Source organism: Panthera onca, chromosome A2 (assembly GCF_046562875.1).
Source record: "Panthera onca isolate mPanOnc1 chromosome A2, mPanOnc1 haplotype 2, whole genome shotgun sequence".
Classification (NCBI taxonomy): Eukaryota; Metazoa; Chordata; class Mammalia; order Carnivora; family Felidae; genus Panthera; species Panthera onca.
Window position 1 is genome coordinate 70116010 of NC_138340.1, and position 72089 is coordinate 70188098.

Consider the following 72089-nt stretch of genomic DNA (forward strand, 5'->3'; position numbering starts at 1 on the left):
TCTACTAACCTTATTTCTGAGGTTGGAGAAGGCATACCTTAGCCCTGGGAAGATGACAGGGCCACTATTTACATAAATCACCTCAAATATATCAGCCTCATTCTTGTGGCCTGATCACTCTCCAGGCCACTCTCTTAGAATCTGGGTCAGGCACGGAGACCCTAGGAAAACCCCAGAGATACTACTCCTGGAGCTCCTGGCATATCTGGTTTGTACCCTGCCGGGGCAAGTGCTCTGAAGGAAAGACATGGTAAGAGGCCCTTGTGTGTTTTTTCAGGGCTTGGGGCTCCCTACCCTGATGGCACTGCCAGACTTCCCCAATCCTAGGATAAAAGAGGAACTTAGAAAATTCTGAGGAAGGGCCTAGAGAGGTATTATGTTATCTCTGTCTTTTCTCTTTCTTTTTCCCTCTCTTCCTCTGGTCACCTTGCCAGGTCTCATGGGGGCCATATCAGAGCCCATTTGAATGATGCCATGCAATACCCACTCCCAGAGCCCTCTTTCTGTACAATAACCAATAGTAAATCTGTGTCCCAACATGGAGCCCAGGTGTCTTGAGTCTCTCTACCTCACATAGTGCAAGTCAGAACAGTCCTTTCTTTCACCTATATTTTTAGAGAGTAGAATCAGAGCTGCTCTCCAGCACTTGGCTATCAGTCTCTCCATTGTTTTTTTGTGTAGAACAGCTTTATTGAGATGCAATTCATTTATCATATAATTACAATTTGCTGGGATTTAGTATATCACAAAGTTTTGCAACTATCACCGCAACCAATTTTAGAACATTTTCAACACCACACAAAGAAACCTCATACCTCCTAATCATCACTTCCCAATCTCCATTCTCCTAAACCCCACACAACCACTAGTCTATTTTCTGTCTTTATAGATTAGTCTATTCTGGGCAGTTCAAATAAATGGAATTGTACAATGCGTAGAGTAGGAGGGGAATCTTTCCATGTCATTATTTGCTTAGGAAGTCAGAGAGTTAACTAGTCAGTCAACTCTTTCTTCATAAATTAAGGGTAGTGGGGGGTGGGGGGCTGATGGGGGACACTGTTCTAAATGAAGTTCAGCTTGCAATCAGGAGAGGCCTGTTTCTTGCTTGGAGAAGAGCTCAGGAAATAATCAACTAGATGGAGGCAGAGCAGCCATCTGAGTATAGAAGATATCTTATAGTTTACTCATTTCCAAAAAATACTGTATTTTTTCCCAGAAAGACCTTATCTCTGCAATTGCTCTGAGTACCGTGGGGCAGATCCCCCTAGCTTATGAATAAGGTCACATGAATAGGTCACTGGCTCATTACCTGCAAATTGATCCCCACCGGAACATATGGGAGTCTTCATGGTACATCTCCTATGTTCATGAATAATTCTGCTCCCTGGGTGTTGCCTCTATTTTGCACTATCTCTGCTGTCTGACAGGCTGTGCCTGGTCTGTAGTAAGAAGGGGGAAATGCACAGGCTCCACAAAACCCATCTTTCCTTCCGTGTACCTTTCTCTTTTCCTACCACCCATCGCAGGTTGAGCTGAGGACAAGCTCCAATCCCACATTGTTCTCAGAATCACACCATGCCTGCACACAACTGAGGCTTTGTTCCTGGGCCAGATGGTTATATCAGGCTCCCAGGGCATAAAGAGAAGAACAACTCTTGTAAATGGCCTGGTTTGGGGGCTGCCCACAATTCCCCAGACCTTCTCAGAGATATCTGAACCCCAGCAGTGAGATCCCTGCTGTACCTTTAATTTCCTGAGTAAATACCTATGTCTCTTATATTCTGGGGTGCTCAAGATGAGCTTGTCCCTGAGCATGCTGCTCTCAGTGTGGCCTTTCTCCTAAGGCCAGGTTCCAGAAGCACAGCTGAGAAATGGTTTCAACAAGAGACTAGGGTGGAGACGGCAATGTTACCACAACCTTGGGTCTAAATCTCCCATATGAAGTCCAGTTACTAGCTTTTCATAAGCACAGTGTTGGTGTTGCTGTTGTTGTTTTAATTTTTTTAACGTGTAGTTATTTTTGAGAGAGACAGAGACAGAGTGTGAGCAGGGGTGGGGCAGAGAAAGAGGGAGACACGGAATCTGAAGCAGGCTCCAAGCTCTGAGCTGCCAGCACAGAGCCCGACGCGGGGCTCGAACTCACATGAAGTGAGTGAGATCATGACCTGAGCTGAAGTCAGATGCTTAACCGACTGAGCCACCCAGGTGCCCCCATAAGCACAGTGTTTTAAGTTCAGCTCCTCCTTCCACCTTAGGTCTTGACCTCATGTTCCTCAGGAGCCTGTGTGAGGTGTGGTGCCCAGACTGAGTCCTGCAGTGATTCCTCAGCGATGCTTCTTGCTCCTTCTTAACCTTCCCTGTGATCTAACCAATTTCTGGGTTCCTTTTTGCCTTGCTGTCTATCCCTTAGTCTGGAACAAGTTAAGCCCTCACTAATTCCTAAGCCTAGAAACCAAACTAGATATTTTGAACAGTCATGATCGATTTTGATCCTACCGAGGAAAGGAGTATGGAAGAGTATGGAACTGTCTGTTTTGACTCAGAGATTTCCAAGGATGACCACGCCCTCCTCTGGTAAGAACCTTTTTAACAGTCCCCACCAAGTCTGAGGAGAACAGTGGCCCTGTGCTTGGCCACCAGGGGCCGTGCCACAGATACCCCACGCTGACAGCTGTCACAGGGACAAAAACAGCAAAAGATGCTCTCCAATGTGCCATCTTTTCTTCCCGGGAATGCCTACAGAACCCAAACTTGGTAAAAATCGAAAATGCTTTTGGATTCTACAACGATAAGCATAAAAAGTGTAAACATAGCATCCCACTTACATTCTGAATTCCAGCAGAAGCCTTAAATCTCTTGAAATATCCATGACTAGGCACATTCGGGCATCTTCTAACTCACCTTTGGCATGTTTGAAGAGATGCCTAGCCTTTCTTTGATCATCACCTTTCAGTCATAAATTGAGTCCCACAAAGCAAGAAAGTATATGAATGATGTCAAAATATGGGAGCTGTCACAGGGAAGCCTAGTAAAAAAAGACAACAGGAAATAGGAAACATTAGCGGGTGATGTAAATGCTCTCGGCCAGGCACACTTTGCAGCATTCATCTACATGTTGGACTGCTATGAACTTTCCATATCTCTGAAATGAAATATCCCTAATGGAACAGCTTGCTGAAGGCAGCAGCTCTTATACTGTAGTTCTCAGGGGGTGCCTGGGTGGCTCAGTTGGTTAAGTCTCTAACTTTGGCTCGGGCCATGATCTCACTGTTCGTGGGTTCGAGCCCCATGTCAGGCTCTGTGCTGGCAGCTCAGAGCCTGGGACCTGCTTTGGATTCTGTGTCTCCCTCTCTCGCTCATGCTCTCTCTCTCTTTCTCTCAAAAATAAATAATAAACATTTAAAAATTTGAAAAAAAATTGTTGGTCTCAGAATCCCTTTACACTCTTAAAATTTATTGAGAATCCCAAAGAATTTTTGTATGGACGATATCTATTAATAGGTACCAATTTAGAAATTAATCCTGAACATTTTTAATTCTTTGTTAGTTTGGCAACATAATAAATGACATACTATAGGTTAATGTAGGCAACACATTTTTATGAAAGGTAACTACTTTCAAAACCAAAATAATATACACGAGGGAAGTGGCCTCATTTTACATTTTTACAAATTTCTTTACACCTGACTGAGAGAGATTAACTGAACTCTCATACTTGCTTCTCTATTAAATCTGCTATGATGTCTTATATCACGTTGCCTCTAGAAAACCCCATTGTACGCTCAGGAGAAAATGGTAGTGAAAAAGGCGAATAATAGAAGAGAGTTCTTCTTGCTGGACTCCACTATCTACCTAAGTGCTCAGGGTGCTCAGTGTCCGGTCACACACCTTGCAAGCGATGAGTCTGACTCGCAGAGTACCAGCTGGATGGGTTTCAGCAGTCCCCGTTGCTGCTCAAACAGCTGCCATGGTTTACCTAGTTTACAAAAGATTTTATGTTCAAGATCATCACAGCAAAGCCACCGCACACCTTCACATCCAGAAAGAGAAGCCCAATGGGTACTGCCATTGTCGGTGGTCCATGAATTTCCCATCCTGTGAGGTATTGCACCCAAAACACAACGAAGAAACTGGGGACAATATGAGACCTCTAATCATGAAGAGATAAGACATTTAAATGGATAGTTTTGAGACCGCAAAACAATTTCTCATGATGTTACCTAATTGGTTTTTGGGGTTTTTTGTTTGTTTTTTTGTTTTGTTTTTTTTTTAGTTTTTATTATTTAAGCATAGCTGACACACGTTATATTGGTTGCAGGTGCACAACATAGTGATTTGACAATAGTATACGTTATGCAGTGCTCACCATGATAAGTATAGTTACCATCTCTGGCCATACAAAGTTATTATGTTATCGACTGTGTTCTTTATGCTACAGGGGCCACCACCAGTTCTGTGCAATGCACCTGCCCTGGTCTAATACCCTCCCAGGGTTATATTGCAAACTGCAGCTTTCCTATTCATGACATTTACCTTATTTGCTACATCATGGTACAAAGTTGTTTAAATTTTTTTTAAAAAGGAGAAAAACCTCATGGCTTGTGAATTATTTTAGTTCTGTGAGGATCTGTTTCTTTATGTTTCAAATAATGACATTAGAAGATAGTTGTAGGTTGAAGTTAACATGTTAAATTGCTCTCAAAATTTTAAAAAAGAGAAAAAAGAACATTTTTGGCCTCACAGCTGCCCCACAAGATTCCTGATCATACTTTGAGAACCAGTTGCCGGCTTAAGGGATCAAATTTATCCTAAATTAGAGGTATAAAGCACATGTAGTGTCTGTATATGGCTTGCAGCTGGAAGGAACCATCTTCTGTATCGAGAATGGGGGTAACAAACAAATCCCTCCTCTGTACCCCCTGGGCTAGCCTGTTTCTTCCCCAACAAGCCAACAACCCAGACCCTGATGGATGGACAGAGTGGAGGGCAATCTCGAGAGGGATTTGCAGGGTAGAAGAAGGGAATTTGGTGGCCTGCTTACTGGGACTTCCTCTTGTACCACCCAGAGGAAAGGCCTTCATCATGGAGGCCTGGGTGGCTCTGGCAGGGACTGGAGGACTCAGGGGCTTAGGAACATGGACAAGTGTAAAAGCCTGTCATATGACATGCACATGAAGAATAAATAAAATAAAAATACAAGTATTCAATAAATCAAAACACAAACAAACAAAACCTCAGGCCTTCACATGTATTCAGTAGATGCTCCTTCACCTGCTCCCCCAGCCCCCCGGCCAACATGCACACTATCTAGAAGTTTCCATCATGTAGCCCCACTCACCGTCTCAGGGCAACCTATCTCCTACAGTTGGAAGACTCACACCTTCTGCGTTTAAAAGCCTCGAAGAACTGTTACTTCTCCGCAAAACAGCGTAAATGAAATTTCCACTTACAGCAAAGTTGCAGGTCAGACAGCGTTTAGAAAAAGATGCCAATTCCTTAAACTGGGTGTAAATTTTTTAGTCTTTGAAAATATTGGTGGTCCTTCAGATACATTTGTGTCCTTGGCAACAATTGTTCACAGGTTCCCACCAGCTTTTAAGAAGGAGAAAAACTACTTTCACTTCATAGCAGGTGGGAGAGAGACAGCAAGGTCACCAGATTTAATGAACAGCGCAAAGCCTGCAGTGGCTGTTTCGGCAACACCTGCCTGTGATGTCCTAGTCTAAACAACCCAGGCTTTGGTGAACATCTGTCTAGTGAAGATGTTATTTTGTCTAGTGAAGCCTCCTCTGAGGTGGGAGAAGGATGAGCATCAGTGGTTAGGGGATTAAATTTCCTTCAAGGGAAGGCATGAAAGTATGGGAGCAGTAAGAAAATTTCTTCTGCTGAGGGTGGGACCCCAGGACAGAGACAAAGCAGAAAGTGGAAGAGTCCTTCAAAGGATGCAGCTGTACAGTCATACTTTCATACCAGTTGTTTCCTTGAACTCTGAGGATAGTTATGCTGACTAATCCCTTTAAAATTATTTCCTCCTACATGTCATCGCCCATGGACATCCTATCAGTAGGGGGTGTTTCACATGTACAATCCTGTGCAGTTGGGGGAGACAATAGTACAGTCAGTAGTGAAAAGCCAGGCCACAGAGGCAGGAGGACTGGTCCTTTACTGTAGGGTACTGTGTTTTCCTCTATGTCACTTTTCGTTATACTAAAGCATAAGCATACTGCTTGGTTCCAGAAAAGAAAAAAAAAATTCTTACCTTTCTCACCCACTAACTTGGAGCTGGAAGGGCAGAAAGTATCTTTTTAATATCTGTCATCACCTAGCATCATCTGGCATTCAATCAATGTTTAAATGCGGGGGGGGGGGGGGGGACTGAAATAAGATATTTTCTTCAAGGAGAAATTATTAGATCTATATGGTCCCAAATAATGAAAGTAACAAGAACAATGAGAACCAACAGACTGTTTTTAATCATATTTGGATTATATAAATGGCAACATATATTCGCTTGTGTCCTTTTATTATATTCTGTTCCTGGGCAATTAATATTGGAGGAATCTTTCGGGCCAATTAAATATTTAGATGATTAAGTATGCTTCCACATTACTTCTTGTTACCAAAGATATGTTTATTCAAAACAGTGGGACTGAAATAAAACGTGAAAAGGAAAAAAAAAAAAAAAAAAAAAAAGGCCTGTGGCTCCTCCTCCAGACACCCCCCTCCCAACTGTGATGAATAGGAGGGACTGTTTCCCCCCCTGCCCCTGGGAGACACTATCCTTGCAGTGTTTTAGGCTGTTTTGAAATTCTTTTCTTTGGAACAATTTTTTCCCCCTTAATATCAAAGAGCTGCTGCTGCTCGCGAGGCTGGCTGGCGCACCAGGGGCCGAAAACACCAGAGGCACCGCTCGGCTGGTGAAAATGCAGATTGATGATGGCGCGTCCAGGGACGCGCCTTCCCTGTTCTGCAACCCGCACACACCTTGAATGACAGCGAATTATTCTCTACAGGTTTTTCCTGCGGGAAAGTACCCCGCGCGGCCGTTCGGCTTTCTCTAGAAAATCGTGAGACGGGCTCGGCCGCAGAAGAGGAGCCGGAGCGGCGATCCCGGGAGCGCTTCCAGAGAGCCCGGGGGCTCCGGCCTCTGCCGCGAGCGTCTCCTCGGACCGGCTGTGCGGGCCGCGGGCTGGGAGCGGACGGCGGCGGCGAAGGGACCGCGCGGTCAGACGTGAGCGGACTCGGCCGCCTGGCGCAGCGGAGGGCCCGGCTTTAGTGCTCCCAGCCGGGCAACTTTCACCGGAGCCCGCGCCGCCGGGGCTCGGCGGCCCGGTCGGCGTCCAGGCGGGGCGGGGGCACCACGTGGAGCACACCGGCTGCCGCCAGATGTGCCAGCCACCCGCTCCGAGGCAGGCCCCTCGGAGAGGCTCCAGCCCGCCCCGAAGCCCCGCCGGTGCTCGCAGCTGGCGGCCTTCGTAAAGAAAGCCCTCGCCTTCCGCCGCGCAAGGTCCCGGGGAGAGGCGGCGGCGCGAGCACTCCCGGCTCCCAGAGCGCGGCTCGAAGCGAAGCGCCTCGCCAGGAGGTTTGTCCCCGCCCGCACGCCGTGCCGCGCGGCCCCAGTGGTGGGGCACCGGGCGCGCGGCGGAGATGGGCGAGACCATGTCAAAGAGACTGAAGTTCCATCTGGGCGGGGAAGCGGAGATGGAGGAGCGGGCGTTCACCAACCCCTTCCCGGACTACGAGGCCGCGGCCTCGGCGGTGTTCGCCGCCGGAGCGGCCGAGGACACAGGCTGCGCTCGCCCCCAGCCCACCACCGACGAGCTCGGCCTCCCTTTTCACAACGATGGAAAGGTGAGTCGGCAGCTGGCCTCGCCCGGGCCTTGGGCCGCGCCAGGTAGGGGGGGAATCCCGCCGATGGTAGAGTCCATCCGCCCCTCCCCGCCCCCGTGTGACGTCACCGGTCCGCGCCCGCGCGAGAGTCTCAACCTGGGAGGGCGCAGAGATCGGAGGCGACTGTCTCGTGGGCGCTTTCTGTGTTACGAAGCTGCGCTGCTTCCGGGAGGGAGGGCTGTGCGTTTTGTTTTGTTAGCCACGTTCCCTTTGATAGGCACCACTTTTGATATTAAGACTCATGCTTCAAAACTGAAAAGTCTTGCCAGCCTTAGCCAGCTTGCCCACACAGAAAACCAAGAATACTTTTTCACAACTTTCTGTCCACTCAGCTTTTATCTCTTATTCTGGAACAACCAGTCCTTTTACTTGAGGACACAGTTGCACTTTTTTTTTCTTTAACAAAAGACATGTTCTTCATATTTTTCCTTATCCAAAGAAATACATTGTGTTTTTTCTTAGCCCACTTTTAATACGCTGTTGTTTCCTTTTAACCTTGTTATTTCTATTAGTTTTAAGGACATGTATTGACTAGAATTCTTAATCCTTGGAAACCTTAATTTCTAGTAAAAACTAAGAAGTAAACAATTACGGATTGCCTGTTCCACAGGCATTCTGTGAATTGGCTATTCTATGAATTTCACGATTTCTAGAAGTATATTCATCCTTACAGTAAATTTTTCAGTGTGGCACACCTGTTTACCAATGAACTTAAATAGCTTTAGGTCCTTTAATAAGAAGCCAAAAGTAGCTGAACGTATGTTCAGTAATCAGTGCCTCAGAATTTTATCTTATTTAGAAATGATCTAGACATGATGTGGGAAACTAAAGGCAAAGGAACTGTAGATAAAATTAAATTTCCAGATAACCTGCAGCCCATTGACAGATACTTGAGAAAGGCAGAGTCTGACATTCTTCCAGGAACTCCACCTGTTTTAATGCTAGGTAGAGAGAAAAACAACTTTAGCTTGACAATAGCTAGGCCTCCAGGATCCTGTGATTCTTCTTTAGCAGGTGAAAGTCCTTTTGGAAACTTGCTTTACCTCCCCCAACTCCCAAGCATATAATCAGTCACCCCTCACAAGCACAGTGCAGCTCTTTCTGCCCAAGGGTCCTGTCCCTGTGCTTCAGTAAAACCACCTTTTTGTACTGAAGGCATCTAAGAATTCTTTCTTAGCTGTCAGCTCCGAATCCCAACACTCCAAACCACATCAGAGACTTTAATTTACCTGTTGTTAATAATTATGTGTAACTTATTCATGAGAATTTCATGAGACATTAAATAGGTAGCCTTCATATGAAGTTGTTTTTCTGGCTGACAAATTTTATAAGAGATAACATGACCTTATGACTAGTGCACCCAGATAGAATAAAAGCTTTATGTCTGCATTATATTTAATGCTGAGAATGTCGAGAACTGACCTCTATGCTGTGGAGCCGTAATATATAACACGAAGACAGAATTGGAGAATAAAGAAGGAAAATAGTTTGTTACATTGCTGGGCAAATGAGGCTGCAACAGGCTAAGGCCTTTAAAAACTGCAAGCCCCCCACAGAAAAGGGCTGGGGTGGGGGAGGTTTATAGGAAAATACAGGATCTAGCAGGTTTTGACTGGAATTGGGTGCTGCCAGCCTCCTACCTCTTGCCTTTAGGGTGGTACCAGGTTCCGGAAACAAAAGTCCTTAAGAATGGAGGAAGGGAGCTTTGCAGAAGAGACGAAAAAGGTTACTTTAAAATCGAGCTTTACTGAAGCATGAGTGCAGCCATTTTGATTTTTGTTCAACTTTATGCTTTTAACTGGTTTCAGTAACCCTTAAGACATGCCTATTTTAATTAAACCAACAAAGTTTAACTGGCTTCTGTTCACCGAAGACTATCATAGATCATGTGAACTTGAAAACCATTTGGATTCATTTCTGTGTTTCTGAGAGTATACTTACTTTATGTAAGCACTTATTTTTCATTACGCTAATTAAATATAGCTCTTTTCAAATTAGTTTTGGCTGTACCATTTGTAGCTTAAAAAAAAAAAACACCCCATCGTTAACATACATGTATAGACATACATAAAAATACAGAAAGGCAAAACAGATCTTATGGTTCGGGGTTCCTAAAGATCTTGTAGAACATTTACATCTCACAGGCACAGAGAAAGGATATAAATGTCTGCAAAGGGCATATGTTTCCTAAGTCCAGATCTTTTACTGTATCTGCAAGACTTTTGAGATGAATAAGGTGAGTTCTGGGATTGGTAAAAAGGATAGATGGACTTTGAATGGGTTCGAGAGCTACATTGCTTTTCTGTAAAGCCTTATTTTGTAAGAGAAGTACAGTCGTTTTTAATTCCCCAAAGAATTGGATTGCAACCTGAATGATATCAAGAGGCTGACCTAGCCATCCAGCTATATTATCTTCAGTTTGCTTCTTCTGGTTCACTAGGTAGAGGGTAGAATCTGCATTTTTAACAAGCTTCTAGGGAATGCAGATGTTCGGGTTCACAGATCCCACTTTGAGGAGAAAAGCTCTAGAGTATACTCCCTCCCTAACCCCCACTTTAGTCCATTTAGAATCAAGAAAAAAGCATTGTATTTCTCTGGACAATTGAGAAGTGCTGATTTCCTTATTTTTCCCTAATACGCTATGAGGTTAAACAAATTTCGGAAGTAAAAAAGCATACACTTTAAAACAAAAACAGAAAATTGTATAAAGAATTATAAAATAAAGCATTTCCAACAGCTCAAGATTATGCCAAATTATAGATACCATATAAGAGTGTTCTTTATCTTCCTTTTTTCTCTGCTGAGAAAGCTTTCAAATTCTTAGGATCTGTCAAATCCTTCAGAATTAGCTCCAGTCTACCTCTTCAGCCTCATTACCACCCAGGGTTTTTCAGGCTCCCTCCTCTCTAGTCATATTTTACCCCTCGCCAGTCTCTTAACGTAGTTTCTTGTAAGTCCCTGTGCATGCAGCTCTCTCCTTAATCTGTCAAATCTGTGCTGTTAAATTAATTAAACAAGGAGGCCATTACACACTGGGGTGGCTCTCATGCCCTGGTGGTCTACATAAGCAAACCAAGATCTAAGTCAATAAATACCCCACAGTTACAAAATCAAAACGCTAAGGATAACCAATCACAGACAGCAAACGGCTTAAGGTACAGCCAGTCGAATAATTTCCGTCCTTTGCTTCTGTCTCTCCCCTGGCTCCTGTCAGCAGAGAGCTCCTAACCACTTCCGGTTTGGTGCTGTCCAATTCAAACTGATTTGTCCTTAAATAAATTTTTAATATGCCTCAGTTTATCTTTTTATGAGTTCTGGTGTCAGAAGAGGGACCTAAAGGTCCCTCCCCCCCACCCATGGGTCCCAGGTGCAGTGAACCACCAACCAGGCAAAAGTACCTGTTGAGCCCCTGTGGCCGCTTTCTCATTGCCTCTGGAGGTCGCCGCTGAGTCCCTCCTTGGATCCTAGCTCTGCAGCTTTTGCATTATGAAGCTTCTGACTTTACTTAAACATTTCTTTTTCCAGACTCAATCCAATTCAACAACCAGACTGGGTCTGGGGTTGGGTGGGGTCTGACTTAAAACTGAACTGGGTCCCATGTGAGAGTTCAGGTGAGTAAAATTTTGTTTTAAGGCTCAGGCTTAAAACCTTAACCTTATCAAAAACAATCTTGAATTACAGTGGCCACAATCGAGAACTTTTAACCATCCTAGATAAGCTTATCCATTTATAAGTTGCCATAGAGAAAAAGGGTGTCAGCCAAGCACATGCCTTAGAGAGTACAGGGAAAATTATTTCTCCTCCAAAGTTTGAGGACTAGGATGAGACCCACTAGGATATCCTCTCCAGAGCCTACAGATCCTGAGAAAACCGTCAGAAGCTGGCAAAGCGTGAGATTCTTACTAGTCAGCTCTCCCAGATCTCTACCTGTGGTTCCGGGTCCGGAGAGGAAGGTCAATTTTATGTTGTCCCTTCCTTTCCCAATTCAAGTTGGCAGGAAAAAACATTTGTCAAAATTGTATCCCTGAATGTGAGTCATGAATTGGCTTTCAGGTACCCACTGGCTATTGATCCTTTCTCTCCAAGGGACAGCTATTGCCTTCTTATTTTTCTCTTTTTGTGTCCTGAGAACTTGGCTTGGGTATCTGCCTGCCTGGAGCACACATGTCCTTGTGTGTGTAGGCGGTTCAGCTGTCAGGTGGGGTGCTCCAAAAATACGGCTGCACAGAAATGTGTGCTGAACTCCATTTGTGGCTGGGGTCCCACCACGTGTTGCTGGCTTTCAGAGAAGTTGTCTGAGTTCTTCCTTGGGCTATCTTTGGGAGTGGCTCCAGATCTTGGGAGGTTAGTGTCCTTTGCACCCAATTTGGGATGCTTCTTACATCCAAGGGGTTTCTCAGTACAATCAGATATTTACTTTCAGAATCCGACTGAAACCTGACAAGATATCTGAAAGGATTTTTTTTTTTTTAAGTGGCTCTATGGTCAGCAGTTGGCCAAATGGAAGCTGATATTCAGAACCTGAAACTTTTTTTTTTTTTTGAGACCTCCCCTGAGCTAAAATGAAACTATGTACCCAGAGGGAAAGAAAAATATTTTGGAGCCACTGTGGAAGAATTTACTAAACATTCCAAAGTTCTAAATCTGGAACATAAGACTCTTATATTCTAAATCTAGAACATAAGACTCTTCTGATTTCCATCTTAGTTGATAATCTTCTCCCTGATATAAAGAAGCAAACTGAAGATAATATAGTTGGATGGCTAGGTCAGTCTCTTGATATCTATCATTCAGGTTGCCATCCAATGATCCAGAAACTGCATGTAACAGGTCCCCAGGCTAGAGCATTAGTATGCCTTTTGCTTGGGAGGAGCACTGCCCTACAGTTTTGTTGAATTTTTTAGAATATGAACTTGGGGCACCTGGGTGTCTCAGTCAGTTAGGCATCCGACTTCTGCTCAGGTCATGATCTCATGGTTCCTGTTCTCAGCACAGAGCCCACTTTGGATCCTCTGTCCCACCCTCTCTCTCTACCCGTCCCCTGCTTGTGCTCTCTCTCAAAAATAAACAAACATTAAAAAAAAATTTAATTAAAAAAGTCGGATGCTTAGCCAACTGCCAGGCACCCCACTCCTGCTGTATTTAAAGCCTTATTCATATTCAGCAGTTTGGTTCATGCATAACTTGAAAGCTTACCTTATGTTTTTAGGATTCCTTTATATGTGCATGGTGTTTGTTTGTTTGTTTGTTTGTTTGTTTGTTTTAGAGAGAGAGAGCATGCAGAGCTGGGGAGAGGCAGAGAGAGAAGAGACTCTCAAGCACATTCCAAGAGTTCAATCCGGAGCTCAATCCCAGGACCCTGGGATCATGATCTGATGTGAAATCAAGACATTTTACCAACTGAGCCACCCAAGTGCCCCATTTAAACACCTATTTACATTTCACTTTTCTATTTAAAGATCATGATTGCTTTACAGATTTCTGTTATTTCCTCAAACACAACTTTCATCAGAAAGTACAGAAAAGGGCCGCGTGGGTGGCTCAGGCAGTTGAGTGTCTGACTTCAGCTCAGGTCATGATCTCGGGGCTCCTGGGTTCAAGCCCCACATTGGGCTCTGTGCTGACAGTGTGGAGACTGCTTGGGATTCTCTCTCTCTCCCTTTCTCTCCACCCCTCCCTCACTTGCCTTGTCTTGCTCTCAAAATAAATAAACTTTTTAAAAAAATATAGAAAAAACAAATATTTTAGAAAGAAAATTATTGCATATTCCTTACTTTTCATACAGGACTACTTGTTTTTTTCAGAAAATACCGTGTCTTTCACCTAAACATCTTTTTTGTTTCCTCTTTGTACTGCAGCATAGAGTGCCTTCCCCTGTACTTTTCACATGGCAAACTCATCCTTCTAGAAGACTCATGGTAGATGCTACCCTCTCTGTGAAGCTTTATTTCATTTGTCATAGGAATCTTTGTTACTTGGCCACACCCAAGCCATTCAAAGGGTTAACTAAGTAAGTTGTGTTATTTCTCTATTGCTGCCATAAATTATTGCAAGTTTAGCAGCTTAAAACACCACCTATTTATTTGCTCACAGTTGTGAGGCAGAACTGGGAACAGTGTGGCTCAGCTGGTTACCTGCTTCGAGTTTCACAAGGCCAAAATCAAGGTGTCAGCATGGCCACCTCCCTTTCCGGCAGCTCTGGGGATGAAATGCTTCTGGTCTCGTTCAGGCTGTGAGCCCAAATGAAGAACTTGTGGGGGTAGCACTCTGGTCCCTATTTCCCTGCTCTTGCCTTCCAGGGCTGCTCTTTGCTCCTTGATGCTGCCTGATTCTTTCTCATGCTCTCCTTGTGGCCCCTTGTCACCTCTCACATGTCAGGTCTCCTCTGTCGTCTTCACCTTCTCCCACATCCTTCCGACTCTACACAGAGAAAGTTCTTGCTTTTAAACATTTATTTTTGAGACAGAGAGAGGCAGAGCATGAATGGGGGAGGGTCAGAGAGAGGGGGAGACACAGAATCTGAAACAGGCTCCAGGCTCTGAGCGGTCAGCACAGAGCCTGACGCGGGGCTCAAACTCACGGACCGCGAGATCACGACCCGAGCCGAAGTCGGCCGCTTAACCGACTGAGCCACCCAGGCGCCCCAGAAGTTCTTGCTTTTAGAGGTTTGTGTGATCAGACTGACTCTACCTGGATACTCTCCCTAAAGTCTTTGACTTGTTTCAGGTTCCAGGGATTGGGGCATAGATGTCTTTGGGGCTGTTTTGCCTACCATAAAAGTCCTTAGCATATTGGTTAAAAGTTTGGAATCTAGAGCTGGCTACCTGGGTTCAGATTCCAATTCTACCACTTATTGTTTGTATCACTTTTGGCAAATTACTTTACCTCTCTCCCTGTGCCTCATATTTGTCATCTGCAAAATAGGGGTAATAATTATATCTTACCTGTAGGGCTATGTCGATGACAGTGACAATGACTGATGAAAGGGTACTAACGGACTTAGAGGACGTACATTCTTTTAATGGAGCTTAGGAAACTTTCTGCACACAGCTATGCAAAGGAGGCTCAGCAGTGGTTTTTGTTTTTGTTTTCCATTGGAGGAACAAGCTTTCATGGGCTTCTACCCTACAAAGTGCCCCACTGATGATACCCTCTAACCAAAGAAAGGTCTCCTCCAGTCTCATAGGGGTTGTTAATGCCTTTCCATCTCCTCTTCACCCTTCTGAACACTCTGGCTATACACTTGCCCACCTTCAGAAGCAAGGATTTAAGAATAGCCATAGTGAATTCCTGAAGGGTGAGTTGAAGATGGTTTTCTAAGATGTATCATTTTCCTAGAAGCTCCAGGCTGTAACCATGTATGAAATCTCTCTTCCTCTCTCTCTCTCTTTGTCTCTGTCTCTCCACACGCATACACACATACACACACACACACACACACACACACACACACTTATTATGTAGCATCATAATTATCTTTATGTCTGTCTCATTAGACCAAGAGCTCTGGAGAGTAGGAACCCAGTCTTATTCACCTTTTGGCCCAGTAACAGTGCCTGGCACACGGAAAACAATGATTATTTATTTTTCAAAAGAATAACTGAATAATACTAAGCTCAACATTTGCTAATAATCCATATCGTGTTTCTGCTTCTTTTTCTCAACTTTACTTTTTATTTAAATTTTAGTTAACATGCATTGCAATATTGGTTTTAGGAGTAGAATTCTCATCACGCACGCAGTGCTCATCACAAGTGCCCTCCTGAGTACCCATCCCCCATCAACCCCCCCATCTTCTACCCACCTCCCTCCATCAACCCATAGTTTGTTCTCTATAGTTAAGAGTCTTTTGTAGTTTATTTCCCTCTCTTCTCTTTTGTTCCCCCTTCCCATATGTGCATCTGGTTCGTTTCTGACATACCACATGTGAGTAAAATCATGGTATTGATCTTTCTCTTATTGACTTACTTCACTTAGCATAATACATTCCAGCTCCATCCACATCATTACAAGTGGCAAGACTTCATTCTTTTTGATGGCTGAGTAATGTTCCATTGTGTATACCACATCTTCCTTATCCGTTCATCAGTCGATGGACATTAGGGCTCTCTCCATAGTTTGGCTATTGTTGATAATGCAGCTATGAACATTAGGGTGCATCTACCTCTTTGAATCTGTATTTTTGTGTCCTTTGGTAAATACCTAATAGTGCAATTGCTGGATTGTAGGGGGATTTCTATTTTCTTATGGGACCTCTATAATGTTTCCTAGAGTGGCTACACCAGTTTGCATTCCCACCAACAGTGCAAAAAGGTTCCTCTTTCTCTGCATCCTTACCAACATCTGTTGTTTCTTGAGTTATTATTTTAGCCATTCTGACAGGTGTGAGGTGGTATCTGATCATGGTTTTGATTTGTATTTCCTGGATGATGAGTGATGTTGAGTATCTTTTCATGTGTTTGTTGGCCATCTGGATGTCTTCTTTGGAAAAGTGTCTATTCATATCTTTTGCCCATTTCTTCACCGGGTTATTTGGTTTTTGTGTGTTGAGTTTGATAAGTTCTTTATAGATTTTGGATACTATCCTTTATCAGAATTGTCATTTGCAAATATCTTCTCCAATTCCATCAGTTGCCTTTTAGTTTTATTGATTGTTTCCTTTGCTGTGCAGAAGGTTTTTATCTTGATGAGGCCCCAATAGTTCATGTTTGCTTTGATTTCCCTTGCCTTTGGGGATGTGTCTAGTAAGAAGTTGCTCTGGCCAAAGTCAAAGAGGTTGCTGCCTGTGTTCTCCTCTAGGACTTTGATGGTTTCCTGTCTCACATTTAGGTCTTTCATCCATTTTGAATTTATTTTTGGGTATGGTGTAAGAAAGTGGTCCAGTTTCATTCTTCTGCATATTGCCGTCTAGTTTTCACAGCACCATTGTTGAAGTCTGCCTTTTTTCCATTGGATGCTCTTTCCTGCATCCAACTTGTTGAAGATTAGTTGGACATACATTTGTGGGTCCATTCATCGAACTCTGTTGTGTTCCATTGATCTGTGTGTCTGTTTTTGTGTCAGTATCATTATCTTGATGATTACAGCTTTGTAATATACCTTGAAGTCTTGCATTGTGAAGCTTTGAGTTTTGGTTTTCTTTTTCAAAATTACTTTGTCAATTTGGGGTCTTTTCTGGTTCCATACAAATTTTAGGATTGTTTTTGTAGCACCGTGAAGGATGCTGGTGTTATTTTGATGGTGATTGCATTGAGTGTGTTGATTGCTTTGGGTAGTATAGACATTTTAACAATGTTTGTTCTTCTAAAACATGAGCATGGAATGTTTTTCCATTTCTTTGTGTCCTCTTCAGTTTGCTTCATAAGCTTTCTGTAGTTTTCAGTGTGTAGATCGTTTACCTCTTTCATTACTTTTATTCCTAGGTATCTTATGTTTTTGGTGCAATTGTGAATGGGATTGATTCCTTGATTACTCTTTCTGCTGCTTCATTATTGGTGTGTAGAAATGCAACCAATTTTTGTACGTTGATTTTATATCCTGCGACTTTGCTGAAGTCCTTGGTGGGGTTTTGGGGGTTTTCCATGTCGTCTGTGAATGGTGAAAGTTTGACTTTTCCTTGCTGATTTGTATGCCTTTTATTTCTTTTTTATTGTCTCATTGCTGAGGCTAGGATTTCCAGTAGTGTGTTGAATCACAGTGCTGAGAGTGGACATCTCTATTGTGTTCCTCACCTTAGGGGAAAGCTCTCACTTATTCCCCATTGAAGATGACATTAGCTGTGGACCTTTCATATATGGCTTTTATGATGTTGAGGTACGTTACTTCTGTCCCTACTTTCTTGAGGGTTTTTATCAAGAAAGGATGCTGTATTTTGTCAAATACTTTATTTGCATCTATTGAGAGGTTCATATGGTTCTTATCATTTCTTTTATTAAAGTGGTGTATCACCTTGATTGATTTGTGAATACTGAACCAGCCATGCAGCCCAGGAATAAATCTCACTTGATTATGGTGAAGAATTCCTTTAAAGTACTGTTGAATTCTGTTTTCTAGTATCTTGTTGAGAATTTTTGCATCTAGGTTTATCATGGATATTGGCCTGTATTTCTCCATTTTAGTGGGGTCTTTGTCTGGTTTTGGAATTAAGGTGATAATGCTGGCTTCGTAGAATGAGTTTAGAAGTTTTCCTTCCATTTCTATTCTTTGGAACAGTTTGAGAAGTATAGGCATTAACTCTTCTTTAAATGCCTGGTGGAATCCCCCCCTCTGGGAACCCATCTGGACCAAGAGTCTTGTTTTTTGGGAGATTTTTGGTTATTGATTTAATTTCTATACTGGTTATGGGTCTGTTCAAATTTTCTTTTTCTTCCTGTTTGAGTTTTGGGAGTTAGGGAATTTCTAGGAATTTGTCCATTTCTTCCAGATTTCCCAGTTTTTTGACATATAATTTTCATAGTATTCTCTAAGTGTTTGCATTTCTCTGGTATTAGTTGTGATCTCTCTTCTTTCATTTGTAATTTTATCTATTTGGGTCCTTTCTCTCGCTCTTTTTTTTTTTTTTTTTAATAAGTCTGGCTGGGGGTTTATAGATTTTTTTTAATTCTTTCAAAGAACCAGGTCTAGATTCTATGGTCTGTTCTAGCATTTTGTTGTTGTTGTTTCTTTATCATTTAATTCTGTATTCTTTATTATTTCCCCACTTCTGCTGGCTTTAGTCTTTACTTGCTGCTCCTTTTCTAGATCCTTTAGCTTTAAGGTTAGGTTGCTTATTTGGGATGTATCTTGCTTCTTGAGATAGGCCCGAATTGCAATGTACTTTCCCCTTAGGACTGCCTTTGCTGCATCCCAAAGGTTTTGGACTGTCGTGTTTTCATTTCCTTTCCTTCATGTATTTTTTAATTTCTTCTTTAATTTCCTGCATAGCCCATTCATTCTTTAGTAGGTAGCGCTTTAACCTCCATGTATTTGAGGATTTCCAAAATTTTTCCTGTGGTTGACTTCAAGTTTCATAGCATTGTGGTCTGAAAATATGCTTATTATGATCTGAATCTTTTTGTACTTGTTGATGGCTGATTTGTGACCCAGTATGTGATCAGTTGTGGAGAATGTTCCATGTGCACTCAAGATGATGTGTATTCTGCTTTAAGATGAAATGTTCTGAATATATCTGTTAAGTCCATCTGGTCTACTGTGTCATTTAAAGCCATTGTTTCCTTGTTGTTCTGCTCAGATGACCTTTCCATCACTATAAGTGGGGTATTGAAATGTCCTACTATTATGGTATTGTTATCAATGAATTTCTTTATGTTTGGGATTAATTGATATATATATTTGGGTGCTTCCAAGTTGGGTCATAAATGCTTACAATTTTTAGTTCTTCCCTTTGAATAGACCCCTTAATTATGATATAATGCCCTTCTTCATCTCTTATTTCAGTGTTTGTTTTAAAATCTAGTTTGTCTGGGGGCGCCTGGGTGGCTCAGTAGCTTAAGCAGCCAACTTTGGCTCAGGTCATAATCTCATGGTTTGTGGGTTCAAGCCCCATGTTGGTCTCTGTGCTGAACGCTCAGAGCCTGCCTGTAGCCTGCTTTGGATTCTGTGTCTCCCTCTCTCTCTGCCCCTCGCCCACTCACAGTCTGTCTCTCAAAAATGAATAAACGTTAAAAAAAATTAAAAATAAAATAAAATCTAGTTTGTCTGATGTAAGCATTGCCACCCCAGCTTTCTTTTGGTTTCCATTAGCATGATAGATGGTTCTTCATCCCTTCATTTTCCATCTGTAGGTATATTTTGGTCTAAAATGAGTCTCTTGTAGGCAATATATAGATGGATCTTTTTTTTTTTTTTTATCCTTTCTGATACCCAATGTCTTTTGATTGGAGCATTTAGTCCATTTACCTTCAGAGTGATTATTGAAAGATAGAAGTTTAGTGCCATTGTATTTTGTTACCTGTAGAGTTGGTGTCTCTGGTGGTGCTGCTCTCTGGTCCTTTCTCGCTTTTGTTACTTCTCGTTTTGTTTTTTTGTTTTTGCTTTTGTTTTTTCCTCTACTTAAGAGTCCCACTTAAAATTTCTTGCAGCGCTGGCTTAGTGGTCAGAAACTCTTTTAGTTTTTGTGTATGTGTGGGGGGGGGAGGCGGGGGGAACTCTTTACGTCTCCTTCTGTTTTGAATGACAACATTGCTGGATAGAGTATTTTTTGCTGCATATTTTTCCCCTTCAGCACTTTGAATATATGTTGCCACTCCTTGCTGGCTTGCCAAGTTTCTGTGGACAGACCTGCTGGGAACCTGATTGTTTTCCCTTATGGGTTAACAATGGGTTCTTGCAATGGGGAACTTTTGGGTTCCCTTTGCTGCTTTCATGATTCTTTTTGCATTTTGTGAATTTAATTATGATATGTCTTCGTTATGGCCAATTTTTGTATAATTTAACGGGAGTTCTCTGTGCTTCTAGGATTTTGATGTCTGTGTCTTTCCCCATTTTCAGCTATAATTTGCTCACATAAACATTCTGCCCTTTTTTCTCTTTCTTCGTACTTTGGGGCTTTAATGATATGAATATTAATACATTTTAATAATTGCCGAGTTCCCTAAGTCTGTCTTCATGATTCCTGACCTTTGTTTCTCTCTTCTCTTCAGCTTCATTGCTTTCCATCATTTTATCTTCTCTGTCACTAATTTGCTCCTCTGCCTTGTGCATTCTTATTTTTATGGACTCCATTTGGGTTTACATCTCATTTATAGCATTGTTAATTCTGCCCTGACTAGATTTTAGTTCTTTTATCTGTGCAGAAAGGGATTCCCTGGTGTCTTCTATGCTTTTTTTCATGCCCAGCTAGTATCCTTATAATTGTTGTTTTAAATTCTAGTTCAGATGTCTTATTTATGAAATCCCTCACCACCATTTCATCTGTTCTTTCTTTTGAGGAGAATTCCTCTGTCTTGTCATTTTAGAAGAAGAAAAAACAAGAATAATAGTATTAATAATAGAATGAAATAAAAATTAAAATGTTGAAAAAAATCAAATAAGGGAAGCTAGATCCTAGGTGTGTTTTTGTCTGCTTGTTAATTAAGAGAAGCTTGATAGAAAATAGAAAAATTTAACAATTACGATATAAAAATAAAAAGCAATAAAATAATATAGAAAGAAAATTAAGTAAAAAATCTTGCTCTTTCTGAATCCAAGAAACAAAAGAAAAACAACAAAAACAAAAACGGAGGCAACAACCACAAAAAAAACGAACAAAGGAAAAGATCCAAATGAAGCTAGATCCAGTTTCTCCTAGAGCTGAAACTTTGCAGCAGTCTATTATCGGTAGACTAAGCACATGGAAGGGATTCGTGCTGATCTCTGGGAGAGGAGAGATTCTCTGGGAGAATCTGCTGCTCTGATTCTCAGACCAACTTGCCCTAGTGGAGGTGTGTTTTGAAGGCACAGGGGGCAGTGCTTGGTGGAATGGTTCCATTCTCCACTTGATGGTGCTGTTTAGCTCCCTGGGGTTGATCAGTGTCGGTGGGCCAATGGTGAAAATGGTTTCAACCCACTGTGTAGTCTCCAGAGTGGGAAGTTCTTGCTGTCACAGGCACGTGACCAATTACTCCCCTGTGTCCCTTACTTCCATCAGCTCCCTGCCTCTCCCTCTCTGTGAGCTATCTGCCTACCATGTGGCGCCTCTCTCCGGAGTTTTATATCAGGCACAGCTGTGTTTCAAAACCCCACACTTCAGAGACCCCCCGAGGTAGGAATGCACACTGATCTTCTGGGGGGAGCATCTTGCCCTGGCCAGGGCCAGATTGTTCTCAAGAAAGGGTTGCGCCACCACGCAGTGGCAGCAGCTCAGAGTTTATAGGAAATCACAACACACAGTTGGTGCCAGTGTTTGTTGCCTTCAGCTGGCCTCTCTCTATTCCTATAGAGTTGAGTGTGGTGGCTTGATGGTGCCCACCACGTCTTTTGCCCATGGAAGGGCTGGGTCACCTGTACCAACTGCACTCCGAATAGGTGAATCACTTCTTCCTGGCGACCCTGGGAATCCTTAGACCACGCTGTTCGCTCCAAGGGCTCTGCCCTCATTCCTCGACGGAGCACCACCAGGGGCTGACCTCTGAAACTTCAGACTCTGCGCTCCGCTGTGTATAAAATGCTGGCAGGACTGAAACTCTCTCCTTTTTCCCCTATCCATAGTTCTGGGGAACAGTTTTCTTGTGCAATCCCCTGTGTGTTTTCACTCTTTCTAGCTGCTTTCAGGGGGTGTGCTTTCTTGCACCAACCCAATGTGCTGCTCTCTCTCCCCCTCTGTCTTTCTCTTCTTTATGACAGCAGCTCCTTCCCTTCTGTGGCACCTTGGCTCTTCTGTCCCCCAATTTACCTCTCCACATCATGTACCTGCCATGTTCTCTCCCTCAAATTATGCAGATTGGTCTGTTAATCCTCAGATTGAATTCCTAGGTGTTCAGAATGGTTTGATGTTGATCTAGCTGTGTTCAAGGGACCAGACAAACCCAGGGACCCTTACTACTCCATTTTAACTGCTCCCTCAAATGTTTTATAGGTATCTGACGATTACAGAAAGAGACACAATGTTGGGTATTTTATCATATGTTTAGTTAACACATCAGTTATGCTTTATACCAAGATTCAAGAAAATCTGGGCCTTTATCTTCAGTAAGAGGTTTTTTTTTTTTAATGTTAATCCATTCTAATCACCTATAATATTTGTAAAATTTATATCTACTTTTTTTCCCCCAAATTCAACACAGAACATAGCTTATGAACTTTCTGAACTGAACCCACAGGTTGTGTAAAATCTAGAGTAGAGACAGAGAGGTGCAGAATATGTGCATATGTTCATGTTTTAGGGAATGACACAATAGAACAGGAATTATTCCCCTTAATTCTTGTGAGGTAATGTAAAAAATATCATGCCTAAAAAGGAGTTTAATTTCCTTAAACTTTTATCAAGCCTGTATCTGGGGTAATTTGCATGCTGAAATACCACACAGTGTCTTTATGTTTACCTGTCTTATTCTTTTCTTTCTCTGAATAGAGCTCTCTTATCCTAATTCCAAGATTTATTACCATGAAAAACATTGTGAAGAAGAAAAATAAATCTCATTATAACATGCATTGCACACGGGTGCAGTGACACCTGACAAGTTCTGTTATAGCCAGTGATTAATACCTCTTCCAATATAGTTTTGCTTTATAACATTTTGGAGCATCCTTGTTGGGGAACATTGAGTATTATGTAGGAAAAGAACATTTTCTTCTGATTGCAATGCAATTGCAATGCAATTACTAAAAAGCAGTCTCTGATCAGAGGTAAAACCTCCAAAATTCTTCAATTACTCCTGCTTTTTCTGTATTATGTGGCCGATATGTATTGTATTTATATGGTGTGTTTGAGTGAAGGCTGTTAGGTCTTTTGAAAATCTAATGGTAAACTGTAAATATAGAATCAAAGATTTCACAATAATTACACAGCATGGGGAAGCCCAGGAACTTTGAAATTAGACCGTAGAGTCAGAGCCCCAAGAGTCTTGTGACTTTGGGTAAGCCTCAGTTTTCTCACCTAAAATCAGAAAAGCATTTGGTGATGTGAAGAGTAATTGAAATATCATGTAAAGCACTTAGTGCCAGTCATGTTATAAGTGCTCAGTAGTTGTTAATTATCTTTATATAATACTGCTATTAACTGAGATGAGGCAGTTAGAAATTCTCCTGGTATGGTAATCTTTATCACATGCAAACAGAATTCTGGCATAATAAATTTTCTTCTTTGTTTATAAGAGTGTGGTCCTCATATAAACAAATTAGAAGTTTCTTTTATGAGGGAGAGAAAATAAAGAACTAGAAAAGCCACCTCAAAGCAGAGGCAGACAAATTTTTACAGTGAAATTTTGGCAAGTATTAGTAGGGATTAAATAATCATAAGTCTTAGAGCTACATTCCAGTGGCATTTATGAGGAATAAAGCATATACTTTGGGATAAGGTTATTATAGCAGAGCCAAGACTGTATATAAATATGAGTTCGGCCTGCATTCAGCTACAATAAACAGAAGTCTCAATTTTGGAAGTATCTTAATCAGCTTATTTTTCCCATATAGCAAGTCTGGAAGTACACAACTATTGGTGTTGACTTATTTCGACAAGATCAGGGCCTGGATTTATGAGATCATTTTGGTGTTTCTCTCATCTTCTTTGTGTTTAGTAGAAGATGGCTGCTACAGCTCCAGACTGCATGTCTAATTTTATAGCAGGGAAAAGGGAAAAAAAAGAAGGGAGTGCCAGCTGTATCCTTCTCTTTCATCAGGAAAGAGAAGAACCTTCTAAGAGGTCCTAGAAGACTTGTACTTATGCCTCATTGGTCAGAACTGTGTCATATGTCTGCCCCTGGTCCTAAGGCAGCCTGGAAAAGCAAGTAGCTCTTCTGGGGCTGGATGCATTGCTGCCCTGAATATAATCAGAATTCTGATGGTAGGGAAGAAGAGTATGGGAAATAGACATGGACTGGGTACCGTCTTATGGGTAGTGCCGTACCGGGTATCAAACAGGTGCTTCTCCAGTCTTTTTATTGTCATGCAAATTATTCTGTATCCCTTTGATTCACAGTAAAAGCCAAAGCACAAGTCTCAGGAAGTTCAAGCTAATAACTTGTAGTCACAAGGTCTTCAGACAGTTAGATGGAGAATCAGCCATTCTTGTTGGCATATTCATTAACAGCAGTAACATATTAATTCTTCTGGTTCATGAACACAGGATTTCTTTGCATTTGTTTGTCTTCAGTTTCTTTCATTTCAGAGTCATATAGTCTCATAGTCTTATAGTCCACCTCCTTGGCAAAATTTATTCCTAAGTATTTTATTGTATTTGGTGCTATTGTGATAGAATTGTTTTCTTTGCTTCTTTTTAAGCTATTTTGTTAGTATGTATAAGCATAGTTGATTTCTGTATGTTGGTTTTATATCCTGCAACTTTACAGAATTTGTTGATTACTTCCCTCAATTTTTTGGCTGTGTTTTTAGGATTTTCTGTATATAAGATGATGTCGTCTGGAAATGTAGACAGTTTTACTTTCTCCTTTCTGATTTGGATGCCTTTTAATTCTTTATCTTGCCCTAACTGCCCTAGCTAGGACTTCCAGTACTATCTTGATTAAGAGTGGTTAGAGTGTGCACCCTTGTCTTGGTCCTGATCTTAGAGGAAAAGCTTTCAACCTTTCATCTTTAAGTGTGATGTTAGCTATAGCCTTGTTGTATACACCTTTATTATGTTAAGGTGTGTTCCTTCTATTTCCAATTTTTTGAGAGTTTAATCATGAAATCAAGGAAGGGTCAATTATATTTTTTTAAATCTGTTGAGGGAATCATATAGTTTTTTATCTTTTGTTCTATTAATGTGGTGTATCACATTTATTGATGAATCATCCTTGCATCCCAGGAATAAAGCTCACCTGATCCTGGTATAGTGTCCTTTTAATGTGTTTTTTAATTCAGTTTGCTAATATTTTACTGAAAAGTTTTGCATCCATGTTCATCAGGGATATTGATGTGTAGTTTTCTTACAGTGTTCCTTATCTGGCTTTGGCAGTGTTGGTCTTGTACAATGCATTTGGAGTATTCCCTCCTCTTTAATTTTAGAAGATTTTGAAAAAAAAAAAGAATGGTTAATTTTGCTTGAAGTGTTTGGTAGAATTCATCACCTCATTTGAGGAATTCTTCTTGGGAAGGCTTTTGATTGCACATTGAATCTCCTTGCCCCTGTATTGCTCTGTTCATATTTCCCATTTCTTTCTGATTTGGCCTTAGCTGTATGTTTCTAGGAATTTATCCGTTGCTTCTAGGTTATCAATTCTGTTGGCATATAACTGTTCATAGAAGTCTCCCATGATTCTTTACATTCTTTGGTATCACTTGTAATGTCTCATCTTTCATTCCTGTTTTTATTTTATTTTTTTTAAGTTTACTTATTTTGAGAGAGAGAGAGAGAGAGAGAGAGAGGGAGCACACACGTGTGTGAGAGAGGGGCAGAGAGAGAGAGAGAATCCCAAGCAGGCTCTGCACTCTCGGCACAAATGCCAATGCATGGCTTGAACCCAGGAACTGTGAGATCATGACCTGAGCCAAAATCAAGAGTTGGATGCTTAACCGACTGAACCACCCAGGTGCCCCTCATTATGTTTTTATTTATTTGAGTCTTGCTTTTTTTTCAGACTGGCTAAAGGTTTGTCGATTTTTTCTTCTTTCTGCAATACGAGGTCTTAGTTTTGTTAATTTTTTTCTACTTTTCCTCTGGTCTCTATTTCATGTACTTTTGCTTTGATATTTATTATTTTTCTCCTTCTGCTAATGTTGGGCTTGGTTTATTCTTTTTCTGGTTCTTGAGATGTAGAGTTAGGTTATTTATTTAAGATCTTAATTTTGCCTGGGATGCCTGGGTGGCTCAGTCGGTAAAGTACTTGACTCTTGATTTAGGCTCAGGTCATGGCTCTCACAGTTGGTGAGTTCAAACACCCCACTGGGCTCCACACTGACATCGTGGAGTCTGCTTGGATCCTCTCTCTCTCTCTTCTCCTACCCTGCTCATGCTCTTTCTCAACATAATTAAATAAACTTTCTAAAAAATCACTTTTTTCTTAATATAGAAATTATCTATATAAATATTATCCATATAAACCTCCCTTTTAGAATTGCTTTTGCAGCATCCCATAATTTAAGTATGTGTGTTTCCATTTTCATTTGTTTCAAGTTACTTTTTTAATGTCCTTTCGATTTCTTCTTTGACCCTTTGATTATTGAGGGGTACATTGTTTAATTTTCACATATATGTAGATTTTCCAGTTTCTTCTTATTGATTTCCACTTTTATAACTTTGCCAGTAAAGATAATTGGTATGATTTCAGTCTTCTAGATTTGGTAACACTTGTTTGTGATTGTATGAAGATATGATCTATCCTTGAAGAATGATATGTGTGCACTTGAGAAGAATGTGTATTTGGTTATTGTCTAATGGAATGTCTTCTATTTGTCAGGTCCATTTGGTTTAACATATTGTCTAAATCCAATGTTTGCTTGTTGATTTTCTGTTGGGATGATCTATTCATTCTTAAAAAGTGTATATTAAACTCCACTTTTTTCTTGTATTGTTTACTTCTCCCTGCGGATCTGATTATATTTGCTTAATGTATTAGGTGCTCTCATGTTGAGTGTGTATATATTTTCAATCTTTATGTCTCCTTGAAGAACTGGTCCCTTTATCTTTATACAATGACCTTTGTTTCATGTTACTGTTTTTTACTTAGTCTGTTCTTTTCTTATTTTTTTCTGATATAGCCACCCTTGTCCTTTGGTTTCCACTTGCATGGAATATCTTTTTCCATCCCTTCACTTTGAGCCTATGTGTGTCCTTAATGCTGAAGTGAGTCTCTTTCAGGTTTGGTCTTGTTGTTTGGTTTTTCTTTTTTTACCCATCAAGATACTCTTTGCCTTTTGGTTTAAAAAGTTCAGTCCACTTACATGTACAGTAATTATTGACACATAAGGACTTACCGGCACCATCTTTTTAATAGCTTTCTGCCTGTTTTGTAGTTGCCTTTTTCCTTTTTGCCTCTCTTGCTGCATTCCTTTGTCGGTTTGTGATTTGTCACTGTTGTATGCTCTGATTCCTACGTCTTTAACTTTTGTGAATCCACTATAATTTTTTGTTTTGTGGTTACTATGAGACTTACCTAAAACATCTTATAGATCTAATAGTCTCTTTTACACTGATAACAGCTTAACCTCAATCTCACATGAAATCGCCACCCTTTTACTCTCCTCCTTTTATGCTTTTTAGTGATGATTTGTCTCTTTTTATATTGTATATTAATTAGCAAATTTTAATAGTAATACTTATTTTTGCTACTCTTGTTCTGACCTTTATAGTAAAATGGGTAACACACTATCATATTATAGTATTAGAGTTTTCTGAATTTGACTGCATGTCTGCCTTTATCAGTGTGTTTTATATTTTCGTATTTTTTTTTAGTTTTGGTTTTTAAATATTTAATTGTGAGAGAGAGCAAGTGGGGGAGGAGCAGAGAGAGAGGGAGACAGAGAATCCAAAGCAGGCTCCATGAGGTCAGTGCAGAGTCTAACATGGGGCCCGAATCACAAACTGTGAGGTCATGACCTGAGCCAAAATCAAGAATTGGACACTTAACCGACTGAGCCACCCAGGCAGCCCTATATTTTCATGTTACTAGTTAGCTTCCCTTCATTCCAGCTGGATGAACTCCTTTCAGCCCTTCTCATTAGGCAGGTCTAGTGGTGATGAATTCCCTCAGCTTTTGTTTGTTTGGGAAAGTCTTTATTTTCCTTCATTCTTGAAGGATAATTTTGCCAGAAAGTTTTTTTTTTTGGGGGGGGGGGGTTTGTTTGTTTGTTTTTTTGGTTTTGGTTTGCAGTTATTTTTTCTTTTGGCACTTTGAATATATCATCCTAGTCTTAGCCTGTACAATTTCTGCTGAGAAATTCACTGATACCCCCATTGAAGTTCCTTTGTAGGTTATATATAATCTCTACTCTTGCTACCTTTAGGTTTCTCTCTTTTTTTGTTGTTGTGTTAGAAGGTGGGAGAGGGACAATAAAGTATCCTCCAAATGGAGAAGGCACTTTGAGACTGAGAAACAAAGAAGGCAACTTCTTTTGGTTTACACAGTGTTTTATTCAGGGGAACTTACTGATGGGGGGATCAGGCAGTAGATGATCCAGTTGCTTTGTAGTTATTCTGTGCAAAGTCAAGACATTAATCCACAGATTTTATAGAATGAGAGGACACACAAGAGGGCATTGTAGTGAGATTGAAGGGTTTACATGCATCTCAAAGGGGTTTGCATGTATCTAATTTGCAGATAATCTTTAATTAGATATTATGGCACCCCCTGTGCCACCAGGAAGGGGCAAGACTATGTTATCTCTAACAGATTCATGGGAGGCCAAAGCAAGCCTCTCCCCATCCTGGCCTTGGTGGTCTTTTCTAAGGTATGCATATTAATCTTCAAGGGGTCTAGATATGTAGCCCCCAAGAGAGGTCATCAAGTGAATATGAACAAGATGGAGGGCCAAAGATGGAGTCAGTGTTGTCAGCACTCTACAGTTTGATTTTTGATGTTTCTATTGTGATGTGTCTTAGACAAGGACATTTTGAATGAAAATAATGGGGTGATCTATTTATTATGTTTAAATCTTTTCCCAGAATCTGGAAGTTCTCTGCCATCATTTCTTTAAGCTTTCTGTTCCCTCATCTCTTCTCTTTGTGGAACTGATTCAGAAATTTGTTTTTGTTTTGTTTTGTTTTATAAGTGTCCTATAGATCACATAGGCTTTCTTCACTCTCTAATTTGTTTTTCTTTTTTGTCTTCAGACTGGGTGTTTCAAAGTGCCTGTCCTCTAACTCATTCTATCTTCTGTTTGGTCTACTCTGCTTTTGATTCTCTCTGTTGTGATTCTATTCCATTAAATTCTTCAACTCCAGAGTTTATCATTGATTCTTTTCTATGATTTCTATCTCTTTGTTAAATTTCTCATTTTGGTCATGTGTTCTTTTCCTGATTTCCTTAAATTTTCTTTCTGTATTTTCTTGTACTCATTGAGTTTCATTAAACCAGCTTTTTTGAATTCTTTATCGGGTAAATCATACATTTTCATGTCTTTGTTTGGGTTTGGTTTTTGGAAGATGATTGTGATCTTTTGGGTATGTCATGTTTCCTTGATTTTTCATGAACCTGATGGAATCTGGAACACATACATTAGCAGGAACTATATCCCTTTTATGCTGTCTGAGAATCTTATATACTACAGCCCTGATTTGCCTCTTCTCCCCATTCATGGAGCTCTCTAAGTGATGCTCTGGATGCCGTGAGAGAAAAATGAGTCTCTTCAGCGGAGTCCTGCACAAATTTGAAAACTGGGCATTCATTCATGCCCAGGCTCTCCCTTTTCCCTGTGGGAGAAAATACAGGCAATCTATTTAGCCCTGTGCTATACCACCTTCGAGAAGGGGTGTCTTACCCAATCTAGTGCCTACAAACTTGTTTTTTTTCCTCTAGTAGATGTTCGAACTTTTCCTCTGGAAATCAGGACTTCCCCCAAAGGCTTTATGATCTGAAAGTGATTGCTTAACTCACTGTTCTGCATGCACTCCCAGATCACATCTGAGAGGGGTGGGAACCAATTCACAGTCTCATGTAGGTTCTACAGCCAGTACTGATACCTGGTAGACCGGTGAGCTAAACCCACCGTGGGTCCCGTGGTGCAAGGCGCTGGGTTCTACAACTCACACAGAAGCGCTTATGTTTGTGGATTTATTTTTATTATTGCAGGACAAAAATAAGGTATGCCCAATGCTGCAGTGATGCCTATCTCACCCTCATTTAGATTTTTACTATTTATCAATTAATTTTTTCCTCAATGTACACAAGAGGTTTCTGGATCAGAGATTTATTATTTATCAGACAGACTATAGCCAGTGAGTGGTTCCACATGTCTCAGGTCTTGCCTATGGGACAACACAATGAAGCCAGGTCAGATGTCCTCCACACACAGTCTATGTATTGTAGGCAAATATTTAAAAAAGAAATAATTTTTCTCTGCTTTTTACAAATGGAATAGAGGAAACTTCTTCCCTTCTTCTGAGAGTTTCATTGCAAATATCTAAGTCTTTGTGGGGGGGGGGGGTGTAAATAAATCTCTCAATGAAAAGATAAGCCCACTGGTCTTCAGTTTTACTACTCAGAAATACATACAGCCCCCAGAAATGTAAACACATACCTCTGGGATTAAGTAAACCTCTCTGGAGTCCTCACAATGTATTCAATTGTAACTTAATTCCTAAAGTTTACTTTTGGTTCAGAACCCCAAATTTCAGTAAAATTTGCCCTGAAAGCCCTAACTGTGCAATAACACAAAAACATTTTCTCTATAGTCCCAGAGAGGGACATTTCATTAGGATAACAAGTCACTCTGTCAGGAGGACATACAGTCATAAATTTGTCTATGTCTAACAACAGAACTACAAAATACATGAAAGCAATAAATAAATAAAGGAATAAATAGAAAACCTCATGACCATAATCACGTATCTTAATATACCTCAGCAATTTGTGTAGCAGTAGATTTTTCAAAAATCATCAGAGACATAAAAATCTGAACACTATCAGCTACCTATTTAAGAATATTTCTGGGGCTCCCGGGTGGCTCAGCCCATTGGGCATCAGACTTCGGCTCGGTCCTGATCTCTGTCATGATCTCTTAGTCCATGGGTTCAGGCCCCATGTCGGGCTCTGTGTGAACAGCTCAGAGCCTGCAGCCTGCTTCAGATTCTGTGTCTCCCTCTCTCTCTCCCCTCCCCCACTCGTGCTTGCTCTCTCAAAAATGTTAAAAAAAATTTGAAAAAAAAGAAGAATATTGCTGTTTCTCTTGAGAAAGACTACCAGCAGTGAAAAAGGATACTTGTTTCTGTAGCTCCTAGCAGCATGGGGACTTCATATTTTTCAGTGTTATTATTTGTTAATCTGATAAGGCAAACCATGGTACTTGTATTTATTTTCTTTTCGATAATTTCTAAGTGATTGAATATTTTTGATTTTTTCTTTTTAAAAAGTACATCAATAATTTTATATCTATTTCTGTATTATTGTAGTCTTTTTTTATTATATTGTTTTCTATTACAGTTATTTCCCCCTGGTCATTAATTTTTGAATCATCTTTTTCTTATATTCTTTAACTTGTAGAAGTTAACATTTAGTCGAATCCATCTTTTTTTGTTTAGTCTAATCCATCTTTTTAAAAATGTTTATTTTAGAGAGAGAGCGCAAGCAGGGGAGAGGGGTAGAGAGAGAGAGAGAGAGAGAGAGAGAGAGAATCTTAAATAGGCTCCATGTTCAGTATGGACTGGATGCCGGACTTAATCCCACGACTCCGGGATCATGACCTGAGCCAAAATCAAGAGTTGGATGCTCAACCGAGTCCCCCAGGTGCCCCAAATCCGTCTTTTTTAAGAAATAGTTTTTCCTTTGGTTTCTATAACTTATTTTTTATAATTTTACCAATGACTTATAGTCCATATAGGGCATTATCTCATTTAACAATTTTCCTTATAAAATCAAAGTAGAGACCCTATAACCAATGAAACATTGAAATGGGCCAAGTAATATGATTACTGTCTCATGTTCTGACAAGTTAGACTACTAAAGTATTTATTACAATATTACCCTACTCTTATGCAATTTAAATTTATGTCTTCTTTTTGGTTCTCAGATCATTCATAATTTCACAAGGCGAATCCAGACCAAAATCAAAGATCTTCTACAGCAAATGGAAGAGGGGCTCAAGACAGCTGATCCACATGATTGCTCTGCTTATACTGGTTGGACAGGTGAGAATATAGGGTATAGTTAATTGATGTTCTGTTTGGGGATTACAATTGTAACACTTAAATTTAAAATTTTTCTTCTTTTAAAGTGGTAAAGTTTTATACCCTTTAAACAAAATCTTGAACTTCTTCAGTGATGAGATACTTTGGAATTTTATTTCTAAAGAAATCTTTTCTGCCTGAAATTTGAACTTTGATATGTAGTATGTCATATTTTTATAGCATTATTTGTTTGACCTAATATATGGGTATCTATGAAAATGTATAATAAGAGATAACTTGCTGTAGGTTCAGTTGTTTATTTGCCTTTACACTTTGATCTTTGTGACAAGTTGTGGTATGTGATTTCTCCATTGTACCTAAACTATTTAACCTATTGCTTGTACCCATTTGACTCATTTGGACACATAAAGATTTTGCTTTTGAATTTAGTGATAATAATTGAATAAGCAACCAGTAATACACTTTGCATCCAAAAACTTAATTTCAAAGTTAGCTTGCCTTAACTAATCTTTATATTCTTATTATTTTACCGTGTAGCCAGAACATTATGATAACTACTTAGGGAGTATAAGGAAATAAAGACCTTCTTCTGAGGGATTAGACTATACAGTATGATTAGTGCCAATAATAATTTTCATATTGATTTATAGCCTTTGCTAAACTTTTATAGTTTAGTCAATGAACAGCATAGACATAAGTATACATGTTAGAATACTGAGAACCGATACAATACCTGCTTTTGCAATACACAATCGAACAAGTTCCTAATCTTTTTTTGTGTTTATTTTTATATTTATTTCTGTGATGCTTTATTTATATTTGTCTATTATGAATACAACATTTACATAAATGACATTACAATTAAATTTTTCAAACTTTTAAACCCAGGAAGAAATGGAGTTAGTTCAACTTATACAGCCAAAGAAATTTATCTTAATATAAATTTAGATAATTTTGGCTAACTTGAAGTAAATTCAAAGAAGGATATTTTGAAAGGAAAAACAACATAGTTACTCTTAGCACAGATTTTCCCTAAAACACCTTTTTCTTTTATTTCAAAGTTTTATTTAAATTTTACTTAGTTAACATATAGTGTAATAATGGTTTCAGAAGTATAATTTAGTGATTCATCACTTACATATAACACCCAGTGCTTATCACAAATGCTCTCCTTAATGCCCATCACCCATTTACCCTACCTACCCCCCCCCCCCCCCCCCCCCGCCCATCAACCCTCAGTTTATTCTCTATAGTTAAGAGTCTCTTATGGTTTCCTTTACTCTCTCTTTTTTTTTCCCTTTTCCCTATGTTCATCTGTATTATTTCTTAAATCCCACATATGAGGGAAATCATACAGTATTTAATCTTTCTCTGACTGACTTACTTTGCTTAGCATAATACATTCTAGCTCCATCTATTTCATTGCAAATGGCATGATTTCATTCTTTTTAGGCTAATGTCCCATTGTGTGTACATATGTATATGTGTGTGTGTGTATCACATCTTTCTTGTTTTAAACATATGTTTTGAAGTAGTTTTTGTTGTTTAGTTCAAAATTTTAGTTAAATTCTAGTTAGTTAACATATAGTATAATATTGGTTTTAAGAGTAGAATTTAGTGGTTCATCACTTACATATAACACCCAGTGCTCATCCCAACATGAGATGCCTTCCTTAATACCCATCACCCATTTAACCCATTTCCCCTTTGCTCCTTTTAAATGTTTCAAAAGATAGGAAAATAAGGAATACTTCCTGTTATTTTATGAAGCAAGGATAATACTGGTACCAAAACTGACATAAATATTTACCAAAAAAATAACCACAGCTCAGTCTCCCTTACTAATTATTAATTTGATAGTTATAATGCTACTTTGGCTTATAAAATAGGTTTATATATTTTAGATGTTTATACTGAAGTTTTCAAGGGCAGAAAGGATGTCTTTAAAAAAAAAATAGTTTGCCTGTCATTTACTTTAAAATGTTTAAGCAGTGGAGTGCCTTGGTATGTCAGTCAACTGAGTGGCCAACTCTTGATTTTGGCTCAGGTCATGATCTCAGGGTTGTGAGATTGAGCCCTGTGTCGGGCTCTGTGCTGAGCATGGAGCCTGCTTAAGATTCTCCCTCTCCTTCTCCCTCCCTCCCTCCCTCTCTCACTCTCTCCCTCTCTCCATCTGCCACGTTCCCCTGCTTGCTTGTTCTTGCTCATAACTAACTAACTAACTAACTAAATAAATAAATAAATAAATAAATAAATAAATAAATAAAATATTTAAGCATTGAATACACATAACTATAGGTTTTTAGAGTCACAAGCTGACCACATCATCATTCTATTTTTATGGATTTCTCAGTCAATCATGAAGTACTTATTTGTAAACCTTCTATAGTGATTATGTTTGAAATTTGTAACTTTTAACTTGCTTTCTATGTTTATAATGTCAATTTTTTGAATACAAAAAAAACCTTAACTCTAGGAGTTTATAAGCAATTCATATGGAAGGCTATTTTTTCTAGGCTTACAAATATGGTACTTTTATAGCTGTTCGACTTAAAAGCTTTAAAGAAATGAGTAATGAGAAAAGGTCTTTTCAAATATATGTAGAGAGAGAGATGTTAAGAATTTGAAAGGGAAGTAGGATACCCTGAAATGGAGAGTTAAAGAAAAAAGAAACTACCTATTTAGAGAAATGTAAAAAGCAAAATGCATAGTGTACCATACAGAGATGTTGAATGACCATGCTGTGACGTGCACGTGAAACTGCTGTGACATTGTGTGCCAGCTATACTCAAGTGAAAAAATTAAAGCAAAATGAAAAATAATAGAAATGAGAGTGGATATTAGACAAAGAACATAATATTAGAGAATCCCAGTTGAAACATGAATAAATATTTATTGTGTCCTTTTCACCATCATATCATTTCTATCAATACTTTTTCTGCAATATATTTCAGTAAGTATATATTTATACAGATTCATTTCTTTTACTTAGCTGTCATAGTGACTGGGGTCCAGGAATAATAGCAGGCTTTCAGAAGCCGAACAGGTCATCCTCTATAGGTTTCCAGAAAAAGGCCCCTCTCTGGTTCACTTGAGTGCCTGGATTTGTTCCTTAATCTAAAATAGGAAGGTTGTTGGGGCACCTGGGTGGCTCAGTTGGTTGAACATCTGACCTCAGCACAGATCATGATCTCACGGTTCCTGGGTTCAAGCCCCGCGTGGGGCTCTGTGCTGACAGCGCAGAGCCTGCAGCCTTCTTTGGATTCTGTGTTCCCTTCTCTCTCTGCCCCTCCCCCTGCTCACCTCTGTCTCTCTCAAAAATAAAAACATTAAAAAATATTTTTTTAAATAGGAAGGTTACATACGTGATAAACTCTGTCTTCTGTGTTCGTTACCTTACTCTGCATCAGATAGCTAGTCCATAAACAGTGAGTTGATCACTGGTTGGTTGGTCATTTGGATATGTTGGTCACTAAAGAAATTGAAAAATTGTGAGAAATAGGAAAATTGGAAAGGAGGGTGTAAAATTTAGAAAGTGATAATTTAATTTAGGATGGGATAGGAGGAAATGATTATATGAGAAGTAAAAAGGATCCAAGTTAGCTTAAAATACAGAGGAGAAGGGATAAGATCTTAAAATGAATGTACAGAAAATGGGAATGTGTGGGAAGTCATACATTTTACCTTGTCTAGGAGGTATTGAATCACTATCAGAGCAATTAGTAGGATAATGGATTTAAACTTGGTTTAGCCTTTTCTTCCCTGAGTTTTTTTTTTTTTCTGTTTTTATTTTCCTTTTTTTTTTTTTTTTTAACTTGAGAGACAGAACGATAGAGAAAGCACAAGTGGAGGAGGGGCAGGTAGAGAGAGAAAGAGAGAGAGAGAGAGAGAGAGAGAGAGAGAGACTCCCAAGCAGGCTCCACTCTGTCAACGTAGAGCCCAATGTGGGGCTCGATCCCACGAACCATGAGATGATGGCCTGAGCTGAAATCCTGCGTCAGACACACAACTGACTGAGCCACCCAGCACCCCATCTTTCTGTTTTTAAAAGATGTATCATGTGTAATTTGTTGGACGAGGCTCCTTCAGAAACAGGTTTTATGTAGTTTTTCGTGTAATCATAAAATAACATCCTGAAGGTGAAAAAGAAAGGTAATAATGCTTTTCTTTGGGGGTGGGGCATTATTCTAGGCATAGCCCTTTTATACCTGCAGCTGTACCGGGTCACATGTGACCAGACCTACCTGCTCCGATCCCTGGATTATGTAAAGAGAACACTTCGGAATCTAAATGGCCGCAGGGTCACTTTCCTGTGTGGAGATGCTGGACCCCTTGCAGTAGGAGCTGTGGTGTATCATAAACTCAAAAGTGATTGTGAGTCCCAGGAATGCATCACAAAGTGAGTTTTTAAAACTGGAAGTATTTTCTCTAAATTCTCAATTCAAGGTGTTGCTGTAGAAAGATATTCAAAAAAAATTATTTTTTAATTCATCTCTTGTTGCAAACAGGCCTTTCCAAGAAGTGAAGAGGTTATATATTAATTGGAACATAATGATAAGATCACATGTCTCCTTTCTATCCAAGCCTGTGTCTGCCTTCATTTGGGGAGCAATAAACATGTTACTTCATGTTACTTTAATCTTTTCCTAAGTAATTGGTTGCCTTCATTGCATGAAAATTAGCCTATGCCTTAGGTTCGCTATCATAACTAAGTTATTTTTAGGTTCAATTGTTTTGGAACAATTAGTGTAAAACTTTTATTGCACCTAAAATAACTGGTTTATATTCTCTTTTGAAGAGGGAGAAATCAGGGCTCACGCCCGTGGTCTGGTGGAGTGTGTGGCACATGCTAGTTGGTTGATGTTTTTTGAAAGACAGAATGACTCAAGCTAGTTCCCAAGCATTGACTACATTTTAGTACTCTTTTCTTTTAAATTTTAAATCATTCTGGATTTCAAAATTGAATATCATCTCTTATATCGTTTAGACTAGATGTAAAGGTAGATTTTTTTTTTTTATTTTATTTATTCTGAGAGAGAGCAGGAGAGGGGCAGAGAGACAGGGGGAGAGAGAGTCCCAAGCATGGTCTGCAGGGTTAGCACAGAGCCTGATGCGGGGCTTGAACTCAGGAACTGTGATATCGTGACCTGGGCCAAAGTCGGGCGCTTAACTGACTGAGCCCCCCCAGGCGTCCCTAAAGGTAGATATTTTGAACCGAAGAGTGTTTTGTTATTAATTTGATATCTGAGAGAGAAATTAGTGTAGTGGAAAAGTTTTGGTTGTTTGGGTGGGGTGGGTTTGTTTGTTTTTTTTTTTTTCAGTATGTTGTAAACTCGGTTTTAAATTTAAAGTAACAGGTAATTCCTAAAGTGATGGGGTTATTGACAGTTTCAGGAAGAGGTATCTCAGACACTGTCTGGGAAAACAGAATTTTTCTTGGTGGGTAGACTTCTGCAGCTCCAGAAGACGATTGTGTGCCGAGATTCGGACCTTCCCGATGAGCTGCTCTATGGACGGGCAGGTTATCTGTACGCCTTACTCTACCTGAACACGGAGATCGGCCCGGGCACGGTGTGTGAGTCAGCTATTAAAGAGGTACAGTGGGGCTGCCGGCAACGGTGGGTGCGCGCTCTGTCTACCATCCCAGCCTGTCAGCACAGAGCAGCATTAGTGGCTGGACTCTGCTTCTGGGTAGCAGTAATTTCTTAAGGGATGTCATAAAATCACCGAATAGCTCCTCTTTTTCCTTTCTAGGTACGTTTTGTAAAAATCTGTCCTCTTAGGCCACTATTAATTCACCTGTTTTTACTAGAACCAAACAACAGCATCTCTCAAAAGATAGGATGTTTATTTCTGGTCATGAGGTATCTGAACTGGTTAGGCAGTCCTGGGAATATGGCTAAGGATCCAGGTTCTTCTGTCCTGTTCTGCTATGTCCCAGGGGCATGCCCTTATCTGCAAGACCCAAGCTACTTGAGCAGCAAAGCAGCTTGTTTTTTAAGGCCACAATCTAGAGGTTGTCTGCTTCACTCCTGCTCACACTTCACTGCCAGAACTTGTTCAGAGGACCGTGTCTGTCTGTAGCTCAGAGCCCAGGTGCCCAGTGAAAACTTGGAGCACTGTTACCAAAAGTATGAGGGGAGAGAGGATATGAGGAAACGGTTTGTGTCTTTGCCATGTAGTCATTACAGGTATGATATTCTTTGGATTTAACTAAAACCCTGCATGCTGCGGGCATTTCATTAGCCGTTCATAAATAAGGCCAGTTCCTCCAGCCTTTCCTGGAAGATGTAGGGCCGGTCTTTTGGAGCAAACATTGCAGTTACAAGGCAACTAAGCAGTCTGGGAAAGTTCTTTTAGGAAGTTTTTCTAGATTCCAGTGAACTGTTCATGCAAAGAACTTTTAATTTCTTGGTTTGACTCCCTGATGTCTTTTTCTACTCTGAGATTGTCTTCTGATTTCTCTCTGCCTCTATTTATTAATTTATAAAGTAAAGATAACAGTGGTGCTATTCACTGCTTACAGATTTTTGGATTAAGTAATCTATGTAAAGACATGTTGTTAATTAGACAAAAACAAGGTACTTAACGCTGTCTTCATAATCTCCATAGGTAGTCAATGCCATTATTGAATCAGGCAAGACCCTGTCAAGGGAAGAAAGGAAGGCTGACCGCTGTCCGCTGTTGTATCAGTGGCACAGGAAGCAGTACGTTGGAGCAGCCCATGGCATGGCTGGAATCTACTACATGTTAATGCAGGTAAATAAGAATACTCTGGAATACCAATACAGTGACTACAGTATAAAATATTTGATCGGATGGGAAATGGGGCCTGAAATGTTAGTGTAAATCCAGCAGACTGAAATTAAATAAGGATCCTACACTGAATCATGGATATTTATGCTCTGCTTCATGAACCCCAAGCAGTGAAGTCCAAGAGTGTGCGTCCTGCATGCACTTTTGTACTGGGTTAGTGAGGTGCCTGCTGCCTGCATTTTTCTTCTATGTCTTTCTGCTCATTGTAGTAGGAACCCTTTGAATGGAGGGAAGCAGAAAGAGCCTCCAGCATCCAGACTGGGTAGAGACTTTCTCATGTTCAAATACCCCCAACTTGCTGTCAGTTGTGTTCTAAATTTTCAACTAGTTTACTGTTGTCATGATGATCTGGTCTCTCAATCATCCGTGACATCTGCTGAATTAAATACTCACTTCCATCAGGCAGGCAGAGACCCCACCCCAAATATTGCTTCAACCTGCTTCCAGCCCCATGGCCTGGACCTCCCTTCCCCACTGTAGACACAGCCTACTTTTTTTCTTTAATTAAACCTTTCTTTATCTGCCACACCCATAAAAGAGTAGTTAATGCTGAAAATCGCAAAGCTGGTAAGTCAAGGAGTGTGGGTTATTAGAATTTAGATCTTTTTAACCAAAAACCTTTATACTTCTTTTTAAAAATTTTACTTCACATCCTTTTTGAAAGCCTACTCTACCATGGGTCACCTGGTGGCTCAGTCGGTTAAGCGTCCAACTTCGGCTCAGGTCATGATCACACAGTTTGTGAGTTCGAGCCCCATGTCGGGCTCTATGCTGACAGCTTGGAGCCTGGAGCCCTGCTTCGGATTCTGTGTTTCCCTCTCCCTTTGCCCCTCCCCCACTGACACTATTCTCTTTCTCAAAATTTAAAAAATTTTTTTTCAAAAACTTACTCTATCACTAAAGGAAATTCATATTTAAACAGGGCTAAACCCCCATTTTCTGGTAACTAGTTGTCGTTGTTTATTCTAGAAAAATAAAACATATACTCCAATTTGTGGATTTTCTTTATAGTGCAGACACATGTTTCCAAAGTAACTAGAATTGCATTTCATTTAAAAATAGCACTGCTATTCTGGGAAGTTGGTGATTTGTGTGTGTTTTCTGTTTCCCCAGAAAAATATTTTGACACTAGCTTTTGAAACTTTTCTTCTTAAGTGACACCCTTATGGGAATCATAACCATATGAAAACCACACCAATAAGACATCACTTAGTTTAGATTGAAGTGTCTAGGTTAATTTTGTTAGATAATAAGGGTTTCCTTGAGAGAAACACAGGTCACAAAATTGTCCCCTTGTCTGCTTTTAAAGTGAAGAACATGGCACCATTATTTACCCAGAATTCTGTATGGAAATCAGCGTCGGTTTTCTTGTAGCAATCTCTTAAGCAGCTGTGTGCCAAAGCTCGCTCACAAGGGCCAGGTACACGCGGCTCTTCCCCCACCACCCCTGCGTTTAGTGCCAGTCTACCATGCAGCCGTGGGTCAGTGTGGCGGTGGACGGTTCTCCCATGCAGTTTCATTTGGAAGGCTGTCACAACAGTACACACAAAAAACTTTTAAAACATGACTGAAACTCCACTTTCTAGATGGCAGAATAAACACATTTCTCCTCTTGAAAATCATCCCAAAACAGCAAGGACAACAATAAACCAGAAACCTAACTTCTTGATGAGACTAGGACACATCTGGAGCCCCAGACTACAAACGTGTAGACTGAGAGTAGATGAAAGAATGGCAGGTGACCAGGCAGGACAGAGCAAGATCACACATAGGTGTCTGAAAAAGAGGATGCCAGCAAGAAGCAAGCTGGTTTGTCCTGTAAAACCCAGCACTCAGGAACTTAATGTGCCGTTACTATCAAAGACCGAGAGATGCGTGCGTGTGGGGCATGGTGTTTGGGCAGCGAGGGGGCTTCTTTGAAAACTTTATACAGAGCAGTTGGACTTCTGCCAATAAGATCACCCTGCACAGTGACTGGCCCTCCCCTAACTCCTACTGGAGACAAAAGGAAATGTTCTGGAGAAACCGAACCAGATCTTTCAATTCAAGAAAGCTGGTGTAGAGGACAGTTGAAGTGAAGCATAGAACTGAACACAGGGGGCTTGGCTGGATGTCTTCAGGGTGTGAGGGGAGACCTACCTGTCCCCACGACCAGCATCACGCACTACCGCCTCTCTTACCCGTTGGCATCACTGCCTTCACCTCACGAGGGGGGTTGAAGTGGGATGTTTTGGTTGTTTTTGGAGAAACCGCTTAGGTAAAGGTCTACAGATACAGGTGTTTCAAAGTTCCCACTAAAAATGTTAGATAGCTGTCTCTGATGGTTAATACTGTGTTTCAGTTTGGCTGGGCCAAAGTGTCCAGGTATGTGGTCAGACATTCTTCTGGATGTTTCTATGAGGGTATTTGGGGTGAGATTTACATTTAAATGGTGTAGGGGCGCCTGGGTGGCTCAGTTCGTTAAGCATCGACTTCGGTTCGGGTCATGATCTCACCGTTTATGAGTTCGAGCCCCACATCTGGCTCAAATTCTGTGTCTCCCTCTCTCTCTGCCCCTCTCCCACTCACTCACTCTCTCTCTCTCTCTCTCTGTCTCTCAAAAATAAATAAACGTTAAAAAAAATTGAATGGTGTTAGAACATAAGGGGAGGGATGGTAAAGTATCCCCCAACTGAGAAGGCAGAAAACAAAGTAGGCCACTCCATGGAGTTTACACAGACTTTTCTTCAGGGTACCTTACTGACGAGGGTCGGGGTGGGTGGGGGGGAGTGTCAGTAGGGGATGATCCATGGCACCTGCATAATTATTTTCTGCAAAGTCCAGACCTTAGTCCGTAGATTTTGTGGAGGGAGGGGACATGCAGAAGAGTGTTGCAGTGAGATCAGAGGGTTTGCACACACCTCAAAGGGCTTGCACACACCTAATGGGCAGCTACTCTTTAGTGAGATCTCAGGGCCCCACCTGTGCATCAGGAAGGGGAAAGACTGTGTTATCTCTGACAGACTCCTGGGAGGCCAAAACAGGCTTCCCCCATCCTTGCCGCAGCAGTTATTTCTAAGGAATGTATATTAATCTCCAAGTGGCCCAGAATACACGGCCACAAGAGAGGTCCCTGAGCAAATGTGAACAAGAGGGAGTCGGTGTTGTTGGCACTCCTACGAATGCATGGACTTCTTCTAGTAAAGCAGTTTGCCCTCCGCAGTGTGGGTGGGCCTCATTCAGTCAGGTGAAGGCCTACCCTGAGCGAGAGGGAATTCTCCAGCAGATGGCCTTCGGACTGTCTTCAACATCAAAAAAATTTGAAACAAAAGGTCTATCCAAGTCTTAAATAACCAGATAATTGAATTAATTTTAATTTTAGATGCTCCTCAGTATTCCAGGTAATCGATGCTTTATTATACTAGCTACAGTACAAAGGCTTAAAAAACACATAAGGAAAAAGAAATTAAATGTTCTGTTTTTATTTGTTTAAAGCCAGCAGCAAAAGTGGACCAAGAGACCTTGACAGAAATGGTGAAACCTAGTATTGATTACGTGCGCCACAAGAGATTCCGATCTGGGAATTACCCTTCGTCATTAAGCAATGAGACCGATCGCTTGGTCCACTGGTGCCACGGTGCCCCGGGCGTCATCCACATGCTTACGCAGGCTTACAAGGTCAGTACTGCCATGTGTACCACAAGCATTTACTGTTCAGAGCTTCGGTTTTTCCACCAGGTTCTCAGTTAGATTTTGGCCAGCACATTTGATTGCAAACTAAAAGCTTTTTAGAATTAATGTTTTTAGAAAATGAAGTCTCCCTGTTTCACTTGGTCACTCCTATGGTCGGAGCTCCAAGTGTGTGTGTGTTGACAGCGATTATATTCACTTGTAAAAGAAAATCTAGCCAACGGCAGAGTAATGATTTTTATCCTGAGTGTGAATATCCAGTAAGGCAATAGGCACTATTATAACCAAATGCTTTTTTGTTTGACTTCCCATCATTTTATTTTCTTGCTTGAATAAGCCTTTATTGCTGGATGATGATGCTTATTCAGGGGCTTTTAAATTTGAGTTTAAAATTGTTATAAAATTATTCATAAGGGATGGGTGTGATGTTCAAAGTTTTACACATATGGAATATTATCTGAAAATAGGCAGTACCTTTACCGATGTCTTCTGGTACTGTCCAGATGCATTTGGGCACAATATTAAGAATACATTTGATTTCTCTCCTGGACTAAGAATTATCTTCTAAGTTGAAAGCAAACAGTGCTGCTGCTTTGTTTTCCAGTGTTTTTTAAATGTGTTTTCTTAATATTTTATTACATAGAAGTTGAAATTACAAACAGCTTACTATATTCTATAACCCTTAAGTGTTTTGTCCTTTCTTGGAAAAAATAATGGATGTTCTCAGAGAAAAAATGTTTCCAAGCACGTTTTTTAGGAGACTTAACACATTTTATTATTTTTTAAATTTTTTATTTGAACATAGTCGACACACAATGTTGTAATCGTTTCAGGTGTACAACATAGTGATTCCACAAGTCTATATGTTCTCCCAGGCTCACCACAAGTGCGCTACCATCTGTCACCATACAACACTTTAATAGTATCTTGGACTCTATTCCTTAGGCTGTGCCTTTTATTCCTGTGACTTACCCCCCAACTGGAAGCCCGTATCTCCTACTCTCTTTCACCCATGTTGCCCGTCGCCCCACCTCCTCCCCCTGGGCAACCATCAGTTCTCTGTATTTGCAGGTCTGATTCTGCTCTTTATTTTATTCATTTTTCTGTTTGGAGTCCACATACAAGTGAAATCATATGGTATTTGCCTTTCTCAGTCTTGACTTATTTCACTTAGCACAATACCTTGTTGGTCCATCCATGTTGTCCCAGATGGCATGATTTCATCCTTTTATATGGCTGAGTAATATTCCATTATATATATTTTATATGTATATATAAACACAAACATTGCTTCCATATCTTAGCTATTATAAATTTTTTTAAATGTTTTTATTTATTTTTGAGACAGAGACAGAGCATGAGCAGGAGCAGAGAGAGAGAGACACACACACAGAATCTGAAACAGGCTCCAGGCTCTGAGCTGTCAGCACAGAGCCCGATGCGGGGCTCGAACTCACGGACCGCGAGATCATGACCTGAGCCGGAGTCGGACGCTTAACCGACTTAACCAGGCACCCCTAATCACTCTTTTTTTTTTTATTTTTAATTTTTTTTTTCTGTGTAACTTTAAGTTTCAGATGGATTTATCTTTTGTCTTAGATTCATGTTTGATTTTGTTTGTTTGTTTGAAGTAGGCTCCATGCACACCCTCTTAGCTATTATAAATAACGCTGCAATAGACATAGAGTACACATACCTTTTTGAATTAGTGTTTTTGTTTTCTTTGGATAAATATTTAATAGTAGAATTATTGGATCATATGGTATCTCTACTTTAAAATTTTTGAGGAACCACCATACTGTTTTCCGTAGTGGCTAAACCAATTTGCATTCCCATCAGTAGTGTACAAGGTTTTTTCTTCTCTACATCCTCTCCAACATTTGTTATTTCTTGTCTTTTTGATTTTAGCCATTCTCGCTGGTGTGAGGTGATAACTCGTTGTGGTTTTGATTTCTGTTTCCCTGATGATTTGTGATGTTGAGCATCTTTTCATTTGTGTGTTGGTAATCTGTATGTCTTCTTTGGAAGAATGTCTATTCAGATCCTCTGCCCTTTTTTTAATAAGTTTATTTGTTGATTTTGAGAGAGAGAGCACAAGCAAGGAAGAGGCAGAGACAGAGGGAGAGAAGGAATCCCAAGCAGGCTCTGTGCTGTCAGCAGCAGAGCCCAACACAGGACTCAATCTTACAAACCATGAGATCATAACTGACTGAGCCACCCAGTTACGCCCTCTGTGCGTTTTTTAATTGGATTGTAACCAATGCTTTTTTCATAATTTTATTTTTTAAATACATTTTTATTTATAATATTTGATGTTGGAGGTTGTTGCTCATATATCAAAGTATATGACAATAATCACAAAGATTGATTAGTGTTTTGGCAAAGTCCCTTAGTTTTGAGGAAGTAGATGGAATTAATGAAGCAGAATTCACATTTCTACCTGAAAATAACAAGAGAACTGGTCTCTGAATCAGTTTTATTTTCCCCTTGTGACTAACTATGTATCTCTCATAATTTAGGCAAATTTTTCAGAATCTTTTAGTCTCCCTACAATAGTAATAGCTAAAATATTCAAATAATATAAAATTCAGGTATGAGCATTCAAGAAAATAGAAAGTTTAGGATATTTGGTAAGAGCAAGGCACAATGAAATACACTTTGGAAATCAGACGAATTTAATGATTCATCTTCTTAACTATTAATACCTCAGCCTTTAAATTAAAACAGAATTTTGTTCAAGTCACTGCCTCCCTTTATTGGAGCTCTAGAGCAATCATTGGAACTTCAATGACATAGAGCTAAGTTTATAATATTATAAATATCCAACCATAATATCTAAGTATATTGTTGACAAACAAGGACACTCTGATATTCAAAATAGATGTAGGACTTTGTTAAAATATGAAAGCTTTTGTTTGCCAGACTCCCTTTTCTCTTTCACATTAAAGGGGATAAACTGTAGAGGGGGGCACTCCTGGTGGCCCATAGTCTTGGCTTCTGAGGGTCTCCCCCACCCCCACCCCTGAGCCAGTGGGAAGCAGTAATGAGGTGTCAGGGCTTCCAGCGGGGCCGTCATCCTGGGGAGGTCCATGTCTATTAGCCCTGCTGACCGTCACCACCATCCTTTGTCACCACCATCCGTTTGCACCTGTGCTGGTCACACGTAGCAGAGCTCTGCTCCTGGTTGTGCCACAGGTGGCGCAGACCCCCTGCTGCCTGTGCGGCTTTCATTCAGAATATCATTTGAACGCCTGTCCTTGCCCTGCTTATTCCAACACAGAAATTCCTGTCTTCTAGAAAGTGTGGAGCAAAACCCGTTAAGATCCCATTCTTCATCACTGAAACTTCATTTTGTCCATTTACATCGCCAGTCAAACATGAGGAGGGCGAGAAACACCAGAATCTTTTGGGGAAGAGGGCATCAATGGCAATTTGAAAAGTCTTCTAGAACATAGTTTTACAATTAGGGGTAAGAATATATTTTCAGAGTCAGAGAGTAGAGGGTGAGATTTTTGTTTGGCCGAGGCAGAGGGTGGTGTGGGCAGGAGCGGGGTTGGAAGTGCAAAGCTAGAGAAACACAGCTCTAGGCTCCATTTTTTCTTAGGTTTTTGTTAACTCAAGAGGATCTGCATTCATTGAAGGGGTCTCAGAATTAGGAAGTGCTTACATTTTGTGTAATAAGTTTTCAACAGTTTCTCATGCTGGCATGTCAACTCAGAAGTTCTTCAAGAATGCTTATGAAAACATAAGGCTTTCAAGTATTTGAAAATTTATTAATATCCTTCACACATAAAACTATAGGAGCGCCTGGGTGGTTCAGTTGGTTCTATGTCCAACTCTTGATTTCGGCTCAGGTCATGATCTCATAGTTTCTGAGTTCAAGCCCAGCATCAGTGTCAGCGCTGACAGTGAGATTCTCTCTCTTTCCCTCTCTCTTTCTGTCCCTGCCCTGCTCACCTTTTCTCTCTCTCTCTCTCTCTCTCTCTTTGTCCCCTCCTTCCCTACCCACCCCTCAAAATAAATAAATAAACTTAAAAAAAAACTATAAATTGAGTGGAGGCTCACTTAATTTGTTTTCCCTTCCTATAGATGCTAATCAAGTTGCAGTGGGTAGTTGAGTGTACTCCACTTTGTATGAACATGTATTATTTGTTAATTTAAAATTCTATAGTAGTTTAGATGATCCTTGAAAAAAATGTCAGGGTCTTAACAATATGCTGTATTAGGAATTTTATTAATTGCAAATGACTTTCTAACAAATTATGTTTGTGGACCCTATAGCTGGAAGCTATTTTGCTGAATAGTTATAATCAGTTCTTGATTATCTGACAGTAAATTACAGGTAATGATAACAAATTCTACCTTCTTCTAACTACACATATGGACCCTCTGGTATTAGCAGTTTGTATGGATTCAGCCACTATAAACAAATGCCAACATTGGTCAGATGAAAATTGTATTTGGAAAGGTATTTACAAATATGATGCCCACAAAAACCACGTAAATCATACCAAAGTGGTATCAACATAATGTTTCGATTTCACGCTCAAGTGTGAAACCACTGTGCCTTTCCTGCTCCTGCACCTACGTGCTGGCACCGAAAACCCCAGAATAGAATTCTAGCAGAAATGCTCCTTGATGGTCAGCTGTTGACCATGCATCAGAAAATGTTTTCATATAAACTGTGTTCCAGAGGCTCCTTTGTAAGTCGATTATTTGAAATATGGAATACTTAGGGGTGCATATCAGACTCACCTGGAGAGATTCTTTCAAACTCTACTTTCTTTCCTCCTTCCTCAAGATCATGATACCTTCCTAAGTTTAAAAATCACTTCCATAAACATAGCACAGTTTATTAATTGTTTTCCAGTTTCACTTATTTTAATGAATAAGCTGCTATGAACACTTGTACAGGTCTTTGGGGCCAATACCTGGGAGTAGAATTGCTGATCAGAAAGTAGCTGCAGTTTTGTAAGAAACTGCCAAAGCTTTGCACAGAGTAATAGTTGTGCCTTTTATAGTCCCATCAGCAGTGTAAGAGGGTTCTCCTCATCTTTGGCAACAGTTGGTATTCTAAGTCATTTTGATTTTATTCTGGTGGCTATTTCATTGTAGTTGTAATTTGCATCTTCCTGAAGATTAATGATGAGCAGATTTGCCTGTTCATGGGTCATTTGTATATCTTCCTTTGTTAAATTATCTCTTCGTTTCTTTTTCCCCTGTTGCTTTATTCTTTTATCTTTTTATTATTGGGCTTTAAGAATTCTCCATATCTTCTGTTACAAGTCTTTGTCAGGTTATATGGTTTGGAAATAATTTTATAGTTGAGCTAATCATCATCTTTATGGTATCTCTTGATGAAGGGAGTTTTCGATTCTGATAAAGTCTGTGTTTTATCAAGTGTTTTTAATGGTAATTTCTTTTTGTGTCTTGTTTAAGAAATTGTTAAGCTAAAAAATAAAACAGCCAGTTATTTTACCAGCAAAATGGGCTTATTCAAGAACAGCAGAGAATTACATCCTGGCATGTGCAGGCTATGGCAAAACCACAGGCAAGTCCAACAAAGGAGAGAACCGTGTTATGGAGGAGGAAGGGGGAGGACTTGTTTTGAATGTAAGTCCATTAGGAAAAAGCAAGAGTTCAGAGTGATGACAGTTTCTCATTGGCTGCGTTGCAGGGGTAGTCGATTTCTTGTAGAAGATGCAATGAACCTTATTCCCTGTTGGGGCCTGTAATGATTCTTTTCTGTTTCCTCTTCTGGTGGGGTCTGGAATTGACAAGCCTTCCTGGAAGGGACTCTAGTGCTGAGGCTTTCCCTTCTAACCTCCCAACTCCACTTTAGTGAGATTTCCCTTTATCAGTTGTCACAAAATTTTACTTACCCCCAGATTATACAGAGAATATTCTCCTACAAACTGCACAGATTTAGATTTTACATTTAGAACTATGAACTATCTCCAGTTAACTTTTGTATGTTACGTGTATATTTTGTATATTAGAATTGTGCATGTGAGGTAAAAAGAGTGGGTCTTTGCTTTTGCTTTTAATTTTTTTAGTGTTTATTTTTGAGAGAGAGACAGAGACAGTGTGAGCGGGGGAGAGGCAGAGAGAGAGGGAGACAAAGAATCTGAAGCAGGCTCCAGGCTCTGAACTGTCAGCACAGAGCCCAATGCGGGGCTCGAACTCACAAACCCAAGATCATGACCTGAGCCGAATGCAGACACTTAAGCGACTGACGCACCCAGGCAGCCCAAGAGAGGTTCTTTGTTTGTTAAGCATCAGGAAATCTGATTCTTTCTACACTGTTTATTGAAAAGACTTTTCCCCCCCATCTGATTGACTTGGTGTCATTAATACGCATAAGAAGCCACTGAGGTGAGGAAATAGTATCCTTTTATAGTTGAGAAAACAGACCTAAGAAGTTCAGTGATTTGTCCAAGGCCACACAGAGCTGAGATTCCAATGCAGGCAGTCTGACCCCAGAGCCCACATCTCAAATGGCTTTCATGGGTTAGTCTTGCATCTGACTCTGGTGAACAGACTCTTGATCAGGAGTAGTGAGTAACATGCAAATGACCCTCGCTTTTCCCTCCTCCTACCCTCTACAGACCCTGATTCACACAGTTCACCCTTTTTTTTTTTGAGGTCACTACTAATCACTGACAAGTAGATGAATCCTATTTGCTACCCCTAAAAAGATCAGCTCTAATGCCCCCCTTGCCTCTAATTCATTGCCCAAAACTCATTTGCAGTAGAATGGAATGAGGTGATAAGCAAGTGGAAATTACAGACAGCAGATTCCGAGGGAAGGACTATAGAAACAAAATTAATGAAATGTGAGGAGAAAGAGAAGACAGTTTAAAAGGGAATATGAGGAGGCAAAAAAAACAGCTTCCTCCTACCAGGCATTTGCCTTGCTGAGCTCATTTGTGTCTGTCCATATAAACCACTAAGTGGAATCAGTGCCATTAAGTTCTGCAACCCAGGCATGTCTGCTCCAGCAGGAAGCTGTGTGCGGGTTTCCCTGTGATAGATCATGACAGATCTCGCCCGCCCTGATAGTGCCAGGCCATCAGGGTCTTACTGATAATGTGGCTGACCCAGGATGTTGAGTATTCTTCACTGCAGAACATTGTAGATCCCTCAGCCCCTCAGGTGCCTTCAACATAAGCGTAAGTTTCAACACTGTAGGTGGTGTACCTTGCTCTAGGCAGTACAGAATGGGCGATGTGTGTCAAAACATCTTACCAAAGAGTTTCTGGTTGCTTTTTTTTTTTTTTAAGTTTATTTATTTTGAGAGAGAGACAGAGAGAGTGGGGAAGGGGCAGAGAGAGGGAGAGAGAGAATCCTAAGCAAACTCCACATGGTCTGCACAGAGCCCGATACGGGGCTCAAACCCACAAACCACGAGACCGTGACCTGAGCTGAGATCAAGAGCCAGGCACTTAACCAACTGAGACACCCAGGTGCCCCATTTTTTTTTCTGACATCTTTTATTCTGATTTTTTAAACTAAATTTTAGAATTACTTTTGCAGAAGCCTGAACTAGGAGCACAAGGGGAAGAGATGGGTAGATTGTGAGGTGCTGCACCATGGTGTTGCTGGGGGTGCTCATTTTACCCCAGGAGCCACTTCAGGTTTCCTAATGTTGTGTAATTTACTAACCAGAAAGGGAAACTATTTTACTAACTTACATTCAAAACATCTTTTTTTTTTAATTTTTTTAATGTTTGTTTACTTTTGAGAGAGAGAGAGAGAGAGAGAGAGAGAGAGCGCGCGCACAAGTGGGGGAGGGGCAGAGAGGGAGGGAGACAGAATCCAAAGCAGGCTCCAAGCTTGGAGCTATCAGCACAGAGCCCAACACAGGGCTCAAACCCACAGACTGCGAGATCATGACCTGAGCCAAAGTCAAACGCTTAACCCACTGAGCCACCCAGGCGCCCCTCAAAACATCTTTTAACACTGCTTTACTTTTCATTGCCCAGGTCTTTAAGGAGGAGAAATACCTGAAAGAAGCCATGGAGTGTAGTGATGTGATTTGGCAGCGAGGTTTGCTTCGCAAGGGCTATGGTATCTGCCATGGGACGGCTGGGAACGGCTATTCTTTCCTGTCCCTGTACCATCTCACACAGGACAAAAAGTATCTCTACCGAGCTTGCAAAGTAAGGAGTCTTTATGTAAACAACATTTGAACACTCGGGAAAGCGTACGCAAAATCCAAAAATAAAGTTCCTCTCCTTTCTGAACCTGTTTCTCTCAACTCCACGATCTCCCCTGCTTCTCCTGGCATAGCCATGCCCTAGCCTGTCTGTGCCCTGTTGACCCCTCTCTGGTTGCCTGGGAATCTTCTTCATTAGATTCCTGGCGAATCATTGCAATGTCTTGTTTGTTGCCTTTTCACCAAGTGAAAGAAATCTCCACTCTTAAATATGCTTCCTCTTAGTTTGCAGAGTGGTGTCTAGAGTATGGAGCACATGGGTGCCGCATTCCTGACAGACCTTATTCTCTCTTTGAAGGTAAGAGCGAGCAAAAAAGCTAGGTTTAAATATGTGGGTGGGTGAATTTGGTCCCCCTGTCCCTGTGCACTGGTTCTAGTCCATTTATTCTTACTTGAATTATACCTCCACAACCATAAAATAACCTGAACCAAGTAGTTTGTTGCTGAAAATTATGAGTCTCTTTGCCTTACCTATTTTGTGTACATGCGAATGTCCTTCAAATATTTCTCGATCTTTTGTCAAGACTACATGCAGACAGAACATGGGATGTTTGCTAGTCAGTAATAGAAGAAATAATAAGTTTGCTCCTCTGCATTTCATCTGTTATATTGTATACGTATAATATTGATCTACTCACAGGAAACATGTTTAGTATTTAAATACATTTAACTATTTTAGATATATAAATAAGTATGAATAATTGATATTAGTAACTCGACAATATGAGCAGTTAGAAGTAGTTGGTAAAAAGCGTACAGAAGAAAGTTCTGAAGAATGAGCAATGACAGGAAATCAAATACAATAATTCTGCTACAAGCACAATATAGAGAATATTGTGTGTGTGTGTGTGTGTGTGTGTGTGTGTGTGTGAGAATTGGATAATTTATCATTTAAGCCACAGAAATCAAAGGGCAAAGGATAAATTGATGATAACTTTTAAGAACTTGTCGCTCTAAAAGGTACATCTTATATTCCAAAGTAAACTTCAGAAGGTATAAATGATTGAATTTTTTTTTTTTAATTTTTTTTCAACGTTTTTTATTTATTTTTGGGACAGAGAGAGACAGAGCATGAACGGGGGAGGGGCAGAGAGAGAGGGAGACACAGAATCGGAAACAGGCTCCAGGCTCCGAGCCATCAGCCCAGAGCCTGACGCGGGGCTCGAACTCACGGACCGCGAGATCGTGACCTGGCTGAAGTCGGACGCTTGACCGACTGCGCCACCCAGGCGCCCCTGAATATTTTTTTAAATCAAATAATTGGTGTTGAATTTTGTCAGATGCTTTTTCTGCATCATTTGATACGATTATGTGATTTTTTTTTCCCTTCTTTAGCTTATTAACATCATGGATTATTAAATATTAAGCTAGTTTTGCATCTCTGGGATAAACTTCACTTGGTCTTTTTATATATTGCGGAATTGCATTTGCTAATATTTTGTTGAGGATTTTCACATCTATATTCGTGAGAGATATTGGCTTAGACTTTTCCTTTTTTGCACCATCTTTGTCTGGTTTTTGTATCAGAGTTAATTCCTAATAAACTGGTTTGAGAAATATCCTTTTCTGTTTTCTGGAAAAGACAGTGTATTAATTCGTGGAAGAATTGGTGTTAATTCTAACTTAAATGTTTGGTAGAATTCTCCAATGAAATCATGGCGTAAAGATTTTTTGTTTGGGGAGTTTTTAAACTCTAAGTCCAGTTCATTCAGTAGTTTATAGGGCTGTTCAAGTTATCAATTTCATATTTGGTAAGTTTCAGCAGTTTGTGCTTTTGAGACACTGCTCCACTTTACCTAGGGCATTAAGTTTATGTGTGTAAAGCTGTGATAGTACTTCTTTATTATCCTCTTATGTCTGAATTGTCTGTAGTGAAATGCCCTGTTCTATTTCTGCTATTGGTAGTATTTTTTAATCACATATTAGAAATATGAGCAGAAAAAAAAAAAAAAAAAAAGAAAGGAATATGAGCAGAAAGTAGAGCATTTGCTCTTATCTTTCACAGGATAATATCCTTTTAATATTCAAAGAAATCAAAATTAAAAAATAATTCTCAGAAAAAAATTTTAGTCTTTTACATCATAAAACGGCAGTGTATTTGCATCAGATACAATAGAGTTGATACCTGAACTCTAAATGGAGTTCATTCAAGTTTATTAATGGCAGCTAAAACCCCAGGAGGTCGAAGTCTGAGTGTACAATTCCGTAAAGGCTGGGAAGGTCTCCGATTCATCTGTTCCCCTGTGTCTCACAAGTGCCTGGCTGTAGGCTCTGCATAGATTCTTGTTGGATGGGTGGTAAATAGTAACAGTGACTACGTGTGTGGAGACTACTAGGCTGAAAGGGATGCTGACATCCATGACCCCTTCTGGAACTTTCTCCATCCCAAGTGTTCCATCTAGGTGAATCTGCTGCTCCCCCTCACCAAAACAAGAGAACAAAGGTCATCTCAGCCTGGCCACTCTAGGACCCCTCCTGAGGGTTCTAATAAGTCAGTGGTTTCCTAGAACCCTTCCTTCAAACAAAAACTTACAGGGAAGTCTGGGAACAACCAAAATGTAGGAAAACAGCCAATGACACACACAAAGCATGAATGAATTGCAAAATCATTGAGGCAAGAAGCCAGACACAACAGGCTATGTACTATGTGACTCCATTCACAGGACATTCTGAAACAGGCCAAACCAGTCCACATCAGGGTTGATGGTAGGGACAGGCACTTCTGAGGGTGGTAATGGAAATTTCCACATCTCTTGATAGGAGTTTAGTTTACACGAGTGTATGCACATTTGTCAAAATTCAGAGTGAGTCCACTGAAGACTTGTGTGTTTCGTTGCATGTACATTTTACATCAAAAGAAGAACTATAAGCAAACAATAATCCAATTAAGGGAGGAATTTTTCTATTGAAAAGGGACCTGAGGGCTCTGGAGACTGGAGCCAGCTAGCAGGCTTCCTCACCCACCCTCCATAGGTCAGTTGAAAGCCCAATGCTGGTGCAGACTGCAGTGATGATTTGGAGTGTGGATTTTGATGAAAATAAAGTTCATTTTCAAGTAGCATACATTTTAAAGTAGTACACACACACACACACACACACACACACAGGGATATTACTCAGCCATCAAAAAGAATGAAATCTTTTCAATGACAAGGATGGAGCTAGAGAGTATTATGCTAAGCAAAATAAGTCTGAGAAAGGCAAATACTGTATGATTTCATATGTGGAATTTGAGAAACAAAACAAAAAGAAAAAGAGAGAAACCAAGAAACAAATCTTCAACTATAGAGAATAAACAGATGGTTACCAGAGCAGAGCTGAGTCCGTGGCAGGGGGGTGAAGTAGGTGAAAGGGTTAAGAATACACTTTACTTTTTTTTTTTTTATTTTTTTTTTTTTTTAAATTTTTTTTTTCAACGTTTTTTATTTATTTTTGGGACAGAGAGAGACAGAGCATGAACGGGGGAGGGGCAGAGAGAGAGGGAGACACAGAATCTGAAACAGGCTCCAGGCTCCGAGCCATCAGCCCAGAGCCTGACGCGGGGCTCGAACTCACAGACCGCGAGATCGTGACCTGGCTGAAGTCGGACGCTTAACCGACTGCGCCACCCAGGCGCCCCTACACTTTACTTTGATGAACACAGAAATGTGTAGAGTTGTTGAATCACTGTATTGTACACCTAAAACTAATATAACACTGTATGTTAACTACACTGGAATTAAAATTAAAAACTTAAAAAAATTAACATTCTTAAAACTTCAAGATATGAAATGCAGCCTTTTGTTTGAAATAAGAATAAAGCTGTGAGAGAGGGAGTTTTATGGTTAAAATAGCACACCGGCAGCACCCATAACTTTTTTGATTTGTTCTGTGCGCTCATCATAAAGTTTCAAGATACAGGATTAAAACCCAGAACCCAATTTTTAGGAAAGGTAAGGCAAGGAAGAAAACTGGTATCATTGCCTGCTGGGTACTGATATAAGGATTTTTGAGGTAAACTGTTTTCTGGTTTTTTTATGAAGTCATCTGTAAAATCCTCAGCACCTTTTCCGACATCCCTCCAGCCCCTGGTAAAGGAAATGATTAAGGGCCACTTTTTTTCAGACTCTACCCTCATGCCCTTTCCTAAAAGGATCTACATTTTACATTGCAGGCATGGCTGGGGCGATTCACTTTCTCTCCGACATCCTGGTACCAGAGACATCACGGTTTCCAGCATTTGAACTTGCCCCTTCGCAGAGGGATAAAAAGATGCAGTGAGACCGCTAAGACACCTACCTGTTTGGACCAAAAGCCAGATTGCTTAGTGCCTGACACAGAGCCAACTGTGAATCCTGAAGAAGGCAAAACAAAAAAAAAGAGAAGCAAACACCTTCACAGGCACCCCCTTCGTTGCAGAGACCCTCAAGTTAGAGCATGAATGACAGAAACCATCCCTTTGGCGTTTTGTAACAGTGTTTCCCTCACTGGTGTCAAATATGAATTCTTCGCGTCCAGCCTTGTGTAGCATTTGCATGTTTCTGGTGTTTGTTGTCTGCAAATGTAAGTTGTTCTAAACAGAAAGCCCTTCTCTTTCCGTGAGCCCGGAGCTGACCGTACACGAGGGTACGGCAGCGGCCACTTCTCTGTATATAATATTTAAAGTGAGATGTCTTGTGTACTGACAGGCAATAGTCAGGTAGTGCGTCTCTCATCTATCAGAAAGAATCTCTAAGGTGACATCCTAGTGCTACTTCTTCAGCATTTTCCATGAGAACCTTTCAGACAAGCATGAAGGAAAGACCACTCCAAAAATTGAAAAGCAACCAAATAAAAGGGGTTTTGCTGGAATGGTTGGGGGCAGGGGTTGAGCCTTTGCACAAGGTGCTTGAACGCTCCCTCTTTGTGTTTTGTGTTCACCCTTTGTGCTTTTAAGAGGCCAGAGGGCATGCATTGCTGGCCAGCTGGGGCTCCCTATTCCCAGCAGCGGTTTCCGGCTCCCACGTGAAGTTCCAGAGGCTCCTTACAATCCCAAGCAGCGGACGCCTGGGGAGTGGACTTCATGATAATCAGAGAACATTCAAGGGAAGCCTTTTCGTGACTATGTTGTAAATCAAACAGCAATGACTAAGCATTGGCAATTCTAGATTTGGTTTATATTATTAAAACAGACTGCACCTCAATTTTATCAGCATTATAACTTACTATAAGTTCCGTGGATACAATTCCAGATGGTGATAAGTGGAAAGATACTCAGCTGTTCCCATGTCCCTGCAATTAAACTTATTTCAAAATTCGGTAACTTATCACAGTGTAAATTTGGAAGGAGTAGTCATTTTTTTGCACACTTTTGGGTGATTGAAATCTCACATTTGATGAAATATATTAAGCATAAAAAGCCTAGTCTGCATTTATGCATATGGGAGACATAATGTTCTAACCAAGAAAATGACGGTATTTGTCTGACATGTTTTATCTAAAAAAAAAAAAAAAATGGGCATTCATTTCGATTACTGTACCCTCAATAATTCTATCATGTGGATTTCAGTTTTTGGAAGACTTTTGTCATCACAATACGAGTAGCCTAGGACTTCTACATACTTCTCGTCTTGTGAGCTGAGGCATGGATTGTAAAAGACTAAAAGCAGGTTTCTCTGGTCATCTGGCCCCGGTCTGTAAGGGACCGTCCAATCATTTATCAGCCCTCATGTCCACTCCTTTCATAAAGGAGCATGAATATCCACGTAGAAGACAAATCTCCTTCATGCATATGCAATTCTTGGAATGTTGCTGAGCCTTGTTTGTGGGGCCGGCACCCTAACATGACCTTCAGTTTCTAGATGATGCCTCATTGGTCCCTTCATTGCAGATACTTGTTTCTAACCCATGACTATTTTCTCTCAAACTAGGTGGATGGCTTCCATGGGTATAAACGCTCATGGTTCTATTTTCACCAACTTCTTGGGCCTGCTCAGGAACTTCTCAGGCACAGTATGCTGTCCTGAATGAGTTGAGGGGGACTATCTGGTAGGAGAGCTCACCACCGGGTATCACAGCCCAGCCAAACAACCCTCCCTCCCACCCACCTCACCCAAACCGCACACACAGAGCTTATGAGGTCTGGCCTGCCTCGTTCATGGCGGCACTCAGGGCTTCGGCTGTAAGCTCTGTCAGGGGAAGCCAGCGGGACCGCACAGGGGCTGTGCCTGTCTCAGCCAGAGGGAGCGCATGGAAGTCCTGGTTCTGGCCACGTGTCTCCAGACCAGAAACAGCAAGGGTGACTCACCTGGGCATCCCACCAGGTCTGAAAAATAAGCACGAGGCTTCTTTCTGACTAATGTACTGAGGGAAAGATAAAATACTTGTGGAATAAACGGAGATTTTATTTACGGTTTTTTCTTTTTTAACCCAGCTGGGTTGACACCTTCCTACTTACCCACTAGATGTTCACAGATGTGCAGCTCTGTGACTCCACATCAGCCCGCTTCCTGGCATCTGGCACGTAGCTGCTGCATGAGGACAGTTCCAGCTCTTGGTCCCTGAAGGTGGAAGAGTGATGGCATCCACGCCAAGGAGCAGAGGACTCACAGAAGTCAGTTTAATAGATGTAGGTCTGAATTTAGATCTCAAAACATCTCACAATGATTTCTTGATTTCTTTGTGTCCTTCAAAATGTGTCTGAGTTGAAACAACTACGTGTATGCACAATACCATTTTAAAATTTGGAAGAAAAAATAGTTGATGTTGGAAAAAGTGTGTGGGGTTCTTTGGTTTTGTTAGTAAAGACAGTTTTGTGATGATGACTGGTGGGATCTTCGTTTGTTTTCACCTCTTCTCTGCATTTAAGGGTGACGGTTACGAGCATTGGTCACCAGTCTGAAGATTTCATTGTTCACTTAAAAATGTGGCGGGTGCCCACCTTACGATGTGCTGAATAATTCACTGGGATGATTGCTGAAGGTCTCTACACATGCGTTCTTTTCCTATCCCAAGGCCCTCTGAAACCTGGGCAGTGATGGTAAGAGCAGCATCTGTGTGGCTGGCATAGTGTGACAGGCCTTTGCACTCACGTCCTTAATGGCGACAACACTGCAGGAGGGGGGCACTATTACTATGACTGTTTCACAGGTGAGAAAGCCGACAGCCTTGCCCAGGGTAACAGAATGGATGACGGGCAGATGGTTGTCACCAGTGGTCACACTCTGACTTGCACTCAACGTCCCTTCCCCTAAGTGCCCCAGTCAGAAAGGAGGAAATTGACACCTGGGGGGAGAGGCCTTGGTCAGGAGCATGTGACTGGGAAATGGAGCAGCCGGGCCTCCTCCGTCCGTCCTCATCATCTGCTTCTCCCTCACCACCTTCTGGGCCGCGTGGGGAACTCTGACCCTGCCTCCTGCGTACTGCTTTTAATGTCTGTTACTTCATTTGCCGAATTCATAAAAGCAGTGATCCAGGTTTAAAGCCCAGGTTCCCTAAACATTTTTACGGACTGTCCTTAGGCCCTCCCAGGCTCTTTGCTGCAGCTTGGAGAGGCCCTTCCTTCCAAGGGCCTCAAGTCAGGCATGAGGCCAGGCTTGTTGTGGGGATGGGACTGTGGTGGTTTTGAGGTATCTAGGAGCCCATTAAATTGTGTGCAGAATTTCCTGTGCGTACGCCTATGAATATCTGGAGAGGCAGCTGCTAGTTTTCACCAGGCTTTCAAGGTGGTCTTTCACCCCAAAAGGTAATGGTGTCAGGTTCTGGATTAAAGAATGCGTGCTAGCAAGCTGGGCTTCAAGTAGGGAGCAGGGATGCTGTGGAAGACTGGCGTGGCAGGGGTGTCTGGAATCAGGAGCTACCCCATCCAGTTAGGAAGACCCCTGTCGCAGCGGGTGATGCCACCTCCAGTCTCAATTTTTCCATATGTCATAAGGAGAGCCGGATGTCAATTTTCGAAATGGCTGTCACCTCCTGATGCCTGTCAGCCTGCTGTTGAACTGGACCATGGCCCTGGAAGGCTGTGTTGAATCATTGCCTCCTGATCAGCGTGAAGTTACAGCCTCCTTCAAGGACCCATTTTACCAAGACTGGCTTCCTAGAGTTAGATCGCTAGAAGCACCAGTGATCCCAGATGGCTCGGGCTATAATGAGGTCCAGTCTGCTTCACAAATATTACCGCACCCATTTCCTTATCCACTTGGGAGACAGGAGGCTTGAGTCCTTCTTTCAGCACGTGTTTATTATACACCTGCAGTGTGCCAGGCGTTGTGCTAAGTGCTGAGTGTGAACTGACAAACAGTCATGGGTCCTGTCCTCATGAGGTTCACAGTCCTGCTTGATGAACACCTATTGGGAGGGAGTAGCCTTGAGCTCAGACTCGGGAGGCCCTCCCTTAGCAGATGTCAGACAGTTCCTCTGCAGTGGGGGGTGGGGGCGATAAGCCTCCTGGGTGAAGAATCCCGTGTGCATTTTCCAGGAAATGGCAGGAGGGGACCACAGGTAGATGAGCAACCCTGCCTTGCAATGTGACACCCTCTGGCATGCAGATGAGGCTGATCTGTGCCATCAAGGGGCATATGTAGTGGAGATTAAGAATCTGAATGCCTGTGTTTAGCTCTGAGCTCAACCACTTGTGAACTTGAACGAGAACTTGCCTGAGGCTCAAGGGTTTTTTTGTTTCTTTGTTTTGTTTTGTTTTCCCAGAAATCCAGGACAATAATCAGGACAGCCTCATTTTGTTGGTGGGAGGATTAAAATGAAATAAGTGGAGAAGGTGTCTAGCTCATGTATGTGCTCTGTTGGGGAAAGTGAAGGTATTGGTGCAGTGCTGTTATGTGAGGACATAGGCTCACCTCCTAAGTAACAGAATGAAAACCCAGATCTGTCCAGTTCCAAAATTCCATGCCTCATGACAGCTCAGTGTCACCGCTGTGCCTGGCAATCTGGAGCTTCCAGCCAGCTGTATGTGTGTGCGTGTGTGTGTGTGTGTGTGTGTGTGTGTGTGTGCGCGCGCGCGCGCGTGCACAAACCTCACTGCCCAAGGTTTGTGGAGGAAGGGGAGGAAGAACCATAGGAGCAAGAAGGAATGAAGCCACAATTTCAGACTTATGAAAAGTCTGAACGTTTAGAGAGGCTGTGTTCTCCATGTCTCTGGTCTATTCTTTATTTAGTGACCCACAGAGATCTTCCGGTTCTATACTAGGTAGACTCGTGTGGCCTTCCTAGGATCATCCACCAGAAGCAATGCCAGTCACATGTCAGTAGGGACCTCACCCCACTCTTTCAAGTATTGCCCAGGAATAAAACATGTACCAAGTAACATAATCACACTTCCTCCCATAATCATGTAAATACTCCCAACAGTTCCAAGAACTGATGAGGCCAGCTTTGCAAACCATTTCTTTACAGAGGCCATAAGAGAAGTTATCAATGCCCTATCAGCTATTGGGAACTAACAGGGGGATAAGGGCCCAAGGAGCCCTGAGTCTCTCCAGTAGCAGGAAGGAGGGCCACATTCCTTCTTGGCAATTGGGCCAAATGTTCTGGGACCTCACGTGCCTGAAAGTTGCCTTTGTTCTGCACTGACACTTAAATTACAGATTCTTACGGGGCCCCTGGGTGGCTCAGTCGGGTAAGCTTCCGACTTCGGCTCAGGTCATGATCTCACAGTTTGTGAGTTCAAGCCCCGCGTCGGGCTCTGTGCTGACAGCTCAGAGCCTGGAGCCTGTTTCAGATTCTGTGTCTCCCTCTCTCTCTGACCCTCCCCCATTCATGCTCTGTCTCTCTCTGTCTCAAAAATAAACAAACGTTAAAAAAGTTAAAAAAAAAAATTACAGATTCTTATAGAATTCTGGACTAAAAATCACTTTCCTGCTGAAATTTCAAGGCATGGCTGCACTATCTTCTAGCTTCCAGTGTTGTGTCTGAGAATTTTGTAGCCATTGTGATCCGTGTTCCTTTATACTTAATTTTGTGTTTTGTATGTAATAATTTTTCAAGTTACAGGTTTTTTTGTTTTTTGTGTTTTTTTTTTTTTTTTCCTCTCTGGCACGATGAGCCAGTCCTGGGTTCTTGATGGGCCCTTCTGGTCTGGAAACTCATGTCTTTCAATTCTAGGAACTTTTCTTGTGTTATTTCTTAATGTTTTTCCCCCTCTCATGTACTTGTCTTTTTCTTGAATACCTGTTATTTGGGTATTAAACCTCCGATGATGATCCCTAACTTTTTTTCTATTTCATACCCCTTTGTATTATTGTCTTACTTCCCAAGAGATTTCAACTCTGTTTTCCAATTCTTCTATTGAGTCTTTCATTTCTTTATGTCCATGAGTTTGTCTCATTCTTACGGTATATTTTATATATATTGTCTTTCTATTTCTTGGCCACAATATCTTATCTCTCTGAGGATGTTAATTTATTCCACAAATAGTCATTAAGAGCTTCTTCAACACTACACACACTATTCTAGGCACCTGGAATCCAACAGTGAACAAAGATGCTTACCTTCTAGGGTTTGCAGTTCAGCAGAGAGAGATAAGCAATGAACATAAATAGGCAAATCATCTCACATATGAAGGTAATAATACAGAAAAAAGAAAACAGAATAAGAGGGACTGACGGTGGCTGAGAGAAGACAGATTACTGTTTTAAACAGGATGATCAGAGTAAGACTGGAGACAGTGACATTTAAGCCAAGACATGAAGAAAGTAAGGAAGTTGGCCAGATGACTGTGGCAGAGCACCCAGACAGAAGTCCTACCGGTGCAAAGGCCCTCACATGGGTGCATGCCACTCACATTCATGGAGAGGCAGAAAAGCCTGGTTGGAATGGAGTGAATGAGAGGACAGAGGAAGGCTAGGCCTGGAAGGGCATTCTTAGGAGTTCAGTTCTCATTCTGGTTGATGTAGAGAGCCATTGGAGAGTTTTGAGCAAGGGAAGGACATTATCTGGTTTATGTTTTAAAGGGATCATTCTGGGAGAATGCAGCATAGCACGGAAACCAGAAGACTAGCCCAGGAAAGAAATGATGGTGGTAGCTCACCCTGGTACAGTTAAGAGCAGTGGGGTTGGTGAGAAGTGGTCAGAATCTAAATGTACCTTGAAGGATCAATAGAATTCCCTATCATCAGGAGCGCCTGGGTGGCTCAGTCTGTTGAGCGTCCGACTTCAGCTCAGGTCATGATCTCACGGTTCATGAGTTCGAGCCCCTCATTGGGCTTCCTGCTGTCAGTGCAGAGCCCACTTTGGGTCCTCTGTCTCCCTCTTTCTGTGCTCCTTTCCTACTCATGCTCTCTCTCCCTCTTTCAAAAATAAACATTAAAAAAAATTCCTATAATCAGGTGAAGAGTAGAAAAGACTAGACAAAGATAGCTCCAAAGTGTTTGTCCCAAGCAACCGGAAGGGGGGAGTTGCTAGAAGCTGAAATGTGGAGGATGCCAGGCAGGAAGATGAGGGCTCAGTCCTATTGAGCTTGAGATGACAAACATGGAACATCTGGAGTTGAGAGAGAAATCTAGGGTGGAACTGTCACTTTGAGACATATCAATGTTACTGAAAGTCATGGGGCTGGATGAGCTCACCCAAGAAGTGAGGATAAAGAGAAGAGAGAAGCAGCCAAAGACAGAGCTTTGAGCCACACCAGCACTAAGAAGTTGGGAGAAGAGAAAGAACCAGCCAAAGAGGGAGAGAAGCAGTCACTGGGGTAGGGAGCATGTTTTCTGGGAAGCTGGAGAGGAGAACGGATATGTATGCAGAAAGATGTGAATAGCTGACCCAGATACTTCTGATAAGTAAGAGAAAGACCAAGAATTGACCATTAGATTCAGTAGCTGAGAGGTCATTGGTGAATATGTCAAGAATATAGGCAATCCTTTAAACAGTTTTGTTGCAAAAGAGAGGAAAGAAATGGAGCCATAGTTGATGAGAGAGAGAAGATCGAGAAAAAACTTTTTATTTTTTTGTTTTTGAGAGAAAGTCCACACAAGCAGGGGAGTGGGGCAGAAGGAGAGAAAGAGAATCTTAAGCAGGCTCCACGCTCAGCACGGAACCTGATGCGGGGCTCACTCCCATGATCCTGAGATCATGACCTGAGCCAAAAATAGGAGTCAGACGCTCAACCAACTGAGCCACCGAGGTGTCCCTAAAACTTTTTTTTTTAAGTTCAAAAAAATAATAGCATGTTTGTAAATTGATGGGTGTGAACCTGTGGACAGGTTAAAAAAACACACACACACACACAATAAAAAGAGACCTACAACAGACAAGAGGCAGCACTAGAGTGATGTCTTTAAGAGGCAGAGGAGGTGGGAGGCAGTGCCTGAGTGTGGGTCAGCTGTGGACAGTGGCTCAGACCCCGCGCTGTGGTCAACAGACAGCACAGACGCTGGTGGGCGAATGGGGGGTGGTGGCAGCTGTGCAAATTCTCTTCTGATTTCTTCAGTTTTCTCGGTGAAGTAGGAAGCCAGGCAACATCTGCTTAGTGAATATGGAGGAGGCGGCAGTGTTGGGATTTGAGGAGAGAAAAGAAAAGGAATTATTTCCCCGGAGGGTGGCAGAAGGAATGAGTGGTTCCCAAACTTCAACATGCTCAGAAAACGCTTGGAGGACCGGTTCAGACACAGACTGCTGGGCTAGTGTCTGATTCACTAGGTCTGGGGAGGGGCCTGAGAGTTTGTTTTCTGACAAGTCCCAGGGCGACACCGATGCTACTGCTCTGGGGACCCCACACTTCAAGACACATCCTCTGGCTCCTTCTGCTGGTTCCTCAGGTCCTGACTCACTGTGTGCAAATATGCCCTGATGGCATCACCAGTCCACAGGCTCATGAACATAGGTGAGTCCAGTCAGTGGGCTGGGAATTTTTCTCTAGCCCTGTTCAGCTGGCTTTTTAGTTTAGTCTATCTGAATTGCTTTTTCCTATTTGTTGGCTTTAGTTTTTACCTTTCCTATTTTAGGGTTCCCTGGTGTGTGCTGCAAAAAACTGCCCAGAGTTGTCGGGAGATTTTTGATTACTGATTCAGTTTCTTTGCTGGTTACCAGTCTGTTGAAATTTTCTATTTCTTCCTGTTTCAGTCTTGGTGGTTTATATGTTTCAAGGAATTTATCCATTTCTTCCAGATTGCCCAATGTTTTGCCATAGAATTTTTTTATAATATTCTGTTTGTATTTCTTTGGTGTTGGTTGAATGATTGATTGATTCATTCTCATTATGATTTTATTTATTTGGGCCCTTTCTATTTTTGATAAGTCTGACCAAGTGTTTATCAATTTTATTAATTCTTTCAAAGAACCAACTCCTAGTTTCATTGACTTGTTCTACTGGGGTTTTGTTTATTTGTTTCTGTATCATTTACTTCTGCCTTAATTTTTATCATTTCCCTTCTTCTGGCTTTAGGCTTCATTTGTTGTTCTTTTTCTAGCTCCTTTAGGTGTAAGGTTAGGTCCCATTTTTGAGATTTTTCTTTCCCCTTGGAGCAGACCTATATTGCAATATACTTCTCTCTCATGACTGCATTTTCTGCATCCCAAAGGTTTTGGACTGTCACGTTTTTGTTTTTCTTTCCTTCCTTGTATTTTTTTTTCCTTACTTTCCTGGTTAACCCATTCATTATTTAGTAGGATGTTCTTTAACCCCCATGTATTTGTGGTCTTTCCAAATTTTTTCTTGTGGTTGACTTCCTGTATCATAGCATTGTGGTCTTAAAATATGCATAGTATGATCCCAGTCTTTTTGCTGAGGCCTGATTTGTGACCCAGTATGTGATCTATTCTGGAGAATGTTCAATGTGCACTCAAGAATGTGTATTCTGCTGCTTTAGGATGAAATGTTCTGAATATATCTGTTAAGTCCATTCTAGTCCAGTGTGTCATTCAAAGCCATTGTTTACTTGTTGATTTTCTGCTTAGGTGATCTGTCCATTCATGTATGTGGAGTGTTAAAGTCCCCTATTATTATTGTATTATTATCAATGAGTTTCTTTAAGCTTGTTATTAATTTATATATTTGGCTATTCCCAAGTTGAGGCATAAATATTTACAATTATTAGATCTTGTTGAGTAGACCCCTTATTATGGCATAGTGCCCTTCTTCAACTCTTGTTACAGCCTCTGTTTTAAAGTCTAGTTTGTCTAATATTAAGTGTGGCTACTCCAGCTGTCTTTTGATGTCCATTAGCATGATAAATGGTTCAGGTGTCTTTAGGTCTGAAATGAGTCTCATGAAGGCAGTATATAGATGGGTATTGTTTTTTCTAACATTAAAAAAATTTATAATGTTTATTTTTGAGAGAGAGAGAGAAAGAGAGAGAGTGAGAGAAAGAGAGAGAGAGTGGGTGAGGGGCAGAGAGAGAGGGAGACACAGTATCCAAAGCAAGCTCCAGGCTCCAAGCTGTCAGCACAGAGCCCACTGTGGGGCTCAAAATCATGAACCGTGAGATCATGACCTGAGCTGAAGTCTGAAGCTTAACTGACTAAGCCACCCAGATACCCCGAGTATTGTTTTTTTTATTCATTATGATACTCTATATCTCTTGATTAGCATTTAGTCCATTTATGTTCAGAATGATTATTGATAGATATGAATTTAGTGTCATTGTATTACCTGTAAAGGCATGTTGCTGGAGATTTTCTCTGTTTCTTTCTAGTCTTTGTCACTTTTGGTCTATCTTTCCTACTCAAAGAGTCCCCTTTAATATTTTTTGTAGGGCTGGTTTAGTGTTCACAAACTCCTTTAGTTTTTGTTTGCCTGGGAAACTCTATCTCTCCTTCTATTCTGAATGACAGCCTTGCTGGATAGAGTAATCTTGGCTGCGTATTTTTCTCATTCAGCACATTGAATATATCATGCCACTCCTTTCTGGCCTGCCAAGTTTTTGTGGAGATTTCTACTGCTAACCTTAGTTGTCTTTTCTTGTAAATTAGGGATTTCTTTTCCCTTGCTGCTTTTAGGATTTTTCTCTTATCTCTGTATTTTGCAAATTTTACTACAACATGTCTTGGTGTTGGCCTGTTTTTCTTTATTTTGATGGAAGTTCTCTGTACCTCCTGGATTTGGATGTCTATTTCCTTCCCCAGATTAGGGAAGTTTTCAGCTATAATTTGCTCAAATAAGCCTTCTGCCCCTTTTCCCCTCTCTTCTTCTTCTGGCACTCTTATGATATGAATGTTATTACACTTTATGAAGTCATTGAGTTCCCCAAGTCTGAATTCACGACCCAAGATTTTTCTTTCCCTCTTCTTTTCAAGTTCACTGTTTTCCATAATTTTATCTTCTATATCACTTATTCGCTCCTCTGCTTCTTCCCTCCTTGTGGTCATTACATCCATCAGGTTTGTGCCTCAGTTGTACCATTTATTTTTATTTTGGCCCGACTAGTTTTTAGTCCTTTTATCCCTGTGGTAAGGGACTCTCTGGCATCTTCTGTGCTTTTCTCAAGCCCAGATAGTATCCTTATGATTGTTGTTTTAAGTTCTGGATCAGGCATATTACTTATATCTGTTTTGATTAGATCCCTGGCCATGACCTTTACTTGTTCTTTTGGGATGAATTCCTCCATCTTGGCATTTTGTCTAGGTTTCTGTATTCTTCCATGTGTTAGGAAAGCCTGTTGTGTTTCTTACTTCTCAGAGTAATGGCTTTATGAAGAAGAGGTCATATACTGTCCAAGGCCTGTTGCTTCAGGAAGTGTTCTCGTATATACTGTGTGCACTCTGGTGTTGCATTTTGGCTGCTCTTTCCCACAGGTCAGTCCTCTGTAGAATTTCTTCTTGCCTGCAATGGGGATTTTTTGGGCTTTATCCCAAGTGTGGTGAATTTTTCACTAGTCGTGCTTTGATCTGCTTATTAAAAGAGGCTAGATCCTACTTCCACTAGAGCAGAACCATGAGCACATATGAGAACATAGTGCACTCTATGATCAGTAGACTTGTGTGGGGGTTGGGGGAGTTGTGCTGGTCTTCTTGGGAAGGGGCCCACTGCTATGGTTTTCAGGCATACTTTCCCTAGTAAAGAAGCACCTGCAGAGTGCGGGGCAGGGGAGGAGGGCTTGTTATAAGAGGCTCAAGCCTCCACTGTGGGTGCTGTGCTGCTCACTAAAGTTGGTCTGTGCTGGTGGGTAGAGGTAACTATGGCATCATTCAGCTCCCTCATCCCTGGAGAGGGGAGTTCACGTCCACCACTTTCCAGGAAGCCCTCACAGAAGAGCAAACAATCTCCCGTCATGTATCCCAGGCATCCCTCAGAGCCTTGCCTTCACCGTGTCTGTGTCTACCTGCCTGGCAGCACAGTTCACCTGTGTTTTATCTCAGGTACACCAGCTGAGTTTCAAAACTCCAAATTTTAGGGACCTGGAATGGTACAACCCACACTGATCCTCTGGGTAGGATCTCACCATGCTGGTGCTGGTGCCAGTTTGTCTCAGAAGGGCAGTTGCACCGACGTGCAGGGGCTTGGAATTTAAGGTGCAGCAAAAAGCCAGTGTCCAGGTTAACTGCCCTCAGCAGGTGTCTCAGTTCCTATGTTAATGAATGTAATTGTGTCCACCAGCTCTTTTGTCCCTGGAGAGGCAGCGTTACCTCTCCCAATGCACTCCAAGAACGGAAACTGTCTTTCCCAGTATGACCCAAGGGCTCCTCAGCCCACCCTCTCTACTCCCGGGCCTCTGCCCTCCTTCTCCATAGGAGCCCTGCTACACACACTGGGCTCCATTCTGGCTCCGCTTCTAAAACTTTAGTCTTCGAGCTCCACTGGTTATTAAAAACTCATGATAATCAGCCCCTCTCCTTCCTAGCCAATGGTTTTTCTTGTACAATCCCCTGCACATTGCTCTCTCACTCTCCCTCCCTCTCTCCTTCCCTCTCTCTCTCTGTCTCTCCTCTCTCTCCTCTGTCTCTAATGAGGTCTCCCTCCCCTCCACAGCATCCGTGATTCTTTTCTCCCCAAATCTTTTCTCTGCACCTCCTACCTTCCACAATGTGGCCTTTTTTTTTCTCCCTCTAGTTGTGCAATTTGTCCTCTCAGCATTCAGATTGACTTCTTGGGTGTTCATAATGATTTGAAACTTATCTAGCTGTGTTCAAGGGACAAGGCAGGCAGAGGGTCTCCCTACTACTACTCAAGAACTGCCCAGAATTATGTTGAGGGACTGAAGCTGATAGAAATTCTGGTCCATGTGGTATGATCTCATTTGATCCCTCAGTTGGCGCACTGGTGGAGTCAGTTTCTGGGGCCCCTCAGTCCCTACTAGGCTGACCCCAAGCCTTCTGCCTGCAGGTGGCAGAAGGAAGTGGGGGCAGTGAGCTGGGTGGCTACCTTCACCAGATGGCACTTCAACCTTCAATTAGATCTAGTGTCTTCTGGGCCAAAGACTAGAACTCTTTTCAGAAAAGAAGCTTCCAGTGTTTTGCTGGGGTTGGGGAGATGGTCATGATGCTATTAGATAGGTAAGGGGACATCGGGAGAACTGACTGGTATATAAATCAAACAGACTCAAGCTCCTTTCTGCCACCCAGAGGCTCTGGAGCTGTCAGTCCCACAACTTTGGGTGGGGTCTGAGTAACTGGCCGGGTGTCTCTTGCTCTCCTTGCTGGGGACTCTGGGCTCACTTTGCTCTACGTTCCTCCTGCTGGGGTGCTGCCTTCTTCTGTTCAGTCCTTAATCACCTATCCACCCGTGTTTTGGCTTCCCCAGAAGTGTGGGTATTTCCTACCCTTTGGAGGTCATGCTCTTTGTGGGAATATACCTGGGAGGGGGGTGGCAAGGCTGCACTCCAGCAGACCTTGAGAGTGTGCTCCCCAACCCTGCAGTTTCACTCTCCTGAGGCTCCCAATATTTTAGAGCCCATGAAGGTTTTTATCTCCACAATATTCCCGGGACTCTTCCTAAACTGTACTAAGCCACCAGCCACCATAATCACCACAGACTGAAAAGAGTTCAAACATCCCTTTACTCAATTGTCATCATCACTGGTATGTGTTCAAACAGGGACTAGTGAAGGGTGGGCACTGTTTGCCACACTGAACACCCCAAAACACTCCGGTTTTCTGAAGTTTTCCTACATTGAATTGTCTTGCTAACATCTTAATTTTCTGATTTTATCCCATATGGAAACCCTGCTATTTTTTTCAAATGGGAAAATTTGTAAATGAAATATGTCAAGAGTTTGCAAAACACCATAGTTTCTCTGTTGTTGGCTGGAGCAGGGTGAAAGGGAAGGGAATTGGGAGCCACAGTGGGCCTGCAGGGCAGCTGCAAAGCAAGCCACTCTCCTGTCCCACTTAACCTCCCCTGCCTCGAAAAGCATTCAGCATATGCTGACACCTGAAATCCCTGCATTCCACATCCAGAGAGTTGTAAAATTAAAGTGCTTTGGGGAGATGAAGGTACATTTTATACAGTAGCTCATCAACATTTATAGACACTGAGACAAGAATGGTCTCTGACATCAGACTCTCTGGGTTCCAGTCTGGGCTCTACCACATTCAGTACTTCCTTATGGGGTTGTTAGCAGGGGATTAAATAAAACAATCTCAGCAAAGCACCTACCACAGTACGAATGTTCACAAAAGCAATGTCACCTTTACAGTTAAATTAGGGATGATTCTCTAGGGAACGGACTTTGTACTAATAGAACTTTGTGGCTTCTGAGCTGGCCCTCTCTCAGAGGTAAGCCAGGTAAGGCAGCTTTTATCAGCCTTTTCCCATTCCAGCTGCTTCTGCTTCTTCTGGTTATTCCATGGCCTTCCTTTAGGGAGCTGCTTGCTCCTCCCACTTAGATGCGGCAGCTTCAGCACACACACACCCCACATATGGCGAGCTCTTGCAGAGATGTGGTATTTAATTTAAAACTAGCACATTCTGAATCATTGGTAATGTTCCCAGTGGCCCACTCAAGGGTAAAGCAAAGGGATTCTTTATTCTGGGCCCTCATATATTTAATGGGTTTAATCGCTTGAGTGCATTTCATTTCTAATGCGCAGTGATAATATTGACCATTTATGGAGCCGGGCACTGTGTGAAGTATTTGATACTCTGAAGAGGCTTCTCAGCCACACTTTATTAGCTCGAGGCAACTCAGGATCGGGATAGCTGCCCAATATAATATAGCTACTGAGTTGTGGGGCAGAGATTCAACCAGACCCAAATTTATGGGGGTAGCATCAGACATTTCAAGGTCAAGGATAAAAATGGAACTAATTTCCATTCTTGTTGAAGGAGTGAGCATAGTGAAGGAAGATAAACCATTAGTATGAGTGGTACAGTGACAGCTTAACATCTAAAGCTTAGTGGACAGAGGCAGCCAAAAAATGTGCTCAAAGTATAAGCATTAAAATCAGCACCTGGGTGCATGACAGGCACCTGGGTGGCTCGTGGTTTAAGCATCTGACTTCGGCTCAAGTCATGATCTCACGGTTCGTGAGTTTGAGCCCCGCATCGGGCTCTTTGCTGTCAGCGCAGAGCCCACTTCAGATCCTCTGCCCTCCCTCTCTCACTGCCCCTACCTCCCTCACTCTCTCTCAAAATGAGACGTTAAAAAAAATCAGGCACATGAGCTTCATATTCTTGTTTTATACCCTCTTCAAACAAGCATGGTTTTCACTGCTTCACCCTATTAGACATTTGAAGGAAAAGTAGAATGTAAATGTTACTGCTTTGCTTCTTAATTAATTAAAGTCTGGGCAATTATCCTCAGTGGCTATCTGGAGACAAGTTGTGCACCTTCTGTTAGAAATATACACCACCACCTCTCAAGTAGATCTTTACAACAAAACAAAAATCTGAATCTGATCAAGCTTCTATATTTAACTATCAGTTTAAGAAATACAAATACATGGAAATGCAATTAACAAATTCCAGACTGTGGATATACCTGCAAGATAAACAATCTGGTTTCTTTTACAAAAAGAAAAGAAAGATAAAAAAGAGAGAAGAGAGGGAAGGGAAACCTATATATGTAAAGAGATGTAGAAATCAGATTCATGGTATGACTTTATTTGGATCTTGATACAAATAAATTGTTTTTAAAACTTGCAAGACAGTCAAAAAAATGTAAATATTGATTGGATCTTTAAAGATATTAAAGAATTGTTGATTTTAAGTGTGATAATGCTATATGCTTAAATCAATTACAGATGAAATGTCTGGTATTTGCTTCAAAATAATCTAGGGAAGGGCCACAAGTAATATAGATGGATGAAACAGATGGTCATGAACTTATAATTGTTTATGCTTAATGATGGGTACATAAAAGTTCATTATCCTAATATTTCTTTTGGTGTATTTTTAAAAACTTCCTCTAATTGGGGTCTAATTGAGATTGGAACCATGGGGATACAATAATTTGGAAAAAGGTGGTGGGAAACCAGGACTCTGAAACAGAAGACTAGTGGTTGATCAAGAAGGGATAAGATAGGGAAGAGAGGAAGAGCCATGTCTCTTGGAAAGAACTGGAAGAAAAAGCAGTGTTCAGAGGAAAATGAAGAGGTATGAAGTGAACAGGATTTACTGCCCTGTGGAATGGAATTATGGTCTTTCAACCACTCTTTTTTTTTTTTTAATGTTTATTTATTTTGAGAGAGAGAGAAAGAGAGAAAATCCCAAGCAGGCTCCATACTGCCAGCGCAGAGCCTGATGTAGGGCTCCATCTCATGAACTGTGAGATCATCGCCTGAGCCAAAATCAGGACTTGGACGCTTAACCAACTGAGCCACCCAGGTACCACTTGTCTTTAAACCACTCTTAAGGCTATGCCATTTTCCCAAACCACTGTTTCAGTCTAATAATCTCTAATTTCAGTTGATTACTCAGGACAAGTGTCCAAACCATCATCAAAGCTCTGGACCAGAGTACATAATTTATCAAATATATAAGTGAATTTATTCATTTATCCATTCAAAGGAATGGCCTTCCCCCAAGATCCTTGCAGTATCACTGATCTATTGCTGTGTAATTAGTTACCTCAAAGTTTATGGGTTAAAATAACAATAAACATATCTGTATCCATGGGACAGAAATTCAAGATCAACTTAGCTGAGCAATTCTGGCTCAGGGCCTCTCATGAGGTTGCAGTTAGATGTTGCCTGGAGCTGGAGGAACATTTCCAAGATGGCTCACCCACTTGGCTG

At 41.3% G+C, this 72089-nt stretch overlaps 1 protein-coding gene across 1 annotated transcript; it reads left to right on the top strand.

Moving 5' to 3' along the window:
* The first annotated feature begins 7622 nt into the window (after positions 1-7622).
* On the top strand, positions 7623-57793 carry LANCL2 (LanC like glutathione S-transferase 2). The gene is made up of 9 exons (XM_078442596.2): positions 7623-7851; positions 32191-32308; positions 36500-36707; positions 37756-37903; positions 38921-39067; positions 42599-42781; positions 50779-50955; positions 51237-51309; positions 55165-57793. The coding sequence occupies exons 1-9, from the start codon at positions 7648-7650 to the stop codon at positions 55269-55271; spliced, it is 1365 nt and encodes a 454-aa protein (XP_078298722.1). The 5' UTR covers positions 7623-7647; the 3' UTR covers positions 55272-57793.
* The last annotated feature ends 14296 nt before the right edge of the window (positions 57794-72089 follow it).

Coding starts and splice junctions, on each gene's coding strand:
- LANCL2 (XM_078442596.2), top strand. CDS start 7,648: ATGGGCGAGACCATGTCAAAGAGACTGAAGTTCCATCTGGGCGGGGAA. Junction 36,708..37,755: donor TCCCAGGAATGCATCACAAA/GTGAGTTTTTAA, acceptor CTTGGTGGGTAG/ACTTCTGCAGCTCCAGAAGA. Junction 39,068..42,598: donor TCTACTACATGTTAATGCAG/GTAAATAAGAAT, acceptor ATTTGTTTAAAG/CCAGCAGCAAAAGTGGACCA.